This window comes from Schistocerca piceifrons, chromosome 1, assembly GCF_021461385.2.
Source record: "Schistocerca piceifrons isolate TAMUIC-IGC-003096 chromosome 1, iqSchPice1.1, whole genome shotgun sequence".
Classification (NCBI taxonomy): Eukaryota; Metazoa; Arthropoda; class Insecta; order Orthoptera; family Acrididae; genus Schistocerca; species Schistocerca piceifrons.
This window is the reverse complement of record NC_060138.1, coordinates 895472535-895544623: the sequence shown is the minus strand read 5'-3', so window position 1 is coordinate 895544623 and position 72089 is coordinate 895472535.

Here is a 72089-nt window from a genome sequence, read left to right as displayed (position 1 = left end):
AGTGCCCACTTCATCTGAGAATACCATTATAGCTGCAGCTTATAGCTCTGAGGAATTAGGAGATTGTCCGGGATTTCTAATCAAAAACGATTTTCCAAAATAGTTGAGTATATTCTGAAGTTCACTGATAAAAAACACAAGTATCCTTTCAACCTAACTAACAGAGCAGTTCAGAGTCTAATGCGCTGATGCAACTATAAATGTCCGAATTAAATGTTGAAATGAATGCTCGCCATAATTTGATGAGAGGATTTCATCAAACGCCACGCTAAATAATTGGTAGAATGTCTGTCCCGCGACGGCACGTGAAAATACGACAATACGCAAACTGAAGCTAGATAATGAAAATCATCCCAGAATTAACCCTTCACTTGAAATGATTTCATGGTTCCGCGTATCTCTAGTAACTTAATACGGCACCCGAGGCTGTTTGTAGCAGTGATACCGATGCGACGCGACTCCCGACACAGATGGCGTGTTATTCAGCGTCTGGAGAGAACTGGGGCCTTCCTTCCTCGCGCAGCGTTCTTATATATAAAGCCGCGGTGCAGACGGCTAAGGGAACGCCTGATCAAATCGGCTCTCCCGACTAGCCCCTGGGCTAGTAACGCACCACTTCAAGTTACATAATAATTTATAGCTTCTTTTGCTGATGGCCGATGAAGCTCTTAATTTAAATGTGCATTCAGCACGCAGGTAAGTATTGATAATAAAATTTTGACGTGGCTAAGTTAATGGCGAGAGAATTAATTAAATTACACTGCACGCAGTAGATGAGCTCTGAACTGGCCCTTTTGAGATCCGCTATCGCTATAATTTTATAGGTATTCAAAAGAAACTTTTCACATCTTCATAGTCATAGCGGACCTCCAACCTATTTAAATCTAAACATCCTAGCCTTATTTATTAGCCTACTTAATCTATCTTGCTTCCTTCAGTTTTGAGATGAAAACCACAAAATCATGAATTTCCACTAAAATCTTAATTTGTGAAATCCAAAGTACTGTTTTTATTAAATCATTATGAAAAATGAATCTAAATATAAATTTTGAAGTCTCTAGCTCTTTTCTGTTGCGCCAATGATTTTTTCAGAAAAACGTCCAAATTTCGAAAATGGCTGAAGTTATCGAACTGATATTTAACACATATTAATTTAGTATTACTTCTGACATGCCAGAAAAGTTTTTGGTTCTTTGCTTGATTTTTAAAGTATTGCGCAACATTTATGACGTCAGAGCTAGTTACAGCAGACTGGCTGGCACACAATGGAAAGACTGATGTGAATTTACTACAGCGTGAGTAGGCTGCTTCCCTACAGTGGGAATTATCCGAATGGGACGGAAATCGGTAGATGTGATGTACATGTATAGATAAGATACTTAAAATTTCAGAAAAAATTGATCATCTAGCAAAGTGAACGAGCTTCACATTTAGGGCAAGTCAACAAAGCGTTGGTCGATCTCTGGCCTTTTTTTTCTTTTTTATTTGGGGGAGGGGGGTCATCAATGTTCTGACTGGTTTGATACGGCCCGCCACGAATTCCTCTCCTGTGCCAATCTCTTCATCTTAGAGTAACACTTGCGACCTACTTCCTCAGTTATCTACTGGATCTATCCCAGTCTCTGTCTTCATCTACACTTTTTGCCCTCTACAGCCCCCTATAGTACCATGGAAGTCAGTCCCTGATGTCTTAACATATGTCCTATCATCCTGTCCCTTCCCCTTGTCAGTGTTTCCCACATATTCCCTTCCTCTCCGATTCTCCGAAGAACCTCCTCAGTCGTTACCTTATCAGTCCACTTAACTTCCAACATCGTCTGTAGCACCACATCTCAAATGGTGCGATTCTCTTCTGTTCCGGTTTTCCCACAGTCCACGTTTTACTAACATACAATGCTGTGCTCCAAATGTATATTATCAGAAATTTCTTCCTCAAATTAAGGCCTATGTTTGATACGAAGAGATTTCTCTTGGCCAGGAATGGCCTTTCTGCCAGTGCTAGTCTGCTTTTGATGTCCGCCTTGCTCCGTCCGTCATTGGTTATTTTGCTGCCTAGGTAGCAGAATTCCTTAGCTTCAACTCTTCGTTACCTTCAATCCTGTTGTTAAGTTTCTCGCTGTTCTTCCTGTTGTTAAGTTTCTCGCTGTTCTCACTCCTGATACTTCTCATTACTTTCGTCTTTCTTCGATTTACTCTCTATCCATATTCTGTACTCATTGGATGTTTATTCCATTCAGCAGATCATGTAATTCTTCCTCATTTTCACTCAGGATGGCAATGTCATCTGCGAATCGTATCATCGATACCCTTTCACCTTGATTTTTAATTACACTGGTGAACCTTTCTTTTATTCCTTTTTATTCCCATAATTGCTTGAGATTGAACACTAGGGGTGAAAGACTACGTACCTGCCTTACACTCTTTTTAATCCCAGCACTTCGTTCTTGATCGCCCACACTTATTATTCCTTCTTAGTTCATGTGTATGTTGTATATTATCCATCTCTCCCTATAGTTTACCCCTATTTTTCTCAGAATTTAGAACATTTTGCACCATTTTACAGAGTCGAACGCTTTTTCTAGGTGGACAAATCCTATGAACGTGTCTTGATTTTCTTTAGTCTTGTATCCATTATCAACCACTATGTCAGTATTGCCTGCGTGGTGTCTTTACCTTTCCTGAGGCCAAACTGATCATTATCTAGCACATCCTCAATTTTCTTTTCCATTGTTGTGTGTATTATTTTTGCCAGCAACTTGGATGAATGAGTTGTTAAGCTGATTGTGCGATAATTCTCGCACTCGTCAGCTCTTGCCGTCTTCGGAATTGTCTGGATGATATTTTTCCGAAAGTCAGACGGTATATTGCCAGGCTCATACGTCCTAAACACCAACGTGACTAGTAGTTTTGTTGCCACTGCCCGTAGTGATTTTAGAAATTCTGATTGAATTTTATCGATCTCTTCTGCATTATTTGATCAAAAGCCCTCTGGCCCTCATGCAAGGAGTTATTTGCCTTCGAATTGATTGAGAGAGTTGTTGGATGTCCTCCTGAGGGATATCGTCATAGATTCTGAACAGTTAGAGAAATAGATGGTCATAATTCCCTGCTGGTTGGGGGATGGTGCCCATAATGCTCGAAACGGTCTTTGTTGGAGAGATATCCTACCCTTCAACTTTAATCTCGCTTTCCACACGGGATGACAGCCTGGAGTGATGGTCTGGGGTGCCATTTTGTTTCACAGCAGGAACCACTTGGTGGTCATCCTTAGCACTCCTGTACAGTACAGCGGTACATTGACAATATTTTACGACCCGTTGTGTTGCCCTTCAATGCAAGCAATCCTGGCCTCACATTTCATCAAGATAATTCCCGCCCGCAGAAGGCGAGAGTTTGTAGTGCGTCTTCGTGCTTGTCGAAACTTACCTTGGCCAGAAAGCTCGCCGGATCTGTACCCAGTTGAGAACGTTTGGAGCATCATGGACAGGGACCCAACAACCAGTTCGAGATTTTGACGGCCTCACACGCTGTCCCTCAGCAGGACATCCAACTCTATAATGTGAAGCCAAATAACTGCTTGCGTAAGGACCAGATGTGAACAAAAACGTGATTTTATTGCCAAAGCCTGCAAGAAACGGACGAGCGAATACTTGCATGGTAGGCAGAGCCCTTGTACCAGTTGGTGCAGCCAGTTTCTAACTGCTGGTGGTATCTTATAATTGCTTTTGTTTCCGTAAAAATTGGAAGTGTGATTTTTTGTGTCACTTTAACCAATTTATATTGAACTTTTAATCTCTTCTGCTATTTTTCTTTTGAGTCATCCACCGCCGCGGTGGATGACCGACCGACCTCGTGGGAAGTAGCTAGTGTTGTGAAGCCTATATAAGGTGCATGTGCTCCTGTGTTTTGGGATCTGTCTGTCTTTGCAATATGTGTATGAGTGTCTGGTGGTCAATAGCTGTATGTAGGATGCAGAAGAGAAGATTTTGTATGGTGTAAAATACGAATTACGTTTAGTAGATCGATATGGTATGTGGTGATATAGCCCAGTTGGAGATCGGTTTCACGCTGAAAAATTCAACCTTTCCTCGACAGTAACAGAACATTGTAATTGAGGACACGTCTTTGGCAATAGTTTCCATATTTCATGATCTGTAGGCCACATTCGAGGGTTTTAACTGTCAGTGCAATATGACTACTGAATGTTTTTTTTCTATCTTTACGAAATAGTTCTGCAGCTGAAAGTCTCGTAAGTTGTCGGTCTACATAAAATAACGGACAGTGCTCCCGCACTGGCAGCAACAGCAGATTGGCGGATAATTTCAGTGAGAAGCAATCAGAATGCTCCATTCACACGAAGTTCCATGACGTAAGAGAGTCACTAGACATCGTTTGTGTGGGGCATAGGAGCCTCTACAGCCTGCTCCGAACAAGACAAGGGCAAAGTATCTACAGAAAGTGCTGTGATATTTCAGAGTCACGTGTTGTCTTCTTTCTTCGAGTGGTCAGAGATAAAACTGAGGTGACCATCCTACTCTGGTTCATGTAGGTGGGGTGCTGTCCCTCACCCGCCATTGTTTCTTCAGAGCATCTCCACACCAGCAGCTGCAGGAAATCGAAAATTCGCAAAAAATTCCATCCATTTTTCTCGTCTGTAGGAGAGTGCTTCGAATACCGTTTGCATAATTGTTCTGGTTTTCCCGTTTGTGCATAGACATCAATGTGTGTTTCGAGAAGTGAGGAAAATAACGGTTTTGACTCCACCAGAAAATATAAACTAAGTCCACTCACCATTTGAGAAAAGTGATGAACACTACAGCAGCTGTAGTAATCTCTGCCTCTCTGTCTGTCTCTCTCTCTCTCTCTCTCTCTCTCTCTCTCTCTGGCAGTACCTTCAAACAAGCAGCAAAAGCTCGAAAAATGATTAGCGTTCTGTTTAGACTTACGGAGGTATTCATTCCGACTTCGAAATAACGTAGTTTAGGCGTGTAAAATCAGATATTGCAGCTGATAGGGGTTTCGGGATACGTTTTCCACAAAAGCTTGTGAAGTATCTCGGGGAGGTTTCAAAAGTGTGCAGCAATCTTTTTAGAGTCCATGTTCACGCCTTGTGGTATACATTACAAACCCGAGGTAAACTATTGAGCAGTGATCTTTTTCAAATTGTATTTAGAAACATATTCAACTAGAGAAACCAGGAAGTTTCATATTCAACTAGATTTAGTAATTCGTGAAGCAGCTCGTGCTCAAAGACAAGGGTATTTCGCACAAAAGCGCGCGAAGCGTCTAAGGGATGGTTTCACAGGTGTGACTCTATCTCTTTTAGAGTTCGTGTTCAAGTGCGCTGATGGTGGTATTCCTGAGAGTAAAATTTATAATGACATCGAAAATTGTTTACATATTCTTGGATCATGTGCAAAGCTCTCTCACTCTTTGCAGTGGTAAATTTAGTTCCTGTGACATCTTGAAGTTATGTATGTGACAGTATTTCACACATTGTTTGAACACCAGATGTAATAACTTCCGAAGTAGTTCGCGTTCAACAACAAAGGGTATCCGTGCGCCAGGGATGCCAAGGAGGGAGGATGTGGGTATTTCAAACGCGACTAGAAGTACGTGGCCACTGTGGCAGCTACTGCGTTGCGGTACTGTGAGCCTCTGGGGCACTGAGCGGGCGTCGCGGAGTGAACGTCCTGCCTGTTGTGCTTCAGAAGTCTGACTGTTCTCGAATTATCTAGAGTTCCTTCACACACATTTATGAGCATGAATTACGAAGTGTAACTTAGCCCCATCCTGCTGCATCTTCATTACTTGATGAAGCGCATTTGCGTTCTCCATACATTCACTTAATGTAATTGTTTTTCAAGCATCGTGCAGTTGCTTATGGACGCAGTCCTCAGCTGCATGATTACCGCTAATAAACCACTTGAACTGCTCCTTCTCCAGCACAGACAATTATGTCCGTCCTCCCAGCTCAGCAGCTAGACACAGACTGAGTCGTTTTGCAGCCATTTTTCCCCTGATCGCTATCGTGGATGACGTCATGGGAGGAGATGAGGAGGGCCAACATTACCCTCTCGTGGTTGTGTTGTGAAGTGGGTCAGTTGGACTTCGGACCTCAAGGTGAACACACTGGATATAGCTACTACCTATGCAACTCAAATTGGTTAAATAAACGATGCATACAAAATAAAAACTTACGTCCATCCTGTCAGGCAGGTTAGCAAAGACTGAGTTCTTTTCCTGCCCATTTGCAGAACGTAGTGGTGAGGGGAATGGGGGGGGGGGGGGGAAGGGAGAAGGTTGGAGCTATGTTAGTGGAGGTAGTCCAATTGACCCATTTTCCTTCCAAAATCTGAGTTTTCCGCCATGACGTCATCGTGACGATGCTACATCTATAGCCGCCATCTTGGATCTGCGATCGTGAATAAATTTGGCAACAGTGCAGAATGGGGTGGCGATGAAAGAAGCGTGGCAACTGCTTTTAACAGGATTACTCAGCTCTTTAAGTTAAGAAGTCATAAAGCAAAAGAGTTGTTTCAGCAGCAGATAGTTATACTACCTGCCTTGTCTTCTTTGGTCATCTCGCCTTCGACTTACTTGGACTTAAACATTTTTAGGACCAGTTAGTTTAAGGTTTTGGAGGGTCTCGTTACAGGCAGTTCATCAGCAATATTATCTCCAGCTGTGGCGGAATTTGTATATTCATTAGTAAAAATTGTCAGACTCGACAGGCCATTCGGTATACACCAAAAGAAGTGACGTAGAATTTACGCCACTGCTTCCAATACCTGTACGGCCATCCAGATTGAAATTTTCAATGGTTTCCATGAATCACCTAGGGAAAATTTTGTTATGTTGGTTTAAAAATTTCTTACCCGATCCTTGTCTAATGCGAGGTCGTGTTTCTCCTCTTTGATGATCTCGTCGTCGACGAGACACTAGACAGTCTTCTTTCTTACTCCTCATCTGGCACCGTGATAGTACGAAAATTTTTCTGCAGCCTGAACTGTCCCTTTTATTTGTTTGGTAGAGCCGACAAAAAGCTGATTCACTTCGCCCTGTGAAACTTCAACAAATAATTATTGATTACCATTGCACTCGAATCTCCTTAACAGACTAAAACTGCAGCAGAACCGTAACTATTTCCTTTCGGCCATTGTGCTCTTACTGCTTTAGCTACAGACGCCCGACTCATGACTGGCACTCACAGCTTCCGTTTTACCAGTACATCTCCCCTACTTTCTAAACTCTACAGAAGCTCTCCCTGTAGGACCTACTGGCACTATTCGCGTGGGCTGGTGGAAGAGGATAGAAGAGGGGGAGGGTGTGGATGGGGGGGGGGAGGAGAGGGAATAAAAAAATTGCGCACTCTTCTGCAAAGCCAAAGGTTCATGCCGGAGCTCTGTGGCCCATTGATAGGCATATCCACAGATACTTATGCGGTATCTCGCCTCAATTCCCTCCTCAAATCGAAACTCAACTCCCCTCGTGTAGTTCTTTTAAAACACACACACACACACACACACACACACACACACACACACACACACACACACAAACGCGCGCTCATCTCACTTACGCTTAACAACTTTTCGCTGCTTTTATGCCTAAGGAAGATCATTAATACAATTCAAGTTTTCACCTAATTACTAATGTCAATTATTGTTTACGCTGCGGCGTATTGCATCGTCTTTCACTAAGTGTAATTGGCAGACTTCCTTACAACATGCCACTATTTCTGTATACATATTCAATTTCAGTAGCTGCATAGCCCTGAAACAAATATAACTTCATTATGAATGTTCTTGGCAAAGCTTGTGTAATGAAGTGCTGGGAACCAGAACATTAGAAAAAGTGTCGTCCAAACACTTTACAATATAGACATTTGTTCGGTAGTGAAAATAAATACACACAAACACATCAAACAATGTTTATGCACAGAGCTTTTTACCTTATCCATTGTATTTTTATCTTTCTTAGTACCAAGTAACGTCTAAAGAACTGTACTTTTCTCACGTAATAGACCTGACTCTTTCACCGTTAAAAATGTTATTTAATGAAAATTGCTTCATAGGTTTGCGTTCTTACTTGTGCACGATGTAGGGTTTCTCTTTGTCCAGCTATTGTCAAATGTAAGTCATTTTTTACGTTCAGTTATCTGGCCTCTCTTCTGAAAGAACATATCGTTATGCAACATATGCAGTTGCCATGGCGACAAAGGAAAATAATAAAATAAAAGTATAAATACGTCAAAGCACGAAATCCTCTCCTATAACAGGAACGAACACAGAGAAAATAGGTAAACTATCGACGATAGCACTCGGCAGTGGCCTCTGTCCCACCTCCCCCCAAACCAACGTCGACGTCACACCTTTCTTCCTGAGAACCTTTGAAAGGTACGTGCTAAGGTCTGCTCAGGGTAGATCCAGAAAAGGTCGAATGAGTGTAATATCATTGAGTAGGAGGATCTTTGATGGTTAAGAGAGCCGGGAGAGCGCATAAAATACTCGGGAGCCGCAGCTAGCTGCCCGGAGGAAGCAGATGTGTGGTGACAGCTTTAAGATAGGACTCGCACTGCACTGAGCAAATTTTAGCACGTTAATGGGAGAAGCTATGTACTAATTTCAAAAATGGTTTTTGTTAGCTAATGTTCAGAGTTAGGATTTGTATGTCCAAGGTTTGACACAGTAAGCGTTTCGTAAAATTTTTTGTAAGTTGATTCGTGTTACAAAAATGTTGGAAATGGTAGTTTTTGTGTATGACTTAAAATTTTAACAATATATATATATATATATATATATATATATATATACATATATATATATTGAGATCAACATTGTGTTTAAATCTAAGAGCCTGAATCATAATCCACATCCTATGCTTGTACTGAATATGAAAATGAGTAGTAAAGTAAAGTTACCCACCAATGAAAGAAGGTAAAGAAAATCAGGCCTCTATGCAACATTTATGTTCAGTTCATGGTTTGAAATCGATTTTGGTATAACTAAAGTTATCAGATTAAGGAATTTCAAATAACTAATTTTATGCCATTTGAACAACTGGCATTATTCAATGCAAGGTATAATTTCATTAAGTAAACATCAGGGCTAAAAGTTAATTTTTCATTACCATCTTAATGCCACTGCACAAACGGCATTATTCTCTTAAACTTCATTGCTGAGTCAAATACATGTTTCATTACTGGCAAAATGGAGGAGTGTACGAAACAAGTTCGCAGACGCAGTAAGATGCAGGTTGGTTGAAAAATTAATTTGGAACAATTTTTTCTTTGGTACTTTCACTAATTAAAAAGGAAACAATTTTGCTTAGATCTATTCACTTTTAAAGATAAATTTATCTTTAATACTTTCACCTTGATGTTGACATCACCTTGAGTTCAGTCAAGTGTGAACCGATCTACAAAATTAAAGAAAAGAGTAGATTCATAAAGTCATAAAGGTCACTCTAGAAAGGTTCACTGTCATCGATAATCCTCCAAACAGTTCCGACTTGGCCCCATCCGATTTTCATGTGTTTCCTAGAACTTAAAATACGTCTTCGGGCACATTAAATTGACTCTGATGAAACGGTGCTAGAAGAGGTGAGGTTGTGGCTCCGTCTACAAAGGCAAATGTTCTGCAGTGATGGTATCAAGGAACTAGTGCCTCGTTTTGAGGAATACGTTTGCCGCCTTGGTGATTGTGTTAAGAAATAAATGTGTAGGGACGAAGAATAAAGTTGTAGAACTTTATTAAAAATTTCAGGAATTTCCACGTAAAGAATCCGGAGGCATAACTTTTCAGCATGCCCTCGAAGTATGGTCATCCAATGCAGTGTACTCAAAAATCCATTTGTTTCAATTCCTGTCACTCTTGGTAATCCGCAACAAGGATACCTGCGTCTTCCTCTGAACAACACTCTGTGTATCAGTGCTTTCCCCAGTCAAGTCTCATTGCTGGAAGTCTCTAGCTGTCATTGAGTTCAAAATTTCTGTTTGATCGGAACATTAGTTTTGAAATCTTTATTAAGTTCATTTGAGTGTAAATATTACAAATAAGGTTAAAGTTCCATGTTCTGGCCCTAGACGGGCCAATAGGGTCGGTCCGTTCGCCTTGTCATCCTCTGCCAATGGCGTCATCGGATGTGGTATAGAGGGACACGTTGTCAGCACGCCGATTTCCCGGTCGTTATCGGAATTTTTGTCCTTTGTAACTACTAATCGGTCGAGTAACTTGGTGGACCCTATACCAATACTCCTCCTATGCGAAAATATTTAGCAGTAGCAGGAATCGAATCGGTATGCCCCGCCTTGTAGGCAGCCGCACTGACCACCTTTTATACTGATGTTTTTATTTTTTTAACTGAAAAATGTTCTGTCTGTTTTATGGCAAAAACGATTACTGCATTTCTTCTGCCTCTTGTATACGGAAACGAAACAATAAAAACAAACCCATCGCCCAGAAATCTAACCCGGGCTGCCGACCAAATATAATATTTTTTTTCTTTTTTTCTGAGTAGCACAGTCAGCAGGAGGCTGGAGGAGGCAAGGCGGGTATGGTTCAAATTCCGAGGCGTACCGACGATGTCTCTCCCCTCCTACCACTTGAGCGCACCATCGATATATATTTTAATTTTTTTTTGTAACGTAAGAAGCAACAAAATCAAGGGAGCCATACGCCAAAAATTATGCAGATAATGTGAACTAAAAAGGGCTATCTTGCCTACTGGGACCGCCTTATCGAAGCGGGCGGCCAGTGAGAGGCAGTCGTCATTGCAATGGACATCACCAGTTATCAACCGTCGGAGCATCCGGGGCCTCTGCACACAGTCAGAGACTGTTTCTGTTACCGTAGGGGAATCGTGGAAACATCACTCTGCAAGTCAATTTCTTCTCACACCCGGCACACCAGTTGAGCGGTGGGTCCGTGAATGACGGTGCCAAATAGTTAGCAAAAAGGTACCGGTATTCCGTTTTGTTCGTTAAGACCAGGAACTCGTCGATCGTGTATTGCCACAAAAAGAGAACTTCCTTTTTGCCGTCGCGGTACATGTAGTGTATCGCTATTCCTTGCACCCAATTGACCGCATTCATCCTGGTCATCGGGAAATAGCGTCGGGGTGAGAGAGGTCCAGGGTCACAATCGAAACATAGGGGCGGCGTAGCAGGAAAGCAAGTATATGGCGGATCAGTTTCCAGCACTCGCGTGCGTGGCCACAGTTCAGTCTGTTCGTCCATGTCCACCGTGGCGCAACGGAGGCACATTGGGTCGTCAACTAGGTGAATGGCACGGGTCGGAATTTTCTCATTAGTGACCACATACCATGTCGACCGCACTACAGTTGACAGGAAGGGCGCGTGGATGGCTCGCCAAGCCCGCGTCCAGTCGACCGTGGGGTGGCGTCATACAATGTCGTTAGCCGGATTACAGCGTTGGAGAACACTATAGTAGGTCTTTGCTGTCGGATTCAGTGTCTCCGGTATAACCCCCAACATATTGCTGTGTTCCACGAGAAACGTCCTAATATGTGATAGCGAGGGCGATAAATGTCTAACACGTACCTGTGGGCACAATGTGTGTGGGGCCACCTCTGCTATCAGGATGCCAGGAAGACTGTCTGTTGGTGAAAGCCAGAGTCGCCGCATTGAGCGAAGGTACAGCGCCAACGCTCTGTGCTTGATGTGAGTGAGTCCTACACCTCGTTTGTGGAGGGGTAAAGAAAGAGTAACAAAACGTATCTTAAAAACGTTCACCACGTGTCTAAACACTGCCTGTTATGGGTAACACGTGGGCGTAATTGTTAAGGTGAGAAACCATGCACATATTGACATATTGAGCGCGTTGCAAAATGTCCAGCGATCTGAATGTGTTGAGGCGAGCTTCTGTGGGGAGTTGTTGTAAGACCCTGTGATACGTAAAGGCCGCCGTACGTTGTATTTCTCGGTTGAGATATATCCCTAAACATTTGAGAATTGGGACCTTTGTCAGGGGTACATCCAGTTCTACAGGCATGCCTTGTCTCACCTCCACGTAGCGTGATTTCCGGAGGTTGATCACACTGCCTGCCACCGTCCAGTACTGCTGGGGCCTGGAAAACACCGTTCATATTTCGTCACCAATCCGTGCTAAGAACATCACATCATCGGCGTATGCTCCAAGTCGACAGGTCACGGAGCGGAGGCTAAGTCTTTCGAGTCGTCTCCGCAGTCCGTTTTACGGACCCGTTGACACGAATGGGGGCTGACGGATAGCCGTTTACCGTAAGCATCGTGACCGCCCCATGGATCAAACGAAGCACAATAGATGTGGTCATGCGCGGGATACCGATGTGTTTCATAACTGCACGCAGGAAACTATGTTCGATGCGATCGAAAGAATGGTCAAAATCCAGTGTAAGAAGAGCGCCGTGGAGGCGGCATGTTTGAATGAGCGCCACCACGTGTCTATGGGTGGTTAAAGTCGTAAACACATTAGTGTCGCCTCCGAGGCAGGTCTGATCAGCGTGAATGGCCGCCATTTGAGCCTCTCATGGAGGATGCGTGTCAACAGCTTGTGTTCAGCATTGTCAGTGGGTGAAAAGCAAGTGGGCGACGGCCTCGTCCGGGTTTGGGCACCGGATTCAAGAGACCTTCAGTGAATTCAAATGGTGCTTGAATTACCAGCGCGCTCCATCTCGTCCATAGCTAGCTAATGTTCGGCACAAGGCGGGTTTGACACACCGTAACCACTACTGAAGTACGGAACCGTAGGCGCGTAACCGCCAGTGGCATTTGCTCCATGTGGATTCAACTTCGCGTCTACAATTTACCTCATCAAGAAAGGCCACACTGGGGCGTCACGGACCTCTACTTCGTCTGACTCGTTGGCGGGGGAGGGTGAGAGTACACACATACGCTAGGTGATCCGTGAACGCTGCCGGCCGCATCTCAGCGTCGACAACTGCCGGCCGCAGGCCGCGTGTGACGTAGCCTCAATCCAAACGGCTCGCGAAATGATTAGTAAAGTAGGTGTGTTCCTTTAAATCGCCGTGTTGTATGCCAAGTGTCCAACATAGCCAAGTGTATGAAGTGCTGGGCAGGAGGTATAGTGCGGCACCTCGTCGGATGGTCTGAGTACACAAATGAAATCTCCACCTACTACGAAGTGGTAGCTCAAAGACGCGCAGATTTTGTAATCCCAATCCAGCACGTTCAAACGTTACCACACCCACATTTCCGTCACAGTAGCGGAACGATAGATAAATGGATACCTAGCAGCTCTTTTGGGTCAACATGTATCACGTCGCTTAAAAATCTCTCTACATCGTGGGCCTTGGGTCTAGAGTACGTAGTGTCCAACTGCAGCTTGGTCGTGGCTTTCCGATACGAAAGAGCCACCGGATTCCAGGAACGCAACTGTGACACTAAACACTAGCGCGGTGCCGCGGTAAACAACACCATACCCGGAAACGCGACACGGAGCGGACGTGACATACCGCTCCACAGCCCAAGGCCGACTGTCCATCCATCTACAGGAGCAGACAATATTGGAATCTATGTAGAGATATAACCAAGGGAACTTCAAAATGTGAATTACATACGTCGGCCATGGTAAGAACATGGTCCAGTAAGAGTGCTCACTATCAGAAGAGATGACATGCAAGATGAAAGCAGAGCTGACCATTTGCAGCATAGTCGACAGGACCGATTGCGGACCTCTCGTACAGAGCCGAATGGAGGGTCTGAATCAGACACTCAGACGGTTCTGCGACAGTGTAGGCTGCAGATTCCTCGATTTGCGCCAAAGAGTGGTTGGGTTTCGGGTTCCGCTGAATAGATCAGGTGTCCACTACACGCAGGAGGCGACTACACGACTAGCAGGGGCTGTGTGGCGTGGACTGGGCTGTTTTTTAGGTTAGAGGGTCTCGGGAAAACACAAGAAGGGCTTCAGTTACAAAGGGTGCATGCCGAACACAGGATGACGTAGATACAGCAACCATCGGTATAACAGTTGTAAATTGTCGTAGCTGTGTTGGGAAAGTACCAGAGCTCCAAGCGCTAATAGAAAGCACTAATGCTCAAATCGTTATAAGCACTGGAAGCTGGCTGAAGCCGGATATAAACTCAGCCGACATTTTTACGAAGAACCTAACGGTGTTCCGAAAGGATAGGTTAAACACGGTGGGCTGTGGCGTGTTTGTAGCTCTTGGAAGTACATTTTGTCGCGAAATTGAAGTAGATAGTTCTTATGAGTGAGTACGGGCAGAGGTCATTGCTGGCATCCGAAATAAAATAATAATTGGATCCTTTTACCGACCTCCCAATTCAAATGATAACAGTTGCTGAAAGGTTCAAAGAAAACTTGACTTTGAATTCAAACACGTACCCGACTCACACGATTGTAGTTGGTGGTGACTTTAATTTACGAGGGCTATCCACAAAGTACATTACGTTTTGGAATTAAACATAAATAAAGAATTGGAATTTTTTTTATTATATACAGATGAAAGCCACACTTAAATACTACTTTTCTACATAGTTGCCATTTAAATTAAGGCACTTATCGTAGCGATGGACAAGCTTGGAAATTCCTTCGTCGAAAAATTCGGCCGCTTGCGCCTTCAACCACGTGGTTACCTCTTCTTGAAGCTGTGCGTCGTCATCAAAACGCTGCATAGCCAACCACTTCTTCATTGCTGGGAATAAGTGGAAGTCGCTCGGTGCCAGGTCGGGACTGCACGGCGGATGAGGAAACAACTCCCACTTAAAAGATTCGAGAACTTCACGAGTGGCATTTGCCGTGTGGGCCCGGACGTTGTCGTGAATCAGCAAGATCTTTGAGCCCAACTTTCCCCTGCGCTTTTTTTGTATTGCTCTTCTGAGGTTGTGCAGAGTTTGGCAATACCTTTGAGAGTTTATTATAGTGCATCTTTCCATGAAATCCACAAAAATCACACCTTTTCTGTCTCAAAAGACAGTGGCCACCACCTTCCTTGCCGACATTGTCTGCATGCATTTCTTGGGTTTTTGGGGGGAATTTGTGTGCCCCCACTGCATTGACTGCAATTTTGTCTCACAGTTCACATGCTTAACCCATGTTTCGTCACCAGTAACGATGCGATCGAGTAATGAGTCGCCATCTTTCTCGTAAGCGTCCAAAAACGTTAACGCTGCAGCCATTCGCTGATTTTTGTGAATCTCTGTCAAGAATTTTGCTATCCATCTTGCACAAAATTTGTGGTAACCAAGCTTTTCGGTAATGATTTCGTGCAACAAACTTCGTGAAATTTGTGGAAAACTCATAGAGAGTTCCGTTATTGTGAAATTACGGTTTTCACGGACCGCGGCATCGGCTTTTTCGACAAGTTCGTCAGTCACTATGCTGGGTCTTCCACTTCGCTCTTCGTCGTGAATGTTAGTTCGGCCATTTTTAAACTTTATGACCCATTGACGCACTCCACCTTCAGTGATTATGTTGTCCCCATACACTTTACAAAGCTGCCGATAGATTTCTATCGGTGTACAGTTTTTAGCAGCCAGAAACTTTATTACAGCACGCACTTCACACTTCGCGGCATTTTCAATTAACGCTGACATTTCAAACTGTCACAGTAACTCAACGGAGTACAGCACGAACCTCTCACTAGCACGGCAGGATGGCTACTGAGCGGCGGAATGCCATGACACCAAGATGGCCGCGCTAGCCCCGCCCCTAACGGACACAAACGAAAACGTAATGTACTTTGTGGATAGCCCTCGTGCCATCGATATGGTGTTGAAAATACCGAAGGGCATCACACACATCCATGCCCGAGGCTGGATTCGAACTTGCGACCGTAGCGGTCGCGCGGTTCCAGACAGAAGCGCCTAGAACCGCTCGGCCACCCCGGCCGGCAATCCTGAGTCAATAACGAGCATCAAAACGGGTACAGGGATTAGTGAACACAGGGCTATCGTAGCGAGACTGAATATTGTAACCACCAAATCCTCCAAAAATAAACGAAAAATATACCTGTTCAATAAAGCAGATAAGAATTCGCTTGCGCCTTCCTGAGAGACAATCTCCACTCCTTCCAAAAATAATAATAGAAGTGTAGACCAGATGTGGCTTGAATTCAAAGAAATAGTATAGGCAGCAATTGAGAGATTTATACCAATAAATTAACGAACGACGAAGCTGATCCTCCTTGGTACACAAAACAGGGCAGAACACTGTTGAAGAAACAACGAAACAAACATGCCAAATTTAAATAAACGAAAAATCCCCAAGATTGTCAATCTTCTACAGAAGCTCGAAATTTAGCGCGGTCTTCAATGCGAGATGTTTATAAGAGTTTCCACAATGAAACTTTGCCTCAAAACCTGACAGAAAAACCAAAGAGATTCTGGATGTATGTGAAGTATGATAGCGGCGAGAAACAATCAATGCCTTCTATGCTCGACAGCAATGGAGATACTATCGAAGACAGTGCTGCCAAAGCAGAGTTAATAAACACAGCCTTCCGAAGTGCCTTCACAAAAGAAGACGAAGTAAATATTCCAGAATTCGAATCAAGAACAGCTGCCTACATACGTAACGCAGAAGTAAATTTCCTCGGAGTAGTGAAGCAACTTAAATCACTTAATAAAAGCAAGTCTCTTGGGCCAGACTGTATACCAATTAGGTACCTTTCAGAATATGCTGATGCATTAGCTCCATACTTAGCAATCATGTACAACCGTTCGCTCGACAAAAGGTCCGTACCCAAAGACTGGAAAGTTGTACAGGTCACACCAATATTCAAGAAAGGTAGTAGGAGTAATACACTTAATTACAGGCTCATATCATTAACGTCGATATGCAGCAAGATTTTGGAACATATATTGTGTTCTAACATTATATCATTAACGTCGATATGCAGCAGGATTTTGGAACATATATTGTGTTCTAACATTATGAGTTGCCACGAAGAAAACGGTCTATTGACACACAGTGAACATGAGTTGAGAAAACATCGTTTAGTAAAACACAACTAGCTCTTTATTCGCTTGACGTGTTGAGTAGTATTGACAAGGGATTTCAGATCGATTCCGTATTTCTGGATTTCCGGAAGGCTCTTGACGCTGTACCACACAAGCGGCTTGTAGTGAAATTGCTTGCTTATGGAATATAGTCTCAATTATATGACTGGATTTGCGATTTCCTGTCAGAGAGGTCACAGTTCGTAGTAACTGACGGAAAGCCATCGAGTAAAACAGAAGTGATTTCTGGCGCTCCTCAAGGTAGTGTTATAGGCCCTTTGCTGTTCCTTATCTATATAAACGATTTGGAAGACGATCTGAGCAGCCGTCTTAGGTTGTTTTCAGATCACTAATAAAGTCAGCAGAACATGAAAACAAATTGAAAAACGATTTAGTAAAGATATAGCAATGGTGCGAAAATTGGCAGCTGACCCTAAATAACGAAAGGTGTGAGGTCATCCACATGAGTGCTGAAAGGAATTCGTTAAACTTCGGTTACACGATAAATCAGTCAAATCTAAAGGCCGTGAATTCAGCTAAATACCTAGGAGTTACAATTACGAACAACTTAAATTGGAAGTAACATATCGAAAATGTTGTGGGGGGAAGGCTAACCAAAGACCGCGTTTTTTGGCAGGACACTTAGAAAATGTAACAGATCTACTAAGGAGACTGCCCACACTATGCCGTTCCGTCCTCTTGTAGAATACTGCGGCGTGTTGTGGGATCCTTACCAGATAGGACAGTCGGAGTACATTGAAAAAGTTCAAAGAAGGGCAGCACGTTTTGTATTATCGCGAAATATGGGAAGAGTGTCACTGGAATGACACAGGATTTGGGCTGAACATCATTAAAAGAAAGGGGTTTTTCGTTGCGACGGATTCTTCTCACGAAATTCAATTTCCAACTTTCTCCTCCGAATGCGTAAATATTTTGTTGACACAGACCTACATAGGGAGAAACGATCACTATGATAAAATAAGGGAAATCAGAGCTCGTACGGAAAGATATAGGTGTTCGTTGTTTCCACGCGCTGTACGAGATTGGAATAATAGAGAATTATGAATGTGGTTCGATGAACCCTCTGCCAGGCACTTAAATGTGATTTGCAGAGTACCCATGTAGATGTAGACATGTTGCTTGTTTACTGCAGTCGCTGTTCTGATGATGTGCGATTAACAAGTCCGTCGCAGTGTGGTAGTGAACTGGCACGAAAGCTGAACACGTACAACAAAGTTGAAGTACGCGAGACTTCATGTTTTTGTGGGATAAATGTCTAAATTGCACACAGATTCACTGTGAGCTTCTGGCAGTAAATGGACGAAATGCAAAGGCGCGCTCAACCGTAGTGAAGTGAAGCCTACGACTTGACAAAGGCCACATAGACGTGAGTGGTGTTGATGAGGAAAGAAGGCCAACGATATTGGCCACAGACGACAACGTCTAGGGAGTCGAGGAGCTGATTAGCAACAACTACAGACTTTCCGACGTTCACACAGCGATTATCGAATGAGTTCGTGATCAAAGAGCTGATTTGTTTCGTCAAGGAACTGAACGATTGGTAGATCGTTCCGACTGTTGATTACAAGGACTTGTTGACTATGTTGAAAAGTTGTGTCACATATATGTGTCACCTGTAAGTTAAGTGTAATGCAGCATTCAACGAAAGTTATTAGCGTGCTGTAATAACGTGCAACCTACTAGTCCCCTAGTACATGTAACTACTTTTAGTACACTGACTGTAAGGAAAGAATGCTTTATTCGTATGTTGATGTTTGTTTCAAAATTACTGTGTAGTTTCTGTTAGCAAAGGAAAGTACTATTTTACACTTATGTTGGCGTGTATACTTCCTGCTCCAAATTAAAGCTTACTTACTGGTGTATGCGAAAGCAGGCTTTCTCAGTGAATTGTAATAATGAATTCTTCCCGGAAGTCAGTCTAGTAACATCATTGATTCGGGAACATGTTTCGGAAGTATCTTGCGTGTTGTCTTTTAACGAAACGTTTTCGTCCTGACTAATATTCGTGTGCTTTCGTTTCTAGTTAGTTTTTCTTGAGCTATAATCATCAACTTTGTTTCCTGCGATGTAATTTCTGTGTAAAATGTTACGCCAGAAAATCCCATCAAGACGGGAACAGCCTTGGCATCGGCCTGCGTCACACGGTTGCCTTCTGCGTCCCACCGGTGTCACGTGCGGCTGAATCCCTGTTAATGACTCATGCGTGCCTTTACAGCGGCTTAGCTGATGTCACGCGCACTATTGGTCATACTCGAAGTTTAGTATGGAAGCATTGCCAGGTAGAGCATTACGTTACGTTGCTGATATTAAACTTGCAGATCTTTTATCCATAATTGTGGGGCAAGTTTTACGAATCCTTGCATAATATAGTATCGTCTCAGTTGATAATCAGTGAACGTGAGTTTAACTGGTAACTTAATTCAAAGCTAATTTCCTGTGATTATTCAAGAAATGAACAAAGGGTAATGTGAACTGCATCGCTACTCTTATATGATCAGGTTTGATTACACAAAGAGTCTTCACGATGCGTTTGAAATATTTGAAATATACTTAGGAGAATGAGTTACAAAGATTTAATTTTTAATTATTTAATTAGTTAATTATTTAATCGTTTGGTTATTAAAAGTCAAGTTACGTCATACTTCAGTGCTCAAATAAGTGTGGAAAAGAAATTTAGAAACATAGTGGGGCGTTACTCAAAACAAACAGAAACGATATGAAACTGCTTAGTGTATGTTAAGGCTCTCACCCGAAAGTATTGTCGACCTTCCCAGGAGGTTCCTAAGAAAAATCAAACATGGATATCTGCAAACCCAATATGGCAGGAATTTCAATTAGATCATGTAGCTGTTTCTTAAAAAAATCACAAAAGAAGCTGAACTGTGTTGCGGCTCCTCACATTGGTGTCGTTGGTAGGTTGGCATCGTGTAATAGGGCAGTGATGTCGCATTGTCTTCTTGTGTTTACTGCTGCCACTATGTTTGCTAGTGTTGTCTGTCTGCGAATGGCAGCAGCAGCGGTTATCGATATCTAGTACCATTGTACTATCTTTGGAAGGACGTCAAGTGTTTTCCAGGTAAGAATGTGTCGAGCAGTTTGGTTGGGACAGAGCAGCAGTGAGGTCCGGCAGCGGCAGACATGCTGGGACCGCTGGCGACACGCAGGCACTGCCGGATAGAGGGGCTGTAGTTGCGAGGCCCACGACCTCGTTCTCCACCGGACCAAGGACGTATGAGTGAACATGAACCCAGTAGTGAAATCTCGACTATTTTGAGATCACGATGACGCTCGCAGGGTCGCTGATCCAAAGAGCAAGAAGTGGAGTGTTTGGTGTTGGCGAAATTAGTTAGCCATCCTCTGCTTCCTATTATTAATCACCGAATTCTTTGTGTTTATTGGTCAAGACCAACCAGCGGTATTTTTCTGCCTACTGGTCGCTAAAGCCCCAGTTACCTGCTCTGTAGGTTAGCGCATTTTTGCGGCAGTGTACTTTTCCTCATCCTGCCGCTGCTGTCCTGTAAGACATACAGTTCGACAGCCTCCTTGATTGTGGTTGTTTCTTATTGGACTACTTTGATCGTAGTGGTTCTTCTGCTTCTGGGTGTTCTAAACACTGGATTCTGAAGGTGCAGTGATGTCCGCCAGTTGTGCCTTGCCTGGGTTATTCCATCGTTGTATTGTTTATCAGATGTTAGGTATATTTTGCAAGAGTGTTGGTCTGCGTTTAAACTGTCACTAGTTTGAGTTTCCATCCAGTTAAGTGAATATAACTCTTGGCTGCCTGTCTCATCAGTTACGAAATTGAGCGACTTTCCCAGGCCCATCCTTGGAGCTTTGTCTGAGGCTCACTTCTCTCTTGGTTTGATCTGATTGTGATAACTATTTTCTTAAAAACGTATTTTAATTTTGAGTTATTACTATTGGGGCCTTCAGTCAACAAATCATTTGAATTTCTGGTCAATAAGGCCTACAGCCGTGAGTGCAACTTGCTTAAGAATTTGTTATTAAACACTGTCTCTTAAGAGTCAAATTTGATAATTGTTCCTTATTGCCAAACTTATTTACAATTGGTTCCAAATAAAGTGTAAAGTGTACGCGATTATACAAAAAAAAAAGAAACTGATCAACCAATGGCAACTGAGTATGGCCCCGTCCACACCAAATCCTACCTTTTCCGAAGTAACCTCTTTCAGAAGCTATAAACGTGAAAGTAATGAGTAATGGTGAATTCGCTTCTGCTAACCACCTCGCCAATATTAAGATTGATCCGCTACTACTAAAATACAAACCAAATCACAAAAACAATAAAATATAATACATATAGACATAAAATAGAAACAGAATCAGTTGAAAATTGCCAAGACAAATTTAAAATAGCTAACTTCGAAGTCTCAGACACTCATGAAAATCTAGATGATTTATCCCGGACTATTAGAGAAACTGAAGATGTAATTAGAACAAAAAAAATGAAGCTAGTGGAGAAGACTCAACTGCAGCAGAAGAGAAATTATAAACGTGTAAGTAACATGGAATGGTGAATTAGCGTCTGATCACCACATCGCCAATATTAAGATTAATCCGCTAAAGCTAAATTAATCTTTTAAAAAATCTGAAGAACATAAAAAATCCCAGGAGAGTAGCAGGTAGCCTTGATAGATTCACTGGATAAGAAAGGGTATAAAACAAGTTTTAATAAGTATAGACGATATTCTTTGCTACAATTTGTATAAAAAAAGTATGTTCCAAGATTCTACTTAACAGAATAGAAATAAAGTTGAACAGACACTTAAGAGAGGATCAGGGTGGTTTTTTTGGATATGATAATTAAAATTTTATGACCACCCTTGGATTGACCTTATCCATTAGCACTAACCTTGCGAAGTTTTCTGGTGTTAAATGAGGGAAGGAACCCAAAGCTCGGACTCAGGGACATTTTTATGCGGAAACTTCGAAAAATTTGAAAATAGTAAATGAAAATGAAGATATCTAAGCGATTGCACAGAAATGCTGCATTTACAACAGATACGGGTACAGCAGGGTAAACCGCGTGGTGTAGCTGCGCGGTCTTGGCCGTCTTGTCACGGTCCGCGCGGCTCCCCCCGTCGGAGGTTCGAGTCCACCCTCGGGCATGGGTGTGTGTGTTGTCCTTAGCGTAAGTTAATTTCAGTTAGATTAAGTAGTGTGTAAGCTTAGGGACCGGTAACTTCAGCAGTTTGGTCCCATAAGACCTTACCATAAATTTCCAAATTACAGTAGGTTAAGGGTATGATTCAAAGATTCATGCTGTAGACGGAGTAAAAACCACACACTGAACGTTAAAAAGGTATAGATCAAGTCAGATGTGTGTTTGTCTTACTGGCAGAGTAGTGTGTTTTTGCAATCAACTGAGTTCCATCGATGGCTTATTGTGGACTTACAGAAAGATCGGTGGTCCTTTAAAAGAAATGTCAACGTCAGGTGTCATCAGGGAATCATTGTTGGTGCTATTGGTCGAACAGATGTGCACGTAGTCGTCCTACTGGGTTCAGACAGTAGGACAGTCAAGCAACCTATGCTGATCATAATTTGATTAATGTGTGTTTAACGATGTCACGGTGTCAGTTACGAGTAATTTTTCTGTTTGTCACGGTTTCTATAACAATTCTTCTTGTCAATCGCCTTGGATTGACATTCGGCGTAGTAAACTGGTACTGCCGAAAACTTCGATATTTTACGTCTCTTTATGCCTAGTCGAGTCTCAATCAGACGCACAAGCTCTGTTTTGTTGACAGTGGGCTCAAATTCAGATCATGAACAAAAACTTATTACGTCACGGAAAGGGAGTGATAAGACTTCTGAAGTGTCACTCATTCTAATGAAGTTTAATTTACAAGGGCTATGGACAGTATCATCTGTGATAAGGTGTTTCTAATATTTGTTGTATCGCGTTATTAGTTTACATCTGGACTGACTGGATTAATGAGCAGTGTTCTCTAGCCGTTTCTTATGGTAACCATTGTGTAGTCAAACGACTGTAATCTCACACGGTTTCAGCGTGTAGAGGACCAGCGACACAGCTACGTTATGTTGGTTGCATTCGGCAGTGGCCTACATTTTTTGCTGTCAAGTGTATCTCCAAACGACTAAAAAATTTATATGTAACTGTATTTTCATTCATTTGGTCATGAAAATGAATATAAAACATCCTAACGCACTTTCTCAGTCACTTGACAGATACAGCTATGAGCGCTTTTAATTGAAAATGGTCCATTAACGACTGTCCAATTTCTCCTGGAGAGCTAGGTGTTTGAAAAAACAAATCCGTCTCTCTCTGGCCCGTTTGGAGCAGTGTTAGATTAACAGAGGACATATTGAAAGGAACACTCAAGCAAATTAAAGAATACTGAGGTGCTGACATGAAAATAAAATTGATTGAGAGTCCAATTTGCTGCGTTATCTGTTTTATTGCAGTCGCTCAGACTGATACAGCTGGTTTAGTACCATGCAGGTACATCCTCACGTGTACTTTTTATGCAAAACTTTTGTAAGAGCCATACTACTGACATACCAATTTCAGAATTTTTAATATTGAAAAATTAACATCACGGCACGCGAATTAATAACAGAAGACATGAACCGTTATCATAAAATTATTTACAATGTCTAATGTCACATGTTATCTAAATGGCTTAACGCACGTTCTAAGGTGCAATGAGAAGCAGTAACTGACGCAGCCAGGTAGTAAGACTTAATGAAGCCAGTTATCACTGATAATTTACATTCGGAAAGCGTCAGACGTCTCTAAAGTAAATTTGTCGTAAAAAAAAATGTCCAACAGGGGCTACAAGTAGATCCAAATGAAAGAAAAATTACAACAATAGTGTCGAACTCCCATGTAACTCGGTGCACATCTGAATTTTGAGATGACGGCGAAGAATACACCTGTGTCTACCGCTCCCATTTTGACCACATACGTACTAGTATATCGTCAGAATTGGTATGCGGGATTCTAAAATGCAAGTCTACGCGAAGCAAAATTTTTCAGCGTCTTAAAAACATGATGGATACAGGACCCAAGGCCGGCACTTAGCGTAATCTGATGCATTTACCGGAAAGTGATGCATATGTGTTCTTAAAGAACATTCATTCTGCCCAGAATCTGCTTTCTGGCTTAAAGGACGACTTAGTCTCCACGACGAACATGTCGAGTCCAACTAACAGCAGACCACTAAATACTGTAAAACGGCGTGGCGCGTGGATGACAATAAGAATCCGAAGCATTCGAACCGATTACCATTGTGATGTTCCGAGAGAGCAATTCACCGATTGGGCCCTGGGACTCGCCTACAGAATTGATAGGAATTGTATACATCTGTGTTGTGTAGATAACATTATAAATATATGGAAGGATTTACTATTATATAAATGCATAAAATACAATCTATAAGAAAGAGAGTTTGACGTAAACTGACAATACCTAAGAGAAAATATTGGGTAGTGGGTAGGGGTGTGGGAGGAGAAAAGGGAGGTAAGATGGGAGGACGGAAGAGTGATGGTTTGCGAGCAGACTGGAAAGCAGAAAAGAAAAAAGGAGGCGAATGGGAAAAACGATAAGGGGGGAAAGTGGTATCGGAAAGAGGGGATGCGTGAATGAGCAGACAGAATGTGACAGGCTGTAAGAAACCTTAAGGTAAATTGTAAAATGACCTCACAGTTAAAGTTAGCCGAAAGTCTGTGACTTTTGAAATCTATTTGACTGTTTAGTATTTGTGATTGTGTCTGCTTACTAGCTCTTATAATGTGTATCTCTTCTCAAATTTTCAGCACTGTTCCTTTGCTTTCCCTGAAAAAGATATGCCAGTTATGTTGTACATTTATAGTAGAAGGACCAGTTTACGAAATATATCCAGCGGTAACGTTAGGTGACTCACCATGTATATAAGATAAGTCTCGTCCAAGTGTCGCTGCACTTCCACTCTGATGCATTACACGCTGCGGAACGCATTTGTGCCACCCTAATGGATGTCACGTCATCCCGAAGGCTGACGGCGGTGGCAATATATATTATATACAGAGGGGTCCAAAAAAATTTATCCATTGTTTAAAAGTCCATAACTTGCAAACTAATTGACGGAGCTGTCTCATTTTTCGTGAAAGTGTAACTTAAAGTCCAACTTAAAGATATCACCGTAGGAGTTCGAAATGGTCACCATTAACATCCACACACAAACGATGCCGCCGAACTGCAGCACGAACTACTGCCTGCAACGTGTTCAGTTGGATATTTGCACATGAATGTACGATGGATTCTCGAAGTTCATCCAATGTGCGTGGCTTTTGTCGATAAACGACTTCCTTTAGTGTTCCCGACAGGTAAAAGTTCAGAGGATTTAGGTCTGGGGAACGTGCTGGATACTCCACAGCACCTCTACGGCCTATCCATCTTCCTGGTAGATTGTCGTCGAGATGCGCTCTAACACGACTTTGGTAGTGGGCTGGGGCACCATCTTGCTGAAAGTAAACTCTTCCGTCTCCATACAAGTCTCGGATGGGAGGTAAAATGAATGTCTGAAGATTCTGAAAGTACACCTCACCGGTAACTGTGCCGTCAAAGAAGAATGGCCCAATCAAGCCCCGGTAAGACAACCAACACATTTACTCCTGGCAAATTCACGGCTTTGTCTACATGGACGTTCGGATTTTCGGCGGCCCAGTAGATGTAATTGTAGCAATTTACTGTACCATTGAGTTTGAACTGTGCCTCGTCAGACCACACAATCATCTCTGCAAACTCTTCATAGTTGCACACCATGTTAGCAAACCACTCGCAGTACTCCATTCTACACTCCTGGAAATTGAAATAAGAACACCGTGAATTCATTGTCCCAGGAAGGGGAAACTTTATTGACACATTCCTGGGCTCAGATACATCACATGATCACACTGACAGAACCACAGGCACATAGACACAGGCAACAGAGCATGCACAATGTCGGCACTAATACAGTGTATATCCACCTTTCGCAGCAATGCAGGCTGCTATTCTCCCATGGAGACGATCGTAGAGATGCTGGATGTAGTCCTGTGGAACGGCTTGCCATGCCATTTCCACCTGGCGCCTCAGTTGGACCAGCGTTCGTGCTGGACGTGCAGACCGCGTGAGACGACGCTTCATCCAGTCCCAAACATGCTCAATGGGGGACAGATCCGGAGATCTTGCTGGCCAGGGTAGTTGACTTACACCTTCTAGAGCACGTTGGGTGGCACGGGATACATGCGGACGTGCATTGTCCTGTTGGAACAGCAAGTTCCCTTGCCGGTCTAGGAATGGTAGAACGATGGGTTCGATGACGGTTTGGATGTACCGTGCACTATTCAGTGTCCCCTCGACGATCACCAGTGGTGTACGGCCAGTGTAGGAGATCGCTCCCCACACCATGATGCCGGGTGTTGGCCCTGTGTGCCTCGGTCGCATGCAGTCCTGATTGTGGCGCTCACCTGCACGGCGCCAAACACGCATACGACCATCATTGGCACCAAGGCAGAAGCGACTCTCATCGCTGAAGACGACACGTCTCCATTCGTCCCTCCATTCACGCCTGTCGCGACACCACTGGAGGCGGGCTGCACGATGTTGGGGCGTGAGCGGAAGACGGCCTAACGGTGTGCGGGACCGTAGCCCAGCTTCATGGAGACGGTTGCGAATGGTCCTCGCCGATACCCCAGGAGCAACAGTGTCCCTAATTTGCTGGGAAGTGGCGGTGCGGTCCCCTACGGCACTGCGTAGGATCCTACGGTCTTGGCGTGCATCCGTGCGTCGATGCGGTCCGGTCCCAGGTCGACGGGCACGTGCACCTTCCGCCGACCACTGGCGACAACATCGATGTACTGTGGAGACCTCACGCCCCACGTGTTGAGCAATTCGGCGCTACGTCCACCCGGCCTCCCGCATGCCCACTATACGCCCTCGCTCAAAGTCCGTCAACTGCACATACGGTTCACGTCCACGCTGTCGCGGCATGCTACCAGTGTTAAAGACTGCGATGGAGCTCCGTATGCCACGGCAAACTGGCTGACACTGACGGCGGCGGTGCACAAATGCTGCGCAGCTAGCGCCATTCGACGGCCAACACCGCGGTTCCTGGTGTGTCCGCTGTGCCGTGCGTGTGATCATTGTTTGTACAGCCCTCTCGCAGTGTCCGGAGCAAGTATGGTGGGTCTGACACACCGGTGTCAATGTGTTCTTTTTTACATTTCGAGGAGTGTATGATCTTGGTCGTTCTCGATCATTGTGTGTATCAATCGTGGGATATAGCACTTCCACTTTGCTGTCTTCAGAATTCGCCGAACATTTGAGCAACTCACTCCAGTTTCACGGGCACACTGTCTCACAGACTTCTGTGGTGAGCGAGTGAATTGTTGTAACACACAACGGGAGTTAGCTGGACTTGTTACTGTTACAGGTCGTCCTGAACGTTGTTTGTGTACATCTGTAACACAGCCTTAGGCTTCAAATTTGTCTCGAATGCGACGAATCGTTATACGTGTCGGTGGCTCTGTTTGGAACTCAGTTCTCCACTGCCGTTGAACCTCATTAATGTTTTCGTACTTAAAATACCACTTCAAAACTGACTTCCTTCCATCAAATGTAAGCCTTGCTTCAGACGTGTTTATTCGAGTAACTAGGTGCAAATAAGAACAAAAGACTGACTACCTGTCCGCAGCTCGTGGTCTTGCGGTAGCGTTCTCACTTCCGGCGCATGGGGTCCCAGGTTCGATTCCCGGCGGGGTGAGGGATTTTCTCTGCCTTGTGAAGACTGGGTGTTGTGTGTTCTCCATCATCACTTCATCATCTTTGACTCACAAGTTGCCGACGTGGCGTCAACCAAAAAGGACTTGCAATACGGCGGCCGAACTTCCCCTCATGGCTCCTCCCGGCCAACAATACCATACGATCATTTCATTTTCCACTGACTATCCGGCGACTGTCATCTTACAAAACAAAACAACGCAATACAACGCTGGTGTGGCGATTGCTGGATCTTGGTTCAAATGGCTCTGAACACTACGGGACTTAACTTCTGAGGTCATGAGTCCTCTAGAACTTAGAACTACTTAAACCTATCTAACCTAAGGACATCACACACATCCATGCCCGAAGCAGGATTCGAACCTGCGACTGTAGCGGTCGCGCGGTTCCAGAGTGTAGCGCCTAGAACCGCTCGGCCACCCCTGTCGGCGATTGCCGGAACTACAATCTATTATACTACCAAAGATGAGACAACTCCGTCAATTAGTTTGCCAGTTCTGGGCTTTTAAACAGTGGATACATTTTTTTGGACCCCTCTGTACATAGGCGAACCAATATGAAAGAGGGATGCCATTGCCAGACCTCGTTTTTCCATGTGTGTCGAAATAACAGAGGATGTTTGTAAAACTAAGGCTAGGCGGTCCACTGTCATAAAGAGAGAGACCGCAAACTGACATCACGTGTGAACTAGCCGCTGCCCCACGATGGAGGCAAAAAGAAATATCGTTAATCGCTTAAAAACGCTGTCACACACGCCTGCTGCCTCCGATCAGATAAGTCTCGTCCAAGTGTCGCTGCACTTCCACTCCGCTGCATTACGCGCCGTGGATCGCCGTTGTGTCGCCATAATGGATGTCAACCCGGCGGCTGACGGCGGAGGCGCGCGCCCGCACTCGTTCTTTGTCATGTTAAGAGGGCGGCCGCGGCTGCAGATAAGCCACTGTCTGCTCGCGGCTCATCCCGGGCGCCTCGCCGCGGCTGTTTGGCCGCTCTCCCGGCCTCGGTAATCAAACATTATGGAGCAAGTTGGCACGTCGCATTAACATAGCCGGTCGCGAGGCGGCAGCGGGGCTGGTATTCCCCGGCCGCGAGCCTCCATCCGCTTTAACGCGCTCGCGCTCCCACCCACTTTGCATTGCCGGCGCCAGGTATCTCGTAAAAAGGCAGGCGCACTGGCTGCTGTTTCCTCTCTTTCCGCCGCTACGCCCGTGTCTTCCAATTTCAGTTTATTTACAGCAAAATTACCGATTCCCGCATCCATTACCTTATGTAAAACGTCTTGTCTGACGCTCACCTTAAGAGGCAATAAAGCATCTCCGGCGGAAGGTGGGCGAATGCTTCGGTTACAGGTTTGTTTAAGGCCCTCCTGCGTGTGTGCACCCGTGCATAACTTTCTTACTCGACGCCCGCCCCGCGAGTAGCGGACGGAACGGTGGCAGAACGCGCCGCCGCCTCCGCTTTCTACGAACAGTTGAGTTATCCGCGTGACACGTGGGTCAGAAAGAAAAGCCAGACGAGTGATGGCTGCACATTCATGACTACGCAGGGCCATTTATGATGATTTTACCAATGCATCTCAATGCGTCTAACCGTATATGAAACTGTGTTCCAAGTGGTGCAAAAAAAAAAAAAAAAAAAAAAAAAAATGGCTCTGAGCACTATGGGACTTAACATCTGTGGTCATCAGTCCCCTAGAACTTAGAACTACTTAAACCTAACTAATCTAAAGACGACACACACATCCATGCCCTAGGCAGGATTCGAATCTGCGACCGTAGCAGTCGCGCGGTTCCGGACTGAACGCATAGAACCGCTAGACCACCGCGGCCGGCCCAAGTGGTGCAGTGCGGGCTGTACATATCGCAGGACGCTGAAACTTCGTTGGTATGTTCATCAATCTTTGTCCTCGCGGAGTATGCCACTAGGTGAAATATGGCCCTGTAAGCAGTCAGAATGTGGTGTCGGCGGATAAAACGGCTACGAGCGATAAAGCACATGATAACAGTGGTTCTGGCACGTTTATTAAGATCGCTACTTAACAGCACGTGGTCAGTATAGTAATCCAACTGAATAACATTCTGCAGCCATAACACGGCACTGTCGACAGTTGCTTGATACACATCCTCTGTAATCAGAGCGATATTTCATCGTATGCCATCCTTCAGATCAGGAAGACTCCGGATAGAAGCCTGACATACAATATCTTCCATATATCCCCACAACCATAGATCACGTGGACTTAAGTTGGAAGATCTGGAAGGCCACACATTGGGACGCCGCTGGGTTAAAATTCGCGTAACTGCTTACTGCTTCTTTCGTCGCACTGTCAACCCCAAAAGTTCCACCTACCTCAGTACGGCGTCTGATCACCAACCCGCTTCTCTGGAACGTAAATACTGTTCTAAAGATGTTAAAAGGACCGTTGAAGAAAAAAATCGTCAATACTTACGTTAAGCACAGTCCGCATTAACTCTGTAGCTAAATGTCATTTAAATATAACAATTTTCGGCTGGAGGGCGATTGTTTCATCTCTTTAAAAAATGAAAAAATTCGGCAAATAGTTCTTTATTTTGCTTTAGATGCCAAATCAAATAGGTGCCATCAGGCCGCATTCAAAACTAACAGCTAATATCACTGTCCTCATCTCTCAGCCATACTGGTAATCTAGTACACACGCAAGACAGCAGAAATGTACCTAAGTTCAACCCGAATTGTTACGCGATTTTCACCGTTTATACTCAGCTACAACAAGAGTTTTACATTTGGTCCTTTTCAATGGATTTCTTTAAAAGAAGTTGCTCACCAACTTTTCCGTAAACGATTACGAAATATGCCACGCGGAATTCTTCACAAAGGCTGAGAGTTCACACACGTTTCTCTCTCCAAGTAATTCCTTCACAAAGCTCAGATTTTCACAATCTGTCCGTAAATACATCTGCTTTCGCGGCCATATAAACCGAACGCCAAATAACAGTACCGTCTTCATTGTACATATAACTTTTTCGGACATCTTTAACATGACCTGCGCGTCCGACAGCGAGACTACGTCTGACTCAATGCCGTTGCTCACAGCGCATATACTACTTGATAGAGCGCGGGAAAGACTTCACTCTGATTGGTTGATCAAATGAACAGTCAATCAGATCACTCTTTCAAGATCATATTCGCGCCCAAACTGCTTTACTCTAGTTAACATTCACAGATGCATTTACGTCATTTTATGCTGCAAATATTAATAAAATGTTCCACCAAACCAAACCAAACGAAAACTAATCTTGAAATAGCTTTAGAAAAACGTTACTCTACAAATAAGTATTCTGGCTGCCTTCTTACAAAAACAAGCACACTTGGACATACGTCATCAGCAAGTAACGGGAATTACAGCTTTCGTTGCAATAGCTTGTTTCACACTTTTCCATGACCAAGTTATGTAATGTTTGACAGAAGATAATACTGAATCTTTACGTATGTTGCCCATACACACTCTCATTTACTCCCATTTACTTACACAACAAAACAAACGGTTATTAAATGAATATTAATTCTTACTGAATTCTCCAGTATGAAAACGAAAAATAGTGAACGTTATTTAAGTACAAAAATTCAAACATACTGACCTAGCCGACTCCAAAGCTACGAGCCCGTACTGCAAGGTAGCTTATGCAATAAAACGCTATTGCAGTTTGACTCGCGACTTTACAACATCTTGAAATTGCCTAGAGATGATGTGGTCGTCACCGAAGGTTTGTGGAAGCAAATTTTTCACCTGTCGATCGTCATGTGGTGTCGCGCCTTCTTGCATGAAAAGTGGCCTAGCGGTTCGGAAGTTTACGTTTTCCATACGAAACGCGGTGGCTATTGAGAACAAAGACAGTGCACTGCTGGTATAATTGTTTTATCAGAACGACAGTCGCGAAGAGGCCTAAAGAATATGGTCAAGTAACTTGAAGAAACAGATGAATTAGGTGGTTCAACAGGGAGAGGGAGGCTGCCCATTCCCGTGGCAGTTGTTGACGAAATTCCTGTAACTTTAGCCGACCGTGCAGCACATGCCTCAGATTCTGTAGTCAGTGCTCGAGCTGTGCTACGGGAATTTTCTCCCCTGGCCAATAGTTCAAAAGAATTTGCAGTGCACTTTACTCTGATGTCCCTACAAGATTCAGAATGTGCACCAGATGAAGCCCCAAGATAGGCTGCAGACCCGGTAACTTTGCCCTTCTCTTTGTGGCACGTATGGAGATGGATGACATGTTGTCACGGAATATTCTTTTCACGGAAGAGGTACATTTTACTCTGCTCAGTACGGTGAATGCGCAGAACTGTTGCATATGTGGTTCCACTCCGCCACATGTTGTTCAGGAACACCGACTGCATTCAGCTTGTGTAAATGTGTGGTGTAGGTTTTTCTTTGAGGAGATGACACCTTGTGGGACTGTTAGATGTGCAGTGACATTTGCACGTTATAAGGACCTCCTTGTGCAACACGTGATTCCAGATTTGCATAAACGGAACAGTACCCACACCGCTATTTTCATGGAATATGGGACGACACAAAATGCCACCGGCCGGGTGAAAGATTGATTTCGAAAAATCCTCGGTAACGACTGCATCATCTCTAGACAATTTCAAGATCCCCAACGTGACTTATGGTTATGGAGATATCTGAAGGATCGTGTCTCTGTGGACTCTTCCTCATATGAAGGATAGCATTCAATGATTCGATGACGTATCACTCTGGTTACACCTATTACACGGCAAGCAACTGTCGACAATACCTGGTTACGGAAGCAGCTTGTTGCTGAGTCGGGAGACCATAATGAACATATGTTGTAACTAACCATAACCTAACAAATGTGGCCAAAACTGCCGTTATCAAGTATTTGATAGTTCCTCCCCTTTTTCTGCACCAAAACCACATTCGGACCGCTTAAAGTGCCAAAATTTTACCTAGAGGGGGAAAGTCGAACTCCTTTTTTTTTCAGCATACACCGCGGGTGTACCGGTGAATGGACATACCTACGATGTTCAGCGTCCTGCGATGTATACATCCCGCACTGCACTCCTCGGAACACTGCCAGTTTAATTATTTACAACACATAGCTCTCACTTACAAGTTCACTCCTGAAAATACTAAGGAAGCTTTCACGAGGTACTTTAAGTCTGTCCTCAGGTTTCTGCCAGTTCAAATTTAACAGCATTACTGTGTCGCTCTCTCGTACGCCAAACAAAGCTGTGACCATTCGTCCTGCTCTTCTTCGTATACGTTCAACATCCCCCGTTAGCCGCGCGGGATTAGCAGAGCGGTCTCAGGCGCTGCGGTCATGGACTGTGCGGCTGGTCCCGGCGGAGGTTCGAGTCCTCCCTCGGGCATGGGTGTGTGTGTTTGTCCTTAGGATAATTTAGGTTAAGTAGTGTGTAAGCATAGGGACTGATGACCTTGGCAGTTAAGTCCCATAAGAATTCACACACATTTGATCATTTTGAACAACATCCCCCGTTAGTCGCGTTTGCTATAAGTCCGATCGTTTTCTAGGATAGGTTGCACGATTGTTTTGTACGCATTTACTGATAGCATTTCCCTAGTTTTCAACCAATGAATCGAAGTCGGCCACCTGTTCCAATTCATATCCCCACAAACTGCTGCAACGAGGTTTGTGTATGTGTTGTCCGATTCCGTAGCGCAAGTTGTCTGGTTTATGCAGAATTAACTTGAGATCCACCTACAAAAGTTCGAAGTTTGTTCAGGAATATTTTGTTAGTATTTTGTTATAAGGGACGTATGATCTCTGGCGGCCCATTACAGAGTAATAGTGTAAATCTCACTATTCGTTTTCTTACTCCAGTTGATTTTATTCTGAGAGAATAAAAAACATGTATATGCAACCACCAAAACGTACTACACAAAATCTTGAGTAATGCAACAACCTTCATACGTAAGAGTGCAGTGATGTGTTTGCTCCCTACGGAAACAGCTCAGCATGGCCTCCTTGTGTCACTCTTCCATGTCGTGCAGTGAATTCTTTCACGGAGGTGCAGATCGGTCAGCTCTTCATTAGTATAAACGTATTGATGCTGCTACGTATCATTGTTGACGTACAAGTAACTCTGCCGGGAAAGGGAGAGAGAGACAGAGAGAGAGAGAGAGAGAGAGAGAGGACCGAGCATTACTAAACGGTAGCTAGAGATCGAGGGTACAGTGGACATTACTGTGGCCTACAGCAGTTAAGGTGAGTGAAACGGACAAGTTTGTTTCCATACAGGACACACAGCCATACTATCGATATTTGCGCTGTTGTGTAGATATTTTCAGTGCAATAGAGATATGAGCACAAAAATAAATGGGGTTAAGAAATCAAATTAAATGCAATTTCTCTGTAATAAGCCATCAGCGACGAAGAGTCGCTTATACCAAAACACTCAGGAAATATTCCTGAAGAATGTCCTTTCCTCCTGGTTACAGGCTGCATTTGAGGTGATTCCACAAAAGACTAGTTTTTTTCGTTATTAATTGTGGACGTTGAACGCTGTGGCTCTTCGAAGTAGGGGGTGTTTATTATGAAATCTGTGACCGATTTTAGACATATTTGCCAATTAGCCGTCTTTCGAGCCACTGCTGGCAGATCATGAGATGGTGAAGACTCATCTATTTATGTTCACAATTTTATGACGTCTGTGTAAATCCGATCATTTCCACCAGTGCTATGATGCCAGTGACCAGCTGTACTTGATACAAAATATGACATACTCAAAACAAACGGTTGTCTTTTCAGTGTAGCATGCATGACCTCGTTTTATGATGTTTGAGTCCTCTTTGGAAAGCATGTTACACTGATGCTGCTTATCTCCGCTGTTGCGTCAGTCTTTAGATCTCCGAGTGTGTGCACTTTGTTTTTATAGATCCTTCCTTAAAGGTAACCCCACGTGAAGAAATCTGGAGACGTTAAATCTGGAAAAATACGGGGCCATAATCCCTTCAGGACGATTCTCACAACAAAAAATTCGCTTAAAATATGAATTACTTTATAATATAAGAGACAAATATCATCGTCCTGCTGCTACCAAAAACGACGTTCTTCTGCCTCAAGAAGCGAAAAAAAAATTAGTGTAGTGACATCTTGTAGACAACATTGTTGACTTAGTTTATAAGACCACAAGGCCCACGACTCGACCACGTGATATGACGCACAGCACTCCATTTTCCTGACACCGCAAGGTGTTTTTATGAAAGACATGACTATTCACGAATCCATTACATTGAAATCACACCTCATCAGTGGAGAATACGTGTGGTCCAGTTCCGCGATTCCATGGATGCTAATGAATGACCGAAAGCGTTTAAGGTAAAGGAGCCAAATATGGCCTTCAGTCCAGTTATTGTCTCCCTATGTAAACCCTCCAACAGGGGGTGCACTCATGCGGAATTAACATTAACTTCTTCAGAGTGCCCTCGTAAGTCAAGTAGAGTGCTTGAGACAAGAAACTTGTTCTATGACAATCCTAAATCTCGTCTTTTTTTTTCAGAGCGAAGATGAGATTTTGATACGTTTTAGTGACAGAAGACGTTTCACTGTGAAATATAATTATTAGAAAACCAGTTTTTTATTCGTAAAGCCTGCATTCTTTACTTTACCTTGGATGTCTTACATCAACCTGACCTTTGGCAGTCAAGTATCGTCTACAGTGCAGGCCATTCTTCTAATATGGACCCCATGTCAGATCTCATTACGGCCCGGGGGCCATATTTGGGTATAGTATTCGATGCACATCTTACACAACCAGATCCTGCTGCTGAAGACAATAATCATTTCATATCTCCTCGGGAAATTCGATCTGTGCGCCGGCCGCGGTGGTCTAGCGGTTCAGGCGCTCAGTCCGGAACCGCGCGACTGCTACGGTCGCAGGTTCGAATCCTGCTTCGGGCATGGATGTGTGTGATGTCCTTAGGTTAGTTAGGTTTAAGTAGTTCTAAGTTCTAGGGGACTAATGACCACCGATGTTAAGTCCCATAGTGCTCAGAGCCATTTTCGATCTGTGCCTTTCGTCGAACCAAGAACTTCCTATGTGGAGTAACATCAGAAGAAGTAAGAGAAGGAGGAACCAGATGTAACGAAGAAGACGGGTAGTGAAAACCGAAGGACGAAAAGAAAAGATTGTTCCTCTGAATCCTCTGAAGATTCTGATGCTCAATAAGATTTCGGTCCAAATTCTGGTGAAGTAGATGTTGGTGTTTAAAGTGACGGTGGTAAAATGCAACATACCTAGTGTCAAATAAACTGTATTCGCAGAGTAACAAAGGCAAAAAAATGGATTTGGCGCATACAGCATCTTTTGTGGAGCCATGAAAAATGCAGGGGACGAATTTCACGTAAAACTACATTCATTTGCACTCTTTGTTTACGCAGTAAATATTAATGCTGGGTTGTTTCTTATTATTAACTAATGTTTGCAAGTTCGTATGTGCGTAGAGATTTTATTGCCAACTTTTAAAGTTTTGCGTGCCTTTTGTATATAGGGGCCATATTTGGATCACATTTCTTATAATTCGAGGACAGTCACTTTTTTTATTATCATTAGTTTTTATATTCTTTACTTTAGCACAGACAGTAAACATACCTGTCTGTGTAATGAAGCATGTTATCTTCTTTGTTCCAGCAATTTGTTCGATTTACAAGTGGTAATAAAAATGAGGCCGTATTTGGAGACTGTACGGTAGACGCATTTGCTTTCCCGATGTCTTCAGTTACTGCACACTACGAACATAATATGCATGAAATTGTAACTTCTACATCGCTTTCAGAACAGTACCATACGGTATCTGAGATTCAGCAGATGGTCCCCCCAAACTTTTGAAGTCGAACGCACCCACTTACCGTCCGTCAAAACGAGCGGTCTCCCGGTTCTCCTCTTGTCTTTTTAGATCGCACTGTATAAAGCGCCTGTGTATAACCCACTACGATCCTGCGGTGATCCGATGCCTGACTAATGAACAAATAAAAGTTTAAAAAATAAACCGACTGTTCACAATTTCGCTAAATGACAGTCATTTTCAAAACCAAATAAAATGTGTATGTTCCACCTTAGATGTTTTCGGCGTATATTGCCAGCAACAGTGGTAACGAAACAGAGGAGATACTCGTGTAATAGGAAATGTACATGTGTAAACCACCGGTCTAGATGACTATGGTGTCCATTTTCTTCCTTGATTTTGAACTAAGTAGAGTAAGCGTTGAACTGCGTTAAAGTGCGCTGCTTTCACGTCTGCCTGCGATATGCTATTCTGCTCGTGTGACGTTTAGAGTGCTTATTATCTCGATGTCGGGAGCCGAAAATCGTCTGAGGCGTGTTTGACATGTCGACGTTTCTTTCATTCCGCTTGCTATTACAATATTATCTCCCGTTATTCAAATTTATCGCTGAAACAATGATAAAAAATATTTGATTAATGTTCAATGAGATTAGCTATCCTGAGGTTCTCTAGTTCGTGACTTAGATTCAAATCTGCTGTGAAACTTTTGCCGTGTTTGCTGACAACAGGCGCGGCGGCCACTATTTATGTCGTATATGTTTGTTAAGCTTGGAATATTTTCTGGCTGCTACGAATTATATCAGTTTAATGCAGCTATTAAATCGAAATTCCTTTAGACTCTTTACCAAATTATCACTTTTTCCGCCTGAATGCATCTGAAATGCGACAGTTTCCACGTGACATTATCATAAAAACATCTGAATTCAGTCGGCGAAGTTATCGTCTTCGTGTTACACAGAATGCATATTTATATCCACGTCAAGTAAGTGGTTTTAATGTTAACACATCTATGATTGCGAGAGACGGCGAGAGACTGATTTATGATACGTTGAGTCTAGTGTGCGTTTTTAAAATGTAAGAGATCATTGCATGTGAACTTAATAAAATTCTGCTTCAGGCAAATGTTCGTAAAATTTACGTTTAAGAGCATAATTGGAAGCATCGCTCTGCAAATTATTGAGTTTACCAATAGACGGCAAAACTGTTTTTACACTTTTGTTTGGTTTTTTCTCATCCAGTCACACTTTCCAGCAACCCTAAATTCAATAATTTATCGACTGGTTCGAAAATTCCATTTTTAACTGCCACATTTTTCTTTTAAATGTGTTGATAATACGTCATTTCAGTTTATTATAATCGATTTGGAAGCCTTCTTTCGAACTTACTTTATTAAGTTCTCCCATGGTTTGTTGAAATTTGCATAAGAGGCAATCAGTACTATGTCGGCAGCAAAACGAATAAGGTTGAAGTGCCCTCTGTTTGTACCTATTTTGCACTTGTTTTGAATAATTTTTGTACTTTTTTTTTCATTAATATCAGTTCTGTGCTTAACGTTTTGTCCTTACCTTTAATCGCTATGATCACACAATCGATAGTCACACACTACAGAGGTGAAGTACTGTGTTCACATCTGTCGTGGGGCGACTCTGCCTGGACAGTCTAGTGTACACAGCATACTCGCCATACTTCCGCTAGGCATTGGGCAGGATGTTTGTGGTCGTTATTCCTGAATTTGGTATTTAATATTATACACTACAACTAGACCATTTATATCATGATTTTCACATAACTCGACGGGGATCTACTAAACACTGTTATAAGAACGAAACTGATCTAACAAAATAAATGTGTAATTATACAGCTGCTGAAGTCCCAGCTTCTATCGAGATCCTCAAGAAGAATGGGATCTACAACACAGTAATACAATCTATCGTCCTATATAAAACAGAGACATGGATTATTACACAGAAGATATAAAGAAAAGTCCTGACATTTGAGAATGCTGTTCTGAGACAGATTTTTGGGCCAATGAAGGATGGAGACGACTGGAGAAATAGGAAAAACCGCGAATTTCGGCAGCTGTACAAGCCGCTGGAAGTAGTGGCCGTGATTAGAGAGAAGAGACTGCGGTAGTAAGGGCACGTAATGTGGCGAGAAGACCAGTTCACCAGGAAAGTGGTGGAAGAGGACATCAGAGGCAACAGACCGAGGTGACGACCACGGCTGAGATGGACTGACGCGATCAAGGAGGATTTGTGTAAGAGAGGACTAGTTGGAGAAGTCTACACGGAGCGAGAAAGATGGAGGAGGCTGTTTGGTGAGGCCACTAGTAATTAGTAAGTAAATAGTAAGTAATTATACAGCTGAGGTGGTTTTCACTGATCATTAAGATCTGATGTGCTTGATAGTGTAAACCAGACCTAAGAAAAATAAAGACGTGTTTGTTGGATTTGTCGACATGAAAAAGCGTCTGATAATGAAACATGGAACAACACATAGGAAAGTTTCAGGAAGAAAGGCGTAAGGCACAGGTAAGATGGGTAATAATGTACAATAATCAGTACGGAAAAAAATAAAAGGGCAAGAACAAAATAGTCGGAATAGAAAGGGTGGGAGTCAGGGTTGTGGTCCTTCGCCCTTAGTGTTCAGTCTATGCTTCTAAAAAGCAATGACGGAAAGAAAACATATGTTCAGGAAGGGGATTAAAATGCGTGGTGACAGGATGTCAATGATAAGATTCGGTGACGATATTCCTGCCCTCAATGAAAGTGTGAAGTAATTGTACGACGTTATCAAATGAATTAACAAGCCAATGAGCACACACTATGGACTGAAAATAAACCGACGAAAGACGAAAGTAACGAGAAGTAGCAGAAATGACATTCCTCGAGATGACTGGGTGTTGTTGTGTCGTCTTCATCATCATCATTCATCTCATTACGGTCGAAGGAAGGCAATGGCAAACCACCTCCACTAGGACCATGCCTAGTACAGCAGAGCGGGTCTCCTGCATCGTCCCCTACGCTCCTCGGTGTATGGAACGTCATCATCATCAGTCACCTTCCAATTATGATGAACTTTAATCAAAGAATATCTTCCAAGGTACTTGAGAGAGTTGTCAGAGAGTAAAACCTGTAGAACGCAGAGGTTGGAATATATCCAACATACAATTTACGAGTACTACTGTGTCATGAAAAAGACTGCAAAGGAGTGGAATTGGTGGCTGGCCTCAGCGAACCAGTCAGGACGTTGTTAAAAAAATGGGTATTTTATATGTTAGTAAATATTACTTTGTGACACAAACATATCAGGTCTTTGTCTTAAATACTTCAAAGCAATTTTGAAAGTAACATACACTCCTGGGAATGGAAAAAAGAACACATTGACACCGGTGTGTCAGACCCACCATACTTGCTCCGGACACTGTGAGAGGGCTGTACAAGCAATGATCACACGCACGGCACAGCGGACACACCAGGAACCGCGGTGTTGGCCGTCGAATGGCGCTAGCTGCGCAGCATTTGTGCACCGCCGCCGTCAGTGTCAGCCAGTTTGCCGTGGCATACGGAGCTCCATCGCAGTCTTTAACACTGGTAGCATGCCGCGACAGCGTGGACGTGAACCGTATGTGCAGTTGACGGACTTTGAGCGAGGGCGTATAGTGGGCATGCGTTAGGCTGGGTGGCGTACCGTCGAATTGCTCAACACGTTGGGCGTGAGGTCTCCACAGTACATCGATGTTGTCGCCAGTGGTCGGCGGAAGGTGCACGTGCCCGTCGACCTGGGACCGGACCGCAGCGACGCACGGATGCACGCCAAGACCGTAGGATCCTACGCAGTGCCGTAGGGGACCGCACCGCCACTTCCCAGCAAATTAGGGACACTGTTGCTCCTGGGGTATCGGCGAGGACCATTCGCAACCGTCTCCATGAAGCTGGGCTACGGTCCCGCACACCGTTAGGCCGTCTTCCGCTCACGCCCCAACATCGTGCAGCCCGCCTCCAGTGGTGTAGCGACAGGCGTGAATGGAGGGACGAATGGAGACGTGTCGTCTTCAGCGATGAGAGTCGCTTCTGCCTTGGTGCCAATGATGGTCGTATGCGTGTTTGGCGCCGTGCAAGTGAGCGCCACAATCAGGACTGCATACGACCGAGGCACACAGGGCCAACACCCGGCATCATGGTGTGGGGAGCGATCTCCTACACTGGCCGTACACCACTGGTGATCGTCGAGGGGACACTGAATAGTGCACGGTACATCCAAACCGTCATCGAACCCATCGTTCTACCATTCCTAGACCGGCAAGGGAACTTGCTGTTCCAACAGGACAATGCACGTCCGCATGTATCCCGTGCCGCCCAACGTGCTGTAGAAGGTGTAAGTCTACTACCCTGGCCAGCAAGATCTCCGGATCTGTCCCCCATTGAGCATGTCTGAGACTGGATGAAGCGTCGTCTCACGCGGTCTGCACGTCCAGCACGAACGCTGGTCCAACTGAGGCGCCAGGTGGAAATGGCATGGCAAGCCGTTCCACAGGACTACATCCAGCATCTCTACGATCGTCTCCGTGGGAGAATAGCAGCCTGCATTGCTGCGAAAGGTGGATATACACTGTACTAGTGGCGACATTGTGCATGCTCTGTTGCCTGTGTCTATGTGCCTGTGGTTCTGTCAGTGTGATCATGTGATGTATCTGAGCCCAGGAATGTGTCAATAAAGTTTCCCCTTCCTGGGACAATGAATTCACGGTGTTCTTATTTCAATTTCCAGGAGTGTATAAGATATGTACTGTGCGAGTTAATGCCTGATGGTATGACACACATTCTATCATCCTATCCCTTCGTCCAGTTTGTGTTTTCCCCATAATCCTTTCCTCACGTATTGTCTGGAGAATTTCCTTTTTTTTTAATTTTAATGATAATCAGCCTCAGTTGCACCGTTTACCTAGAATTTACCTAGGTTTCAGTCGGGATAACCCAGCCTTCTTCAGAATAACAGTATCTATCGTTTGTCCATAGTGGACATCGTCAAGCTAAAACTACAAATCCATAAATAATCGTCAGACTGTAAAACTTATCTGGCACGGCCTCAGCCCCACTTCGCGACCGCGATGCGGCAGTCACGAGAGCTGTACTGGAACTGACCGTAGCGTCATGAGGCCCGCCTAGGCGGACACAGTACCTTGGGCCTGCGCATAAACTGTATGATAGTTACTTGTTAGGACAGGACGTGAACTTAACTCCTGACCTTGAATTTACTAGTAAAGTGAAATAAAAGGTATGTTGTCGTTGTGGTCTTCAGTCCTGAGACTGGTTTGATGCAGCTCTCCATGCTACTCTATCCTGTGCAAGCTTCTTCATCTCCCAGCACCTACTGCAACCTACATCCTTCTGAATATGCTTAGTGTATTCATCTCTTGGCTTCCTTCTACGATTTTTACCCTCCACGCTGCCCTCCAATACTAAATTGGTCATCCTTTGATGCCTCAGAACATGTCCTACCAACCGATCCCTTCTTCTAGTCAAGTTGTGCCACAAACGTCTCTTCTCCCCAATCCTATTCAATATCTCCTCATTAGTTATATGATCTACCCATCTAATCTTCAGCATTCTTCTGTAGCACCACATTTCGAAAGCTGCTATTCTCTTCTTGTCCAAACTATTTATTTTTCATGTTTCACTTCCATACATGGCTACACTCCATACAAATACTTTCAGAAACGACTTCCTGACACTTTAATCTAGACTCGATGTTAACAAATTTCTCATCTTCAGAAACGCTTTCCATGCCATTGCCAGTCTACATTTTATATCCTCTCTATTTCGACCATCATCAGTTATTTTGCTCCCCAAATAGCAAAACCCCTTTAATACTGTAAGTGCCTCATTTCCTAATCTAATTCCTTCAGTATCACCCGACTTAATTCAACTACATTCCATTATCCTCGTTTAGCTTTTTTTGATGTTCATCTGGTATCCTCCTTTCAAGACACTATCCATTCCGTTCAACTGCTCTTCCAAGTGCTTTGCTGTCTCTGACAGAATTACAATGTCATCGGCAGATCTCAAAGTTTTTATTTCTTCTCCATGGGTTTTAATACCTACTCCGAATTTTTCTTTTCTTTCCTTTACTGCTTGCTCAATATACAGATTGAATAACATCGGGGAGAGGCTACAACCCTGTCTCACTCCCTTCCCAACCACTGCTTCCCTTTCATGTCCCTCGACTCTTGTAACTGCCATCTGGTTTCTGTACAAATTGTAAATAGCCTTTCGCTCCCTGTATTTTACCCCTGCCACCTTCAGAATTTTAAAGAGAGTATTCCAGTCAACATTGTCAAAAGCTTTCACTAAGTCTACAAATGCTAGAAATGTAGGTTTGCCTTTCCTTAATCTTTCTTCTAAGATAAGTCGTAGGTTCAGTATTGCCTCACGTGTTCCTATATTTCTACGGAATCCAAACTGATCTTCCCCGAGGTCGGCTTCTACCAGTTTTCCATTCGTCTGTAAAGAATTCGTGTTAGTATTTTGCAGCTGTGCCTTATTAAACTAATAGTACGATAATTTTCATATCTGTCAGCACCTGCTTTCTTTGGGATTGGAATTATTAGGTTTTTCTTGAAGTCTGAGGATATTTCGCCTGGCTCATACATCTTGCTCACCAGATGGTAGAGTTTTGCCAGGACTGGTTCTCCCAAGGCCGTCAGTAGTTCTGATGGAATGTTGTCTACGCCCGGGGCCTTGTTTCGACTGAGGTCTTTCAGTGCTCTGTCAAACTCTTCACGCTGTATCGTATCTCTCATTTCATCTTCATCTACATTCTGTTCCATTTCCATAATATTGTTCTCAAGTACATCGCCTTTGTAGAGACCCTCTATATATTCCTTCCACCTTTCTGCTCTCCCTTCTTTGCTTAGAACTGGGTTTCCATCTGAGCTCTTGATATTCATACAAGTGGTTCTCTTTTCTCCAAAGGTCTCTCTAATTTACCTGACGGTAGTATCTATCTTACCCCTAGTGAAATAAGCCTCTACATCCTTACATTTGTCCTCTAGCCATCCCTGCTTAGCCATTTTGCACTTCCTGTCGATCTCATTTTTGAGACGTTTGTATTCCTTTTTGCCTGCTTCATTTACTGCATAATTTTTTTTCTCCTTTCATCAATTAAATTCAATATTTCGTCTGTTACCCAAGGATTTCTACTAGCCTTCGTCTTTTTACCTACTTGATCCTCTGCTGCCTTCACTACTTCATCCCTCAAAGCTACCCATTCTTCATCTACAGTATTTCTTTCCCCTATTCCTGTCAATTGTTCCCTTATGCCCTCCCTGAAACTCTGTACAACCTCTGGTTTCGTCAGTTTATCCAGGTCCCATCTCCTTAAATTCTCACCTTTTTGCAGTTTCTTCAGTTATAATCTACAGTTCATAACCAATAGATTGTTGCCAGAGTCCACATCTGCCCCAGGAAATGTCTTACAATTTAAAACCTGGTTTCTAAATCTCTGTCTTACCATTATATAATCTATCTGAAACCTGTCAGTATCTCCAGGCTTCTTCCATGTATACAACCTTCTTTTATGATTCTTGAACCAAGTGTTAGCTATGATTAAGTTATGCTCTGTGCAAAATTCTACCAGGCGGCTTCCTCTGTCATTTCTTAGCCCCAATCCAGATTCACCTACCACGTTTGCTTCTCTCCCTTTTCCTACCACCGAATTCCAGTCATCTATAACTATTAAATTTTCGTCTTCCTTCACTATCTGGATAATTTCTTTTATCTCATCTTAAATTTCTTCAATTTCTCGTCATCTGCAGAGCTAGTTGGCATATAAACTTGTACTACTGTAGTAGGCGTGGGCTTCGTGTCTATCTTGGGCACAATAATGCGTTCACTATGCTGTTTGTAGTAGTTTACCCGCACTCCTATTTTTTTATTCATTATTAAACCAACTCTTGCATTACCCCTATTTGATTTTGTATTTATAGCCCTGTATTCGCCTGACCAGGAGTCTTGTTCCTCCTGCCACCGAACTTCACTAATTCCTACTATATCTAACTTTAACCTATCCATTTCCCTTTTTTAAATTTTCTAACCTACCTGCTCGATTAAGTGATCTGACAATCCACGCTCCGATCCGTTGAACGCCAGTTTTCTTTCTCATGATAACGCGTTCTCCTGAGTAGTCCCCGCCCGGAGATCCGAATGGGGGACTATTTTACCTCCGGAATATTTTACCCAAGAGGATGCCATCATCATTTAACCATACAGTAAAGCTGCATGCCCTCGGGAAAAGTTACAGCTGTAATTTCCCCTTGCTTTCAGCCGTTCGCAGTACCAGCACAACAAAGCCGTTTTGGTTGGTGTTACAAAGCCAGATCAGTCAATCATCCAGACTGTTGCCCCTGCTACTACTGAAAAGGCTACTGCCCCTCTTCAGGAACCACACATTTGTCTGGCCTCTCAACAGATACCCCTCCGTTGTGGTTGCACCTACGGTACGGCCATCTGTATCGCTGAGGCACGCAAGCCTCCCCTCCAACGGCGAGGTCCATGGTTCTTGGCCGGGTGGGGGGGGGGGGATAAAAGGTATAGCTGAGGAAAAGGGAATATATGTTAACCTGTACAGAACGTACATAGATCGACTGTCTTAACATTTATGGAAGACATCACGTGCTTACAAGGTATGGCCTACTTGGGAAAATTTTTTGTGCATAAGCATGAAGTTTAATCACCTAAAAAGACCTTGGGAGCGGTAAGGATAATATAAAGCCAACATCGTCATTATTGCGGCTATGGCCAAGAAATATTCTAAGACATATTTGTTAAGCAGTTGCTTAGCTATGGTTACAACGCATGAACATCCTTCTGACTTTGCACACAAGTGGTCATGATTGAACTTATGAACAAGTCTATATCTAATACAGATTAGATATAGACTTGATCGTGTAATTGGGTCACGAGAAGCTGGATGTTCCTCTAGCGATACTGCAGAAAAACTTCGTAGGAATGTAACCACTGTATGTGATTGCTGGCAGTGGTGGTCACGAGAATGTATGATGACTCTACCGAGGAGGAAGACCATCATGTTTGGATATGACTTTGGTGCACCGTAGTGCATCTGCAGTAGGAATCTGAGCAGCAGTTGGCACCGCAGTGACACAATGAACTGTTACAAATCGGTTATTTCAATGACAGCTCCGAGGCAGACGCCCTCTAACGTGCCTTCTACTGACCCCAAACCACGGTGATTTGCGACTTCAATGGCGTCAAGCGAGAGCTCATTTGAGAGCAGAGTATAGGTCTGTTTATGATGAAAGCTGATTCTACCTCGGGGCCAGTCATGATTTTGTGTTAGTTAGAAGGAGGCCAGTTGAGAGCGTGCAATCAGCATGTCTGCGTACTCGACACACTGAACTATACCTGGAATTAGGGTCTGGGGTGTGATAGGAGGAGTACTCTTGAAGTTATCACACGCACTGTGACTGCAAATCTGTATGACAGTCTGGTGATTCAAACTGTCGAACTGCCATTCATGAACAGCATTCCGGGGGTGTTACAATACAGGATAACGTTCGCCTACATACCACTGTTACAACCAATCATGTTGTACTGTGTCGATATGCTGTCTTGGCCTTCTCGGTACCAGATCTCTCTCCGATCGAGCACATATTCTGCTGCTTGGGCCGCAAATTAACCAATGACGGACGGAGCAAGGAGGACATGAAAAGCAGACGAGCACTGGCGAAAAGGGCGTTTCTGGCGAAGAGAAATCTGTTAGTATCAAACAAAGGCCTTAATTTGAGGAGCAAGTTTCTGAGAATGTATGTTTGGAGTTGAGCATTGTGTGAGAGTGAAAAATGAACTATGGGGAAACCGGAACAGAAGAGAATAGCAGCATTTGGGATATGGTGCTACAGACGAATGTTGAAAATTAAGTGGACTGACAAAGTTCGGAATGAGGAGGTTCTGTGCAAAATCGGAGAGGAAAGTAATATGTGGAAAACACAGACAAAGAGAAGGGACAGGATGATAGGATATTTTTAAAGACGTCAGGGAATGACTTCCATGCAACTGGAGAGAACTGCAGAGGGCAAAAACAGTAGAGGAATACAGAGATTGGAATACATTCAGCAAATAATTTAGGACGTAGATTGCAAGTGCTACTCTGAAATGAAGAGTTTGGCAGAGGAGAGAAATTCCTCGTGGGCCGCATGAAACCAGTCAGAAGACTGATGACTCAAAAAGAAGAAAGAAAAAGGAAGTCATAACCGTACGGCAACTCCAGTGTCATCCATAAAAAGCCTTACCTGTTTCTGTATTGACCGACAAGCGTGACAGACATGGATCTCCATCCCACAAACCGATATCCGGCATCTGCACAAGAAAATGCGTGCTTGTTTGCACGTTTACATTCAACATTCTGGCGATTACATCGGTTATGAATGTGCCAGCATCTGACATTTGCAATGGCTGATCTCGCGCTTACATTAATCTGTGATCTTGCAATGTTAATCACTAAAATATGTTATCTAGGCAAATCTATACCTGAAACTTGTGGTGTTGGTTTTTTTTACCGTCGATGTACATGCTTTACAGCACATGTTATGTTTACTGCTGATGTCAGTTTTGGTAGTTCTCAATATATTTTTATTTCTTTGGTTTAGTGTATTTCGTTCGATATTCTGTGTCCAACAGACTGTTCATTGTATCAACAAGTCCATTTCTTCCTCATTTTCGATGAGGACAGCAATATGATCAACAAATCTTGATTACTCCTCACCATTATATTTGATCCCACATCTGAACTCTTCCTTTATCCTTTTCAAAGTATTTCCGATAAACGAATTGAGCAACCACAGGGAAATACTGCATTCTTGTGTTACAAACGTTTTGAGCCCAAACACTTCTTCCATTGGTTTCATTTCTGTTGCTGTCCTTGAATTTTGTCCCTATTCTATACCAACCGTCTCTCCCTATAGTTTATATTTATTTTTCTATGGATTCAATCGTTTTGCAGCAGTTTATGTTGTCAAATAAAAATTTTGAGGTTCGCCGATGACATTGTAATTCTGTCAGAGACAGCAAAGGACTTGGAAGAGCAGTTGAACAGAATGGATGGTGTCTTGAAGGGAGGATATAAGATGAACATTAACGAAAGCAAAACGAGGATAATGGAATGTAGTCGAATTAAGTCGGGTGATGCTGAGGGAATTAGATTAGGAAATGAGGCACTTAAAGTAGTAAAGGAGTTTTGCTATTTAGGGAGCAAAATAACTGATGATGGTCGAAGTAGAGAGGATATAAAATGTAGACTGGCAATGGCAAGGAAAGCGTTTCTGAAGAAGAGAAATTTGTTAACATCGAGTATAGATTTAAGTGTCAGGAAGTCATTTCTGAAAGTATTTGTATGGAGTGTAGCCATGTATGGAAGTGAAACCTGGACGGTAAACAGTTTGGACAAGAAGAGAATAGAAGCTTTCGAAATGTGGTGCTACAGAAGGATGCTGAAGATTAGATGGGTAGATCACATAACTAATGAGGAAGTATTGAATAGGATTGGGGAGAAGAGGAGTTTGTGGCACAACTTGACCAGAAGATGGGATCGGTTGATAGGACATGTTCTGAGGCATCAAGGGATCACCAATTTAGTATTGGAGGGCAGCGTGGAGGGTAAAAATCGTAGGGGGAGACCAAGAGATGAATACACTAAGTAGATTCAGAAGGATGTAGGTTGCAGTAGGTACTGGGAGATGAAGAAGCTTGCTCAGGATAGAGTAGCATGGAGAGCTGCATCAAACCAGTCTCAGGACTGAAGACCACAACAACAACAATGTTGTCAATCGGTTTTATAATTCGAAGAATGCTGCGAAAGTATCTCGAGTTTTTTGAATGCTGATTTCATCATCAAGTCATCAGCACTGCTTCAATGGTGCCCTTATGTCCCTAGTTTCACACGAACTACACGCCAGCCTAAACAATCGTTTGGTTGCGATTACTTCTAGGCAGTTTCTAAATTCTACATGAATATTATATTTTTGATCAAAAGTCTTCCATAGCTCTCTAGAGCACTGACTCTAGTACCGGATGCCTTAAGTTCTTCAAGTAGACACACATTTCTTCCAGTTTATGTTAGTAGGTAGTTCTCCCCCTTTATAGAGGGAATATATGTGTTCCTTTCAGCTATTCACTCTCTTTTCTTTGTTTAACAATGGAGTTCCTTCTGCAGTATTAATGTTGATGTCCTTGCTTTAAATGTCTCTGAAATTTTGAGTTTTCAATGTTTTGAATTCGTGCTTTCGACGCACATTTCCTTTTCGAATTGTTCAAACTTATCCTGCCGAAATTTTGCATTATTTCCCTTGTACTCTCAACTGATTACTAAATCTTTTATGTCGATACGTTTTTCTTCTTTTGTTCTTGTGTTTCATTCTTCCGCCGATCAACTGATTTCCTCTGGTACCCGCGGTTTCTTCACAGTTACCTTTTTCATAACTATATTTGACTGTCCAACTACTGTGAGTACTGCTCTTAAATATGTTCATTCCCCTTCAACAGAACAGCTTGCTGTCGTATTCAGCATAACAGTATTTACCCCCTCAGATCACTTCATTCGTGCATCATGTTTCTTCAAGACTCTAATATCCTATTTGAAGGACATCATCTTTACGCCAGTGACAGTTATAAGTTTTTATTACACACTTCTGCAATTTCGGCCTTAGGCCATTATCAAGTGGTGATATTACGGCTTTAAGCCCTGTCAACGTAATTTAAACTGACACATTTGTATGCCTTTTTTTTTTCTTTATTGATTTTCAATTCCCCCCGAAGGGGGCGGGCTGTCAGCAGCTTACTACGCTGCCCTACAGCCTACAGACTTTTTTTAAATAAAGAAAGAAGAAAGAAACAAGGAAAAACGGGCGTTAAAATGGTGATTTAAAGTGTAAAATGGCGTAAAATTGCAGAAAGTTAAAACAGAAAGCAAAAGGGGTTAGCAATGTAGATAAAATACACAGGAATCAGACAAGTAACATAGTAGACACACAATTAAAAAAAACATGGCGACAATCTGGTTTCTGTTCGCAAGAGATAAAAGGCACACCCAGCGACAGTATGATGGCCGTTCGCAACAAGTCCCAAAAAACACAACACGGAACACTCACTGTAAAACACGCACTGTAGAACACTCACTGTAGAACACTGCACGAAAGTGGCAGCACAAAGACGACACTCCCGAGCCAAAGGCAGATGGGCGGGGGGGGGGGGGGGGGGGAACCTGCAGGATGGGGAAAAACAAGGAGGGAGGAGAGGAAAAAACGAAAAGGGGGGGAACCAAGGAGCGAGAGGACTAATAAAGAGGGAGAAGGGCAGACGCGAGAGGGAATGAGAGGAGGAGCAGAGGAGGGAAATGGAAAAGGACGCGAGGGAGAGAAGGGGGCAAAGAGAGGGGAGTTGGGGAAGAAAGAGGATGGAAGGGGGAAGAGGGAGCCTGGGAAAAGGGCAGAGGAAAGGAGGGGGAGTGAGGATCAGAGTTGATAGGAGGGGTAAATGGAGGGAGAGAGGGCATCATCTGGGAGGGGGAGTTGATGGAAGCCACCTTGGGAAAGGAGATGTAGGGTGAAGAGATGGAGGGTAGGGGGGACACAACGGTGAAGATGTGGCAGGGGGCGGGGATCGGAGAGGAGAGGAGCAACCAGGGGGTGAGGGGGTTCAAGACGGCGGAAGGTGTAGAGGATGCAGATATGTTCGAGGAATAGGAGCAGATGGGGGAAAGGAATGAGATCATAGAGGATCCGCGTGGGGGACGGGAGGCGTATGCGGAAGGCTAGGCAGAGTGCATGACGCTCAAGGATCTGGAGGGACTTATAGAATGTGGGGGGGGGGGCAGATATCCAGGCAGGACTGGCATAACGGAGGATGGGACGGTTAAGGATTTGTAGGTGTGGAGGATGGTAGAGGGGTGCAACCCCCATGTCTGGCCAGAGAGGAGTTTGAGGAGTCGGAGGCGGTTGTGGGCTTTGGATTGGATGGAGCGGAGATGAGGGATCCAGGTGAGGTGACGGTCAATGGTGAGGCCAAGGTAGGTGAGGGTGGGGTTGAGGCGGAAAGGACGGGCGCAGACAGTAAGGGAGAAATCCAGGAGCCGGAAGGAGCGAGTGGTACGACCTACGATGATTGCCTGGGTCTTGGAAGGGTTGAGTTTCAGGAGCCACAGGTTACACCATGCAGCAAAAAGGTCATGGTGATTCTGGAGAAGGCATTGGGACCGTTGGAGGGTAGGAGCGAGGGCGAGGAATGCGTTGTCATCAGCATATTGCAAGAGGTGTACTGGAGGGGGGGGGGGGGGTTGGGGCATATCTGCCGTGTACAAGAGGTAGAGGAGAGGACAGAGCCCTGGGGCACACCTGCAGAGGGGTAGAAGGTGTAGGAAGTGGCATTATGGATGGTAACATAGGAGGGGCGGTGGGAGAGGAAAGAGGCCACCAGACGGATGTAGTTGATAGGAAGGGCGTAGATTTGGAGTTTAGACAGGAGATCGGGATGCCAGACACGGTCATAGGCCTTTTCGAGGTCAAGGGAGACAAAAATGGCGGAGCGACGGGAGTAAGCTGGAGGGAGAGGAGATGAGTGAGGCGGAGGAGTTGGTCATCAGCAGAGAAGGAAGGTCGAAAGCCACATTGGGTGTTTGGGAGGAGGTGGTTTTGGCGGAGGTGGTGATGGATGCGCCGGGAAAGGATGGATTTCAAGAGCTTGCTGAACACTGATGTGAGACAGATAGGACGATAGGAAGAGGCATCGGATGGAGGCTTGTTGGGTTTGGAGAACATCAGGATACGGGAGGTTTTCCACAGGTCGGGATAGAAGCCAGTGGCAAGGATGACATTGTAGAGGGTGGCAAGGATTGAAAGGAACTAGGGAGGGCAGTGTTTGAGGTGGCGGTAGGTAACGCAGTCGTGGCCGGGAGCAGTGTTGCATTTGGTGCGGAGTGTGAGGCTGATGTCCTGGGTAGTGATGGGAGTGTAAAGTTCAGATGGTGGTGTGTGGCCCAAGTACTGGAAGCTAGGAGCAAGGGGAGGAACAGAGGTATTCGTACGGTCCATGACATCAGGGAAGAGGGAATAATCAAAGTGGGGATCATCTGGGATGGAAAAACCATCAGAGAGGTGGAAGGCAAAGTGTTTGGCCTTACTGAGGTTGTCAGGAAAGGGATGGTCATTAAGGAGGAGAGGGTACTGGCGGGTGGGGCGGTTCCCAGTAAGGCGGTGAAAAGGAGACCAATACTTGGAAGAGTTTACGGGGAGCGTGGTGTTGAGTTGTGTACATGTCTGGCGCCAAACACGACGTTTCTTCGCAGTAAGCGGGTGGCGGATGTGTCGTTGTAATTGCCGGTGGCGGGTAAGTGTATCCTGGTCACGAGTGCGGAGAAAAGAGCGGTAGAGGTGGCGGGACTCTCGAAGGAGAAGGACGGCCTGTGGAGGCAGGGCGGGGCGGTGAGGGTGGGGATATGGGTGGCGACGGCGTCAGACAAGGTCTGGTGCAGGAAGGCAGCAGCACGAGAGATGTCATCAGGAGATTGGAGGGTAAGGTCGTGGCCGTCAACCTGGGTGTGAATGGAGTCCTGGTAGGCATGCCAGTTGCCATGGGAGTAATCATGGACAAGTTTAGGAGGGACGTCAGGGCGAGGAGCGTTGCGGGGATGGCGACCAGTAGAGATAGTGAGGAGAACGGGAGCATGGTCACTGCCAATGAGGTCAAGGGCATCTGCGGTGATGCGCCCAAGGAGGTTGGGAGAGGCAAGGACCACATCAGGAGTGGTGTTGGATTCAGGTCAGGTGTGCTGAGGCAGGGGAACCAGGTCGCCCTGGAGAGTGGTGAGAAACTGATGCCACCGCTGGAGGCCAGCAGGATCACGGCTGTGGATATTGAGGTCGGCGGCAATCACGTAGGTGTAGAAGGTGTGGTCAATGTGGGCCAGGAAATCGTACGGGGTGGGGGTGCGAGGGCGGACATAAATGGTGGCACAGGTGATGGTAAGAGTGGGGAAGAAGAGGCTGAGGGTGAGATGCTCGACAGGATTGTTAAGGAGAGGTTGGGGAGAGGTTGGGGCCGGACAGGGAGGTGCTTGAGGTGGCCTATAGCAACTCCGCCATGCGCCAGAGGGTACGGATTATCGGTGCGGTGTAGGGTGTAAGGAGCCGTGGAGATGGAGATACGGGGTTGAAGGAAGGTTTCATTTAGGATGAAGGCATCCACGCGGTGCTGACGGTGGGTGTGGAAGAAGAGGAGTTTGTGGGTGGGCAGGGAGTGAATGTTGTGGTACAGGATATGGTAGGGTTGTTGTACCATGGGAGGGGAGAGTTAGACGAGGGTGGTGAGGGGGGTTAAGGTGAAGTGGGCCTGGTTGTGGGAGTATGTGGCATAGGTGGTAAGATGGAAGATGGAACAGGCGATTTGGGAAAGAGTGTGTGAGCGATGGAAGGGGTGGATGTTTTGGAGCACAATGGTGGTGAAACGGATGATGTCCTCGGCAGTAGGGGGAGGGCGGAGCGAGTTGTTGGGGTGGATGGGGTCATCAACAGGACGGACGGGGACGGTGAGCTCGGGGGTGACTGGTGGAGGTTTCGCTTTACACTTCAAGGAGTAGGTAGGGTGTGGTTCGTTGCAAGTGTTGCAGGAGGGGGAGAGGTGAGGTTGGGGCAATTCTTGAGGAAGTGTGAAGCTTTGCAGTGGGGACAAGTAGGGGGGTTCTTGCGGGCAGAGGTAACGTGGTCGTTGTAGGTGAGACAGCGTTGACAGCGGTAGGATTGGACTGGGGAACGGGAGGGGTCCACCTTATGGCGCTGATTGTAGATGAGGGCTCCCTCGGTGAGGAGGCGGTCAATGGAGGAGGAGGATTCGGTGAATATCCGCATGAGAAAAGTCGGCCCGGCGTCATTGAAGATGCTACGGGCTGAGCGGATTTCAATGTCGGGCCGGGAGTTGAGTTCCGCCAACACCTCAGCCTCCGTGATCACGGGGCTAAGCTTCGTGATCACAGCGGTGAAGGTTGGCGGACGTCGGGGAGGTTGAGGCTGACGGGGAGAGGACGGGGTGTGGTAGGGGGTGAGGGTTGCATGATGGCCAAATTGGATACGGTTGTATGTCGTTGTCAATCCTGTTAAATACATTCGTGTCGTTGTTACACAGTGCAAGTACACGTATTGAAACATCGTAAAACAACATCATCTGTAGATGCACATGTTCTTTAACCCATCACTAGTCACACATGGATTAGATCACAGCTGCAGACTCCGTGTACTCTAATATCCTACTTCCTTATATAATTATTTCTTTAAATTTCACCCAGCCGTCTTTCATTAGTAAATTGTAATATCATTTTATATCCAATCATGCGACCGTCTTACAATCCAATTTCTATTCACCACGATGTAATCCACCTGGTATCTTTCTGTATCTCCTTTCCTTTTCAGAACATCGTTATTTTTTACTTTCTGATGCCTAATATGAAATATTCACCCTGCAGAGTGATCATGCCTTTTTCTCTGTTTCTATTCTCAATATGGTGAGATTAACAAGTGAAATTTGTCAGATACCTCCAGGAGCTTGATAGTTTAATTAATCAGCAACCTCTTGAATTACTTTTCCAAAGTTGTCTGAATCAAAACATACCACTGAAAGTGTCTTTCAAGCTAAAAAAAAAAAAAAAAACAAAAAAAAACTGTTCCCTTTAAGTTGTGTTGAGGTTCAGGAAAAAGAGAGAAGACTTCCGTAATTGACTCCAGAGCTTATACTGTAGATATCAGCTGTGCATACTGTTCTGGGTAATTCTTATTGAGACCTCCATTTTGGAAAGTTTGATGAAGACCTCCAGTATGATTGACTGCCAAAAGATGAGTGGCTGCTGTTGCACGCTTGTAGTAATTTTAAATAATTGGTACTCGTGAACTTCGTGCACAGGAACGTCTGACGTTCGCAATAAAAATATAAATATTTATTCTGTTTTATCTTCCTAGTAAAAGTAATCCATTTTGTAAAGAGATGGGTTCTGATACATGACGTACTCGTTGCTTGAAGTTGGCACACCTAACAACGGTCTTTCGTGTAACTGCTGTCGCCAGGATTAGTTGCACATTCTAACAAATCAGTTACCTTAAAATGGGACCCAGCGTCTGACACCGTCACCGGACTGAGTAAATACCACAATAAAATCTAAAAAGCATCAATTTCAGTGTTATCAGAATTTGTACATAGGTCAAAGCAGCGAATGTGGACGTAACCGTTTACTTCTGGAAATAAGAAGTTAATCCAGATGTCTCCCCTGACTGCTGCTGGGGTTAGCAAGCCTGCCCTGCAAAGCTCACCGCATCAGGCGACAATGGCACAAAGGGCTGGCAAGGGGGTGCAGCGCAGCTCGGCGCCAAAAAATTAAACATTAACTGCGGAACTTTCTTATCGAGTCGGCCGCGCGCCAAGTTTAATTACGCTGCTATGATAGCAATCGCGTCCGTGGAATTGCCCTGCTAATCAAATAAACGCCACACTGCGATGGCGCGACACCCCCTTGCTTCTGCGAGGCGAGACGGATGGAGCACTGAGCCAGGAGTTACGGGAGTTGGAGTACAGCGCCGAGTTTGCCTCGGCTTTCTCGGAAGGAGAGATGAAATCGACGTCCCTGCACCCACTACCCGTGGGCCACTATAACAGTGCAAACCCCTTCTCTATTTTACAACTTACGTTGTATAATGTCTGTTTCCGTTGTTGTTCCTTTCAGCGAAGGCGATCTCAGAAGATTAACAGGCATAGAAGTCAACTGGGGGTAGAGGAATTAATCTTTCTAGTTTCAGTAACACGCAGGTACTGTCATCGTAGAAGCACATCATATGAAGGACTAGCCATCTTGTATTTAAGAAGCACAGGGGAGCAGATACGGCTGCTAACGGAGAGATGTGCTCGTGACGTCCATGAAACGGCAGTTTGTAGAGGAGAGCGTTGTACCTAGAGGATAGTGTAGGAACGCGTAGTGTTTGCTGGTCGGTGTTTCAATCTAATGACCAATTTTAGAATCACACGAAGGAATTTGCGCTAGCGACTGCCATAATTACTTTCAGGCATTATCAGCGGATGTTGTTCATGTGAGACATGATGTTGTGGTCTGTGCAGCATTTGTAAATGTTTTGAGATCTTCAAATTTTAGTGCTCTATAATATATTAAAGGTATCTGGAAGTTAATGCTTATTCTTAAGTTACAGAATTTATGCTCAGTAGCCAGCCGGAGTGGCTGAGCGGTTCTATGCGCTACAGTCCGGAACCGCGCGGCCGCTACGGTAGCAGGTTCGAATCCTGCCTCGGGCATGGATGTGTGTGATGTCGTTAGCTTAGTTAGGTTTAAGTAGTTCTAAGTTCTAGGGGCTGATGACCTCAGATGTTAAGTCCCATAGTGCTCAGAGCCATTTTATTAGGCCGAGTAAAATTCTGTATGTCATAGGCCTAGCCAGGATTTGATTTCAATAAGGGTTTTCAACAAATCGACATCGTAATAAAGTGGACTTGTAATGAGCACAAAACGACAGTCTACGAATATATATGTGTCTATGTATAAAATTTAAGTTGTTTTGGATCATTAAGTCAATAAATTATAACTTTTGAACATAATACTCTCGCCGTTCAACATTCCTTCTCCACATGCGTCTTTTCAAGGGCGGATTCGGCCCAGACTTCATTTCTATGGATGAGAACGCTTGACCGCTTCGAACAGCGCAGGTGGAGGAGGTGTTGGAACGAGGTGATATTCAGTGAGTGGACTCACCTGTCCATTCCCCCCGATTTAAATCCCGTCGAGTACGTGTGATGTGCGTTGTGGAGGTGTATCGCAACACGTAGACATACGCCAACGACCATCCATCACTTGCCAATAACGCTGGTCGAAGAATGGAACGCCCAACCGCAAGGACTCCATACCAACCTCATGGCAAGCGTACGAGCACGTTGCAGACCATCCATTGCCGTTCCTGCTGAACACCCAACCCACTATAAACCATGTGCTGCCTTTTATAATGTCCAGAAGACTATCATAAATCCCCGTTACTTCGGCGTAATTATTGTCTTTGGACAAAAGTGTCATTTATGTCCGTCTCATTGCGTATATCTTTCATTTACCTTCTGTGCTATACTGTAGCATTTCTTTCTGGATATGGTCCAGGTTTCATCTGATTATAACTTGGCAGTGACACATCATGCGATATTTACTTTCTTCCTTTAGTTTTGCACACCACTGTAGCTATTATTGTGATGCACGCGTTTTCTGTTAAACTGGTAAATGGTGATATTTGATTACCAATTAGGTTTCTCCTCATTTTATTAGACTTCTGAAAAGCCTCTATCATGTTCTCCAACATTTCCCTTATACGGTTTTGAATCAAAATGGTCATGTCTCAGATAATGCACGTACCATTTAACTGCAGAAAAGTAAACGTAAAAGAACAGAGAGACTAACACATTGCGCACACTACCCGCTCATCTCCCTTACATAACATTATCTAAAATAAACATTTCAAAAATACTCTCCACGATAATAACAACTATTTCGTAAATTTCCAGGAAGAGCGACGACCATAGGTCAAGTGCTGACATTTGAACCCATGTCTTCTCAGTAAGTCCAGCCTCAGCAACAGTGACAATTACGGTAGCCCTCATGCTGGAGGAGCGCTATGTGGACTTTGCAGCACTCCAGACAAATCACATTCTATTGAGGCTCCGTCGGCAAATTGGTGCATATATAGTGCCAACGCTGGCGTACTGCTGCCGTATTCTCATCATGTATTACCCCAAACTGGCAATGACCGTGGTTTGTAAACATGGAATTTTTGAAATAAAGATTACATTGCAATCGACCTTCGGATCACTTCTGTCTATCTTTAGCTTTGTGAACGTTTTGCGAGGGGTTTGAACCCACAACCTCAACCTCCCCCGACCCCGCTCCCCCTTACCTTATGTACCTTGAAAAGGAGGTCTTCTACTACGGAACCTGTGATACTTGCAAGTGAACTGGCCATTAAAACTGCTACACCAAGAAGAAATGCAGATTATAAACGGGCATTCATTGGACAGATATATTATACCAGAACTGACATGTGATAACATTTTCACGCAATTTGGGTGCACAGATCCTGAGAAATCAGTGCCCAGAACAACCACCTCTGGCCGTAATAACGGCCTTGATAAGCCTGGGCATTGAGTCAAACAGAGCTTGGATGACGTGTACAGGTACAGCTGCCAATGTAGCTTCAACACGATACCACAGTCCATCAAGCGTAGTAACTGGCGTATTGTGACGAGCCAGTTGCTCGGGCACCATTGACTAGACGTTTTCAATTGGTGAGAGATCTCGAGAATGTGCTGGCCAGGGCAGCAGTCGAACATTTTCTGTATCCAGAAAGGCCCGTACAGGAGCTACAACATGCGGTCGTACATTATCCTGCTGAAACGTAGGGTATCGCAGGGATCGAATGAAGGGCAGAGCCAGGGGTCACAACACCTCTGAAATGTAACGTCCACTGTTCAAAGTGTCGTCAATGCGAACAAGAGGTGACCGAGACGTGTAACCAATGGCACCCCATACCGTCACGCCGGGTGAATCGCCAGTATGACGATGACGAATACACGCTTCAATGTGCGTTCACTATGATGTCGCCAAACACGGATGCGACCATCATGATGCTGTAAACAGAACCTGGATTCATCCGAAAAAATGACGTTTTGCATTCGTGCATCCAGGTTCGTCCTTGAGTACTCCATCACAGGCGCTCCTGTCTGTGATGCAGCGTCAAGGGTAACCGCAGCCATGCTGCTGCAAACGTCGTCCAACTGTTCGTGCAGATGGTTGTTGTCTTGCAAACGTCCCCATCTGTTGGCTCAGGGATCGAGACGTGGCTGCACGATACGTTACAGCCATGCAGATAAGATGCCTGTCATCTCGACTGCTAGTGATACGAGGCGGTTGGGATCCAGCATGGCGTTCCGCATTACCCTCCTGAACCCACCGATTCCATATTTTGCTAACAATCATTGGATCTCTACCAACGCGAGCAGCAATGTCGCGATATGGTAAACCGCAATCGCGATAGGCTACAATCCGACCTTTATCAAAGTCGGAAACGTGATGGTACGCATTTCTCCTCCTTGCACGAGGCATCACAACAACGTTTCACCAGACAACGTCGGTCAACTGCTGTTTGTGTATGAGAAATCGGTTCGAAACTTTCCTGATGTCAGCACGTTGTAGGTGTCGCCACCGGCACCAACCTTGTCTGAATGCTCTGAAAACCTAATCATTTGTATATCACAGCATCTTCTTCCCGTCGGTTAAATTTCGCGTCTTTAGCACGTCATCTTCGTGGTGAAGCAGTTTTAATGGCTAGTAGAGTAAGTTTTATTATCGTCCTAACGATTTTACCTGTCTTGAAACAGGAAATTTATGTTAGTTTTTTATAGCTTTCATTTCAAAATATACGTAGCTTGTAACAGTTTCTTTTTTCTCGTGTGGACCAACTAATGGTCATATGACAACTGGAGTTACTTATTCGTCTTTCCATTCTTTTTTTTCAGTAATCTTTTGTGTATTCGGTAATAGTTTTCTTCCTGTGATCTGACCTCTTCATACCGGTTTTCGTCTCTCTTATAGCATGAAATCCTGCAAATTCCATACCTCTTTGCTTAACACTTCTCTGTCAGTTATTTTTTCAGCTTCTATGGTTTTTTCTAAATTCTTTTTTATATCTTAGATACAGCTTATTGTTGACTTCTTATCTGACAAATATCGGATGACTTTTTGGTTAATCAACCGTCTTGTATTCGATATAGCAGTCTAAAAATACCAATCTTCCTTTTTCTCGTTACGTAAAATATGTTTCCTATGTTTCGAACAATTTCATCAACAATGCCTATCTTTCAGCTTTCCACAGTTTTTCGCGGGCATAATATTTTCCTAAGATCCACCTTCTTAGTATTTCTAACTAGTTTTTCATAATATTTCTACTTTATTTGACTCCACCTACTGATCATTCGTGCATAATACAGTAAAAACGTAACAGATAGACTATTAAATGCAAGATTTTCTCGACGGCGGCACTTCCAAATTTCAGTAACAATTTGTTACTAGGTACATGACCACGTTTAATCTTGGACCAATTAGGAAAACTTCACTTTGCCGGAGTAATTTTTGTAATTTCAGTGAAGCCTGCTACACATGAAAAGTGAATGCTATCATTTAAAAATGGAATACTGAAGTATATTAACCTTCTATTACAAGAATGGCTACAGGCGAAAGTCTAATAAATGGGTCAAGGTGTATAACTATCCCCTATGTCTAATTTTTCGTAACCATTTGTACCACTTGAGCTGACCTATAATGAGGTACTGAATCTGCTCGTGTAAGTAGTTTGATGTTTTTTGCTGTCATGTACACCGTGTTGAGACTAAGCGTGTCTACGGTTTAGCTCTGCCGCGATCAGAAATTTATTTCATTTTTTAGAGTTCCGTATCTCAGCCGGTTAAAACGAAACCCGTATATGATCACTTCGTTGCTCACCTGTCTGCCAGTCCGTCTGTTAAGATTCCTTCTTCTCAGGAACGGGTAGAGATACCAAATTGAAATTTTTGTGAAATACTAAGGTCTACAGTCCTTTGGTGGTGTAAAAAAAGTCAAGTTTTAAGACAATGCAGGCAAGAGATAGGGTCATTGTGATAGGCCTATTCGCAAAATCAGTCATCGTAACCTACAGATGAACTGCATGCATAAATAATGAATTTAATACGGAACTCTCAGAGCGCAAGTCCTATACGCACATGTCGTTATTTTGTGACTTTATAGTTCTGGACGAGTAACAGGGATACTGTAGTAAAGACATTGAGGCACAGGGCTGGAAACACTGGGTACAAATAATTATTGTTAATTGGAAACAATGAAACCAACGTTGTGCAAGCAGTTCATATCCATCCATGTTGTAAAAATGAATGCATATACAATGAGGTGGCTAAAAGTCGTGGAATCGCGATATGCACATACAGGATGACTTTTATTGAACTATATGAAATAAAATCGTCATAACTTTTGAACGGCTTGCCTTAGAACGCTCAAACTGCAGTTTGCTGCGGGGCGTGATGGGAGTTGATCTGGTTTGGTTTAGCGACGAAACTCACTTTCTTTTTGTTGAGTTCGTCAATAAGCAAAAATGGCACATTTGGGGGACTGAGAATCCACATTTTGCGAGCGGGATACTGTGTGGTGTGCAATATGCCTTGATAGCATGGTGACTACCGAACGGTACTTTAAGGTTTTGGAAGCTCATTTCATCCCCATTTGTGGATGTACATTCTTTTCCATTTTGTTACACCCTCATTTCCTTCCTACCCTTTCCAATACTCCGAGCGGTCAAAAGTCATCATCCCAGCAACAACGAAAAATATGGATTAGATAATAATGTCGGCCGTATTAAATTATTTTTACGTGTAACTTCCTTCCTATGACAACGTGTTCTCGTAACGAAGGTGTGTGCACCAACACCTCTAGTATTTTTCATAGATAGCAATTAATTACTAACATATAAGTCGCTTCTCCTAGCCCTTCCCTCATCCTCTGGGGTGCTAGTGGTTTCATAGTACCTGAGAGTAAATCATATGCGGACCAAGCTGAGTTGAAATTTCTCCGAGTATTCCAAAGTCGCCCCATCCTGTCACAACCTCAAACCCAATGGGATAAACGTCATCGGGACTGTATTTAATCAGTCCAGAATTCCAAAAACTTTACGCTCTCGTACATTTCGCTTTCGATTGTTTTTACATGGCACCACATTTAAACCCTTATCTCACTCTTATAAGTATTAAGTTTAACTGAAATTTCTCCAGCTGTTCCATCGTTATGCTTACGTCACCACGTTACTTACTCTTATCTCTAGTCGCAATAAAGGGTGCTACGATTGTCGTACGCCAGGTACTAAGTTAAATGATTACCAATTCAGGAAAAATTTCTCTGCGAGAGTGCGCGCGTACACACACACATACACACACACACACACACACACACACACACACACACACATACACGCAAAACACATCCATTCTGATGTATTACTATGAACTCCAAGCATCGATCGTAGAAACGTATTGATTTACAGGGCTCGGATAATGTGATAACTAAGATAACTGCTCAAGCCTTGCTACAGATGCGTACTGATTTTGGGCAATATCTAGATGCCTGTCATTCTAATGTTAGCTTAATATGAAATATAATGAAATGGTTAACTCTTGGATTATTTAAATCTGAAACTAGGTACGACTAAGTATTGCACCTACCTACGTTCAACTTCCTTGTGTCTGTTCCATCATCTGCACCACAACTTCAAGGGCGTCTCCCATGTATGACTCTTTCTTCCTGTATACGTTCCACAAGTTGCTCTTTGCGCTGTCAGTCCTTGGCTGGCCAGCTGTGTTCTATATACCGGGCTTTCCAGGTAATGCTAAAGATCCGTTTGCAAGAATGTGTTTGTTGATTCACTAAAAATGCTGAATTTTTCTTTATTTCGTAATATTTCCGAAACCCAGAGACATCGCTCACTTTTAGATACTTCTGAGCGTGCATGTATTATGAACATATGTTCGTGTCCACTGAGGATAACGTCTGCGTTGCATCTTAATGAGCCCGTGAGCTAGCTTTTTCGGACACGTCATTTTACTGCCACGAAAAGACTAATTTTCTTGCGCGCGTACAAACCTATGCTGACTTTAATAATGTGAATAATCCATCATCCTTATAATAATTTGCGTATTAAGTTTTATAAAACGGTTCCTATAGTGTTTGTTGATTTTATGTTTGCGGTACCCTGGAAAATGAGCAGCGGACAGTGACTGAAAAGATTGACGTTGTTGTCGTAGCTAGCCTTCCTTATCTTTAATGCTTAATTTATTCATCCAACATTTCTAAATGTTCTCTGAATCTTCCGGTTGAGAATATATTCAATATTTAGAGTATCTCATCTCCATCCAGGGCAATATTAAGTTTACGGTTGGACAGTAGAAGAATTTATGGGCCTTTTTTCCTGATATACTAGCTCTGGGAAGAGGATGTGTCTTAGAACATTCTGCATACTTAAAGTCCATCATACGGATTTACATTTGAATCAGTTGCTGTCATTCTTCACGGGCAATAAGCGTTCATAGAACCCGGTTTCATAGACTTAGTTTAGGATCTAACGCTGACAGCCTTCGGGGTGATGAGGCACTCTTACAGTCTCCATTAATTAAAAATGAACTTCTAACAGATTACATCATGGTGGAGATCTATATCGAACACGGGAAAGTGGTAGCAAATTATCTCGTCAACGACTTTTATTTCCTAAGTGAAGCAGATTTCTGCGAAAATTGCTGTATCATTAAGAATTACCGTCTGAAAGCGGTAGATCCAGCGCTTTGAAAACCGGGGATCTGTAAAACCAAGTGCCACAGAGGTACACGTTATATACGAAAAATGACACGTTCTGTATGAGAACGGTGCGTCAGATGCCAGCGCCACACCTACATTCACCGGCCGTAGTGGCCGAGCGGTTCTAGGTGCTACAGTCTGGAACCGCGCGGTCGCAGGTTCGAATCCTGCCTCTGGCATGGATGTGTGTGCACTCCTTAGGTTAGTTAGGTTTAAGTAGTTCTAAGTTCTAGGGGACTGATGACCTCAGCAGTTGAGTCCCATAGTGCTCAGAGCCTTTTGAACCAACACCTACATTCTTCCTTGAATTAATCTGCACTGTATATGCATTGACAATGACCAAATCTTTTGCACAGCCTCACCATTTGTGATTTGGAAGCGATGGTGGTACCACTGTCACTCCATCAAATCAACTGGAACAAGGACTTCCATTAAACAGTTCGTGGATAACATTCTAACTCATTTTTGTGATGCGTCTTCACTGTCTCATGTTGTGGTACTTGACGAAGTAACTCGTAATCCTTGTAGATCTGTAATTCAGTTGATCAACTTAGGCTTACTTGCATGCTGCGTTTGCCCCATTTCGTTACAGATGCATCTCTAGTTGGTTTCCTTATCTGTGAATGTAGCGGTGCTGCATCAGTTACGACGCATGTGACTGCGCCACTAAAATGAACTGTTCCTCCTTTCAGGTATACTGGTTTTCGTTAGTAGCTGCAATAATTATTTACCATAGCTATTACTGACACGCTGGTGTTTAAAAACAGGACCAGTACCAATAATACTAAGTACTCGGTCTGGGAGCAAAATGTACACGAACTGCGTTATTCTTCAGTGAACATTTTCTGCAGGCGATTTCCAACAGCTGTTTTGTAATTGTAAAATCCATCACACAAATTTCTTTAATTGTCTTTCATTATAACTGCCAGTTTCGGTCTACACCATCATCACAGTATCTGTATATACCAAAACAAAGCGTGAAACAAACATCGCATAAATTAATATAAAAATCAAATGTTAGTCACATGTCACAGAACGTCATACCAACACATCAGGCCATATAATCGCTGCCTCATGTGAACTGATGAACATTTCCAGAACCAAACAGATATCATTATGCAAATTACTGTAATAACTGATCATTAGCCAAGGGTAAACATATGAAAGAGTGCCCAGTCACAAGTTGTGCAAGAATGCCTGTCTGGTACTGTAGATGTTTAGCAGTTCAGATGGGGCTCTGATTATCTGGATTGCCACATTGGTTGGTAACTGACCATGCCTGTTTGTCTTTCTAAGCTTCGATATTTTGACATCTGGAACAATTCTTTCTACCTTCCGAACTGGTTAACGAATAACTTGTTGCAGAGCGACGACTATATTCCTGAAGACGTTGGTTCTTGACTCTGAGTTTCTGGTTCGACCGGTCGAGCGCTAAACGCGATCGACAGCGGCGAGACAGGCGAGTAGTGCTGTGGTCTGGGGGAGGGCCGCCGGGGCGGCCGATTCGGGCCAAGTTCTTTGCCGCTCACAAAGTTTCGATCCCAGAAAATGCGCCAAGGAGGGCTGGCTCGACCGAGAGTGAATCAATATAATCCCCAGTCCAAGTGAGCTGCCGCCGCGGCTGAGTTCTGATTGCAAACAAAGTTAGGGAAGACGAGGGCGGCCGCGCCCAGGCGTCAGGCAGCCCGCGGAGCGGCGCTACAGAGCGGGTAGCCTAGCAGCAGTCCACAGGGGCAGCGACGCACGGCCGGGCTACGGTAGCCATTGAGGTAAGTCTCATGAGATTACTCCCGCTGCCCTGCAGATGGTGCATCTACTGTATCTAAGAACTGATTTTGTATTGTAGCGGTCAGTGTGTCCCAATGACTTGTGTAAAGTACGGACAGAGGTGGACCTACAGCCGCCTGAACCTTCGGCCAGATACAGAGCCCGAAAGTTTAACTGTGGTAGCGCCAATAAAGCATCTTTTGTTTGTAGACGGAACCCAGACGAGGACCCAGTACAATATCAAATATAAATAGCAAATTACCACTTCGAGACACGGAGCTTGCACATAATTAAGTAACTGAACATACACTGAGATGACAAAATTCATGGGATACCTCCTAGCCGCGCGGAGTGGTCGTGCGGTTTGAGGCGCCATGTCACGGATTGCGCGGCCCCTCCCGCCGGAGGGTCGAGTCTTCACTCGGGCATTGGTGTGTGTGTTGTCCTCATAAGTTAGTTTAAGTAGTGTGTACGTCTAGGGACCGATGGCCTCAGCGGTTTAGTCCCTTAGCAACTCACACACATTTGAACATTTGATACCTGCTAAGATCGTGTCGGCCCTGGTATTACCCAGTTTAGTACAATAACTCGATGTCATTGGAAGTATCCTGCAGAAATATTGAACTACCTCGAATCTATAGCCGTCCGCAATTGCGAAAGTGTTTCCGGTGCAGGATTATGTCCCATAAATGTTCGATGGATTTCATGTAGGGCAATCTGGGTGGCCAGTTTCTCGAATTGTTCAGAATGTTCTTCAAACCAGTCGCGAATTATTGTGGCCCTGTAACATGGGGCACTGTCATCCATAAACGTTCCATCGTTGTTTGCCAACATAAGTCCATGAACGGCTGCAAATGGTCTCAAAGTAGCAGCACAAAACCATTTCCAGTCAATGATCGGATCAGTGGGACCAGAGGCCCCAGTCAGTTCCATATAAACACACCCCACACCATTATGCAGCTACCACCAGCTTGCACAGTGCCTTTTTGACAACTTGGGTCCGTGGTTTCGTGTGGTCTGTGCCACACTTGAACTCTATCATAAGTTCTTACCATCTGAACCAGGTCATTGTTTTAAAACGATAGGGTCACGAAACCAATAGAGGGGCTGCAGGCGATGTCGTGCTGTTAGCAAAACCCCTCTGCTACCATAGCCCATTAACGCCAGTTTCTGCCACACTCTGCAAACGGATAAATTCGTCGTTCTTTCCACATTGATCTCTATGGCTATTTCAAGCTGTTTTGCTTACATGTAAGCAGTGACAACTGTACACAAACGCTGCGGCTCTTGTTCTTTGAGGGAAGGCCGTCGGCCACTTCGGTGCCCCTAGTGAGAGGTGACACCGCTCCTCACAAGCGAATTCTAATGCCATTGCACGCCAACAGAGTATCTTCCCAGTTCTGATAGTGGGTTCGTAATTTCCAGTCAGAATCATTATAGTTCGCAGAAACTGACAGTGAAACCGAAGTGGTATCTGAGATTCTCCAAGGATGGGTTATAAAATATCTACTGTTTTTAAATTATACAAACGATTTACGAGACAATCTGAGCATATTGTTCAGATTTTTTGCAAATGACACTGCCCGCGCTCCACGCGGCAGAGTTAACACTACCAAAGATCCTAAACACTTTGGTTCTCCACACGACCTATCGATATAATCGTTCGATAGCATAGTTTTCCCTAGGCCAGACCCAGCGCAAAAATACAAATAATATTTACAAAACAAACCAATTATACATCGACATAAATGCATATATATATATATATATATATATATATATATATATATATATATATATATATATAGTAAAACAATTACAATATATAAAGACACTGAAATGTCATATCTTCAGGCAACAAATTAAGGAAAAAAATTTATAGTACAATAGGTGGAAATAGGAGGATATGCATTTCCAGAGTTACAACTCGACCCTAAGCGATTTCCTTCATATGAGAAGTAAAAGTTCTTTTAATACACAATAAACCACACAGGTTTAATCTCTGTCAGTTCAATTAATTACTTATATTTACAATGCAAACAACTTCAATTGTACCATCTCATAAAAAATTCTGTGGAGGAGGCAGACCATCTATACGACACAACGAAACTCCTATAGAGACTACCTACACTAACTTTGTCCGCCCTCTTGGAGAGTACTGCTGCATTGTATGGGATCCATACCAGATAGGACAGATATAGGACATCGAAACAGTTCAAAGAAAGATAGCTCATTTTGTATTATCGTTAGACAGTGGAAAGAGCGTCAGGAAATGATGAGCAACTGAAATGCATAACGCCTCGACGAGATACGTACATTACGTCCACGGGTGAACAATACATTTTATGTTCAAATAACTTACAGGTTTGCTGCCCGGTGACGTCGTCGAACACCGCCGATATTTCGACAGGAGCACACCCTGCCATTCTCAAGGCACAAATGCAAGGAAGAAGAATTGTGCAAGGAAATTTAATACCTCAGTTCACAGAGGAGAAACAAGGAAGACACCACACACAGAACAAGTGTCAACCCAAACAAAGATAACCAACATCAGAAATATCGATAGTTACTATTAATTAACAGATGAGGTAGCACTAATTCTGTCCCTCTGTTTTTTGATGAGAGACAGAGCCGGATTCCAATCAGCTTTTAAACACAATGCACCATCTCTGTCAATAAGGTTGTTTGATAGTTTGATTGCAACAGCTTCCTTAATAACACTATCCCAATAGCTGAACGTGCAAGCCAGAATCTCCGTGTTATTGTATTCCATAGGATTACCGGTGTCAGGGCAATGTTCTGCAGTAGCGGATTTGCTCGGATGTTGTAAGCGTGTGAGATACTTATGTTCAGTCCTGATTGTCTGACCAATATATGACATGCCACAACTGCAAGGAATACGATAGACACCAGCCTTACGCAAACCAAGATCATCTTTTACGAACGCCAACAGGGCCTTAATCTTAGAAGGTGGTCGGAAAACACATTTCACATCGTATTTCCGCAAAATATGGCCTATCTTGTTGGAAATGCTTCCTGCGTATGGCAAAAAGGCCGTAGACTTAGGTGCCACTTCGTTGCTATCGTCACTCACCCGTTGCACAGAAGGCTGATGGCGCAATGCACGTTTGATCTTCCTCTCGCTATAATCATTCTGACAAAAGGTGACTTCGAGATGTGATAGCTCAGCTGCCAAACTTTCAGGGTGTGAGGTAACGTGGGCCCTGTGAACCAAGGTGCGAAGTACTCCTTCACGCTGAGCTGGATGGTGACAACTATCAGCTCGCAGATACAAGTCAGTGTGGGTAGGCTTCCTATAAACAGAATGTTCCAACGTACCACCAGCCTTCCTTTTGACCAACACATCAAGGAAGGGAAGGCCTCCATTCTTTTCCACCTCCATAGTGAACTGAATATTCGGGTGGATGGAATTCAGATGTTCCAAAAATCCGGTTTAAATTCTCACTACCATGAGGCCAAACAACAAAAGTATCGTCTGTAGACGACACTGTATAGGAAAAATAAAAGATTTTACCAAATAATATGGATGGTGAGGCGAAGAAACCGAGGTGGCCAGTCAGTCGTGAGGAGGAACTGAGCGGTAGGGGAAAGAGATTCTCCTACTGAGGGAAGTTGGCTGCTAGGTTTGACTACAGAATCTCGGCTTCTAAGCCTGAGGTAAGCAAATTCAACGCCTGCTGGGAAGCCAAGTCTATAACCAATGATCACCAGCGACTTATAGCGCGAAAGTTTCGCACCCGTCCCCTGTTTACAATTAATGCTCAGCTGAGTGAGACCTAGAAAACTGTTAAAATATCACAGGTAAACTTACCACCATCTGATCCAAGCATACCTTTTCATTTGACAAGAAGACGGTTGTCGATTGAAACTACATGTGCGATCGCTATAAGCAAGTCGCAGGAACGAAGCTTCAAAGAGTAGAACTGTATGTACTAAATCATGTCTTTAGTAACGGGAAATTATATGTAACCTTTTTGAGGGCACCTAAATCAACTAACATTTTTGCATCCCTTAAAGAAAATGAAAAATAAAAGGTACACGAAGATTATATTCTTACATCAAACATCGTTTAAACTGAATTAATGTCTGTAAAAAAATTGATCATAATTATTTGCATGGAAATGTATAAACCAGGATCCATCATAAATTAATGATTATTATTTCACCTCGTTCGGTTCATTTTTAATGATGTTTCCTCTACGTTCTCACAACTACCCAAGGACTACAGTTATTTTAAATACTATCTAAAACTATAAAGGTAGAAAAGTTTCGCAAGGCTTCCCTTGCTAAAAAAAACGCAAATGCCTATAATAAATGTCTGTCTTCGTCCAAACAGACCTTGGATGTTCAGCGATATCGACCGACCGCCCTGTCACCCTCAGCCCATAGGCGTCACGGGCTTCGGATATGGAGGGGCATGCGATCAGCACACCGCTCTCCCAGCCGTTGTCAGTTTTTGTGACCGAAGCCACTACTTCTCAATCGAGTTGCTCCTCAGTTGGCCTCACAAGGGCTAAATGCACCCCGCCTGCGAACAGCACTCTGCAGACCTGCACCGTCACCCATCCAAGTGTTCGCCAGGCCAAACAGCGCATAGCTTTGGTGATCTGATGGGAACCGATGTTACCACTGTGGCACGGCCGCTGGCCATCTCAGATGTGAACAACATATATGACACTTTGAAACACGTATGTAACATAGCAGCGATGGCGAGGCATTGTAGCATCTGTGACCAGAGAGTATGCGCTTGACCGCGCGAGTGTTGCGAGCGGTTCTCAGTCTGTCAGTCAGTCGTTGCGAGTCTGTAGCTGTGTCTAGTGGAGGGCAGTACTCTGTCAGTAGTCGTCGCGAGCAGTAGCTCTGTTCAGTGGCGGGCAGTACGCTAGTAGTCATCATGCAGAGCGGTCGGTCAGTGGTGGCAGCCCAGTGGGGTTGCGTGATGTGGTCTGGCGACAACACTGGTCAAGATGCTGAATGAGGTATACTGTTAATTAAGATAATCATCGGATAATGTAAAGTTTAACTATTGTAACTAATTTTCAACAAGTGCCCCCAATAATAACTTTGATTTCAAAAGCAATTTTACATAAAATTTTCATTTTTATTGAAGTAACTATTTTGTTCCACCTCCCTAAACAAAAGTTTCAGTTTTCAATTAGATTACAAAAAAAAAGGAATATTATTGTTTGCAATGCAGTTCCTCCAAGCGGTGCGCAACAACAAGAGCAGAAATTTGACCAGGTGTTGCAATGAGGTAAGAATTTAATTTTCTTTTTTTTTTGCACAGGGCCAAAGACCGATATTCCGGTTTAATTGAATCATTATTATCACTGATATTTTCTTGTCACTGAATGGACTTTAATTTTTTTATGAAAAACTTATACTTGAGTCAGATTGCGATTCTCACTTTTATTGTCATTAAATTTAATTGCTAGGGAGGTTACGTTTGGCTCCCATTTCTATTAAGTATTGTCATTACATTCCTTTTAAATTTTTGTGGGGAGGTTACAACTTCCAGTGGAGGGCTTATCAAAATTCATTACTACTGCCTTAACCACAGTCATATATTATTACTGACTCTTTGAATATTAAAGGATAGTACCCTTTATGACCAAGCATGTTTGGAAATTGCAGAGAGAGACAGAAAAACTTGTTACTCTGGAGAAAGGATTCTCAGCTACAGCTTGCGGTAAGCCCTAGTACGCTAACACTTAGCTTTTACCAAATCTGTGAAACGGCTACGTATTACATTTGTTTGCAAGATCAATAAAAATAATAGAATTATAATAACTAAGGTGCCACACTTTTGTCGGTATCTGCAAGAGCCAAAAGATTTTCACAATAAGCCAGTGACAGAACAAGGCTTTGCGGTGAATTTGTTAATTATCAGCAGTGTTATTAAAACAAGTCTTCAGCAAGAGCGACAAACAAACTTTACTATCGCCAGCACTTCTTTTACATGGAGGTCCCGATAGCAACAGATATGACTTTGGATAGTATTTCGTACAATAAAATTACGTAAATACGTTGTTCATTCGAATTCTGTCTCCACCGACAAGATTTACCATGATATTCGCAGATATTTTCTGAGTACTTTGATGTAAGGGAGTGAGGTCTCCCGTGGTGGTTACAGAGTAATTAGATTTCGCTTGATTTCTTACTCACTTAATACACGAATGTATGTGTACGACAGTAAATTTGACCGTTGTCCTCCCGAATGCGAGTCCTGTGTGCTAACCAGAGCGTCATCGGACTCGGCAAGCTTGGGGGCGAACGATGACCTGTTAATTACAGTTTAACAGCAAGTACCACGCAGAGTGTGCAGATATTTCCAATTCAATAGAGTTAAAAACTCAAATGGGGCTAAGGAATTAAACGAAATGAATTTCTCTACAAAAGAGCTTCGAAGACGACGGTTCCTTGTAGGAAAATACTCAGAACGTATCCTTGAACAACCACAGAAATTTCGTCGATGAATTTCGGGTTCACCCTGTATATGAATAGGTCGCTGGCACTCTTGTCTATATTGAATGCAGTGCTGAGGAAATACCTTGAAGTCGTCATTATCTTGATTATTTTCTATACTCAGTCCATCAAAAATAAGATATAAAAGACCATAGCGGCGGAAGCCTCCTTAACTGAAATCACAACCTTACAGTAGCATGAGTGGTAAGACATGAGGATGCAGGATGTTCGTGACGTACCGTTGTATCGTCGGACTACCCTCAATCACTCAACCACTTCCCCGCTATGGCAAGGAGGGGTGGGGCGGGGGGGGGGAGGCATTCTTTGCAAGCAACACGGCAGTTTCCAGCGCACAGGTTTAGTCCACGAAGTTGGCACATGCCGCTAAGCTTCTGGAGGCAGCACTCCTGGTTATCAGCGGCACAGGTCGCCACCGCCATGCACTGTCCTCACCACAAGCTGTGAGAGGATGTGACCTCCACATCCACTGAGACGCTACGAATGTAGATGCTGGTGTGTTAATAAAGTGTTTTGACCTTTGATACTGTTTGGCCAAGTACCAGATGCTTGCTCTCTCGTCCCAGCACACGACCACGACCCAACCACACAGAGTGAACTGAAGTCTGCCACCTGCATTACAAGTGGGCCTACGTGAGCATTCTACTTCATATCCAATCTATTTGTACATCCGTGTATATATATGACTTGACAGTGTAAGTAGGCTGTTTACGTTTTTATGTTGGTAACGCCGCGTAGCGCTCTGT